This window comes from Achroia grisella, unplaced genomic scaffold (assembly GCF_030625045.1).
Source record: "Achroia grisella isolate CSIRO2021 unplaced genomic scaffold, CSIRO_AGI_Agris_v1 utg1086, whole genome shotgun sequence".
Taxonomy (NCBI): Eukaryota; Metazoa; Arthropoda; class Insecta; order Lepidoptera; family Pyralidae; genus Achroia; species Achroia grisella.
The window spans coordinates 787,911-859,999 of NW_026712572.1; the positions used below are offsets into that span (position 1 = coordinate 787,911).

The following is a 72,089-nucleotide window of genomic DNA, read 5'->3' on the forward strand; positions in this document are numbered from 1 at the left end:
TTTTTTAGTAGTTTAGGATCACACGCTTGTGAGGTTTATGTTTGAGTCAAATATATAAAGCAACCAACTAATCATAAACCTACAGATAAATAGCAGAGATAATACCCAGACCATTATAAATAATCATACTCGTGAATACAAATGTTTACACTGTGCGAGGAATCGAACCTGCGACAATCTAAAACAAAGCGGTATGTTAAACCACTAAGGCTATTATAATTTATGAATAGTATAATCATAATTAATATGAAATACTGAAAACTAACAAATTATACGTAAGCAACTCGGAGTTGAACATGACAAGTCACTACAATCAGAGTCAGCTACAATCAGAATCCGTACAATTAGGAGACAAAGCTACAGACCAAATTGCAGAGTTTGGATGACACTCTCTAATTACAGTGGAGTCAATTTATACCTTGAGGTATACATTGTGTCTTTTAAGTCATCATGGCACATCATTTACCTGATTGACCAGATGGCTGTCTCAGCCACCATGTTCGTGAACGAGTGCTGCTTATAGGGACTGGTCTGTTCTGATCACTACAACTAATTGAATAGTAGTTGGTAGTTTGTATTCACACATTACAACATTTAAAATGTAGTTACAACTAATTTTTTTAAAAACTAGTTACTCGCCCCGGATTCGCACGGGTGTACATGTATTATATATATATATACCTTCCTCTTGAATCACTCTATCTATTAAAAATTCCCGCTTCAAAATCCGTTGCGTAGTTTTAAAGATTTAAGCATACATAGGGACGGACAGACAGCGACGTTGTTTTATACTATGTAATGAAGCAACACGCAAGTATTTCTCTCGTTCTTATTGAGATAAGACAGCTTACCACTACGACTGATTTACTAGTAGTTACTCAACCAGTTGGTTATATATTTGTGTCATTATTATTTTGATAATAACTTAACCGTAGTTGTAAGTATGTATCACACATTTCAACATTTAAAATATAAAATTACAACTAAATAATTATAAATGAGCAACCCGCAGATTCTTGATTATATTTTTATACATATTATTTATAATATATAATACTAGCCGACTCCGTGAACTCCATTCCGCCTTAGAATTAAAAAATCTTTGTTTTTAAAGTATGGTAACGCAATAAATTTCTGAATGAACCCGCGTTTGGCAGATATAAACAAGTTTATATGGAAAAATGAAATTGTTGTTTTTATTATAGGTATTACATGCATTTTCTTTATATTTTCTCACTATTTGACGATCTCAGTGGTCTAGCGGTCTACCACACCGCTTTACGTCCGATGGTCGCGGGTTCGATTCTTCGCACGCCACAAACATTTGTATTCATGAGTATGATTGTTTGTATCCGTATGGGTGTTTTCTATGTATAATATGTACTTATTTACGAAAAATAAATATCTATGTATTTGTATCAGTTGTCTAGTACCAATAACACAAGCTTTAGCTAGCTTAACTTGGGTCTAGATGGTGCTGTGTGAATTGTCCTCAGATTATTATTATTATTTAAAACTTCCGGGAACTCTACAAATATTTCAAAATATATTAACCAGATCGATTCAGTCGTTCTAGAGTTTTAGCGAGACTAACAACCGTCATTTCATTTTTATATACAAGTAGACAAGATTATTATGTGATAATAACTTAAGACGCGTCACTACTCCTTTTCTTCAAGAAGAAATAATAGCAAGTAGAGGAAGAAAACTTTATGCTGAGATCTTGGTCCTAACCACTGTAACTAATTGGCTTATCTGTGTTTATAATTGTCAGAACAATATTTATAATAAAAATAGGTTTTACCCGCAACTACGTCGACATACAATTCATATAAAATTAGCCTAAGTTAATACTTACAACATTAGCTATCTGCAAGTGAAAGTTTGGTCAGAATCAGCAAAAACGTTTTGCTTATCTCTCAGGAAAACAGACTAAAATAATTAAATACATTTTTTATATAAGTATTGTATATACTTTCATGTGTATTTTGTTCAATTATGACAATTATAAAATATAAACACATACTCCAATGACCATTATTTGTGTAGATTATGTTTGAAAGTCGTACTGGAATTTAAATGTAGGTTAAAATACACCCTACATAAAAGTATAGACTTTCAATTCTGATAGATGTTAAACATTTTATTTAATTGCATGATCGCAATGTAAACGGTTCTCTTTAATTTGGTTTCTTTTTCTTCCTAATAAAGAATATGGGTCATAGTAACATATGTACGAAGTCAGGGTGAGTAGCTAGTATGATGAATAAATCGAAACCTCTTAAAGAACCGGAAGAAATAACTAGAAATTTCCATATATAAAAGTAGAGAGGTACCCTTCCCGAGTTTATCACTCCAATTTTCGTGTACCTACAAGGAAAAATCTATTATGGCCCAAATTGTACTATTCCCTAACCCTTCCGCGAGAGGTCCCAAAGGACAGGAACCCCGTACCCCTGAGAAACCGCGTAATGAGAATTCTTGAGAGGTCCGTTTACGCATTTATTGTTAATGACTACCCACATCCGCCCTTCCGTGAAATACAGTACTTCTTCTACTTTTATACTAAACTCACTGTAAATCAAGACTTTATAACAATTGTCTCTATAGGTACCTAAGTCTACATCTATTTCAGCTACTATCCTGTGTTGCGTTTGTAGTGTGAGATTAGGCACTGAAGTTATAGACTACGCAGTAGGGTTTCTATGAAACTTGATCTAGAGAAAGCGGAAGAAAAATGTATAGAGAGTAGGAAGTACTAAGAGAGGAAGAAGAGATATATTCAAACAGAATTACACAGTTGGGTTAGTTTCCTTACACATCTAATATATATATATATATATATTTTTTTTTTTCTATTTTTTATAACGCTAAATATATCTACAAAGAGGTATTACGTATTGTATGATCTACGATCTATCTGCCTACGTAATGGAGTTAGGCAGTCTTCTCTGAAAACCAATTTGGATTGTTTCGCAGTTTTTTGTACTATTACATTATACATTAGCAAAATTAATTGCATTTTTCGTAATTAATAACAGAACATATTTCAATTTATTCGATTAAGTTTTATTTACGTTTCAAATGAACAATGAAAAATAGATTCTATTTATATAGACATTGGAATTATAGTTCAGAGTAGAGCTGTAGGCTTGTAAATTATATTTAGAAATCGTCAGAGTTCTAGAACAAAGCGCGTTATGAACAGACCCTTACCAACAGATACTCGACAACATGCGTACACTAAACAATATTAATAGACAGGACATAGCTATAAAAGGGCTAAGCCCTACACGATATTCTCAAGTTCACAACAGTGAAGATATCAAATGTAACGCCCACTATAGGGTTAATAAGTTTCGTACTGGCCAACTATACACGGATACGAATAGGTTAATAAAATTTAATTTGTTTAGTAATTTGAATTTAATAATAAAAATCTAACATACATTAAAGCAGCTAAATAATAATGATAATAATAATAGCACAAAAGTTGTGAAAATAAAATATATACCAATAATAATCTTCTCATCGCGAAATCATTCCGAACTGACGGTAGATTTGACATATCATAAGAGTCTGTAATAGACCCACATGAATAAAGATATTTTGAATTTGAATTGAATTTGAATAATAGAAATACTGTTATATTTAAAAAACAAGTTCTCAAATTAGGGTTTCATAACATTATCACTAAGTAGTGTCAAAATCTAAAAACCTAATCGGATGAATTTTAACGGCCTCGGTGATCTAGCAGATTAGCACACCGCCGATAATCGCAAGTTCGATTCTTCGCAGAAAATACCCAGAACACAAGTTCTACTTAGCTTGGTGCCAGATGGCGGTTTGTACATTGGCCATAGTTAATATTATTATTACACTGTTACAGTACGGTGTAATTGAGTCCTGTTTTTGATGTGATCGTGTCCCTTTTCATTAGGCTAGTTCGGTTTACAGCCTGATATGAATAAAACATACAAAGGGTTAAGACCAATTATTAACTAGTTGTTTACAAGGGTGCTAGGGGAACATAGATTGGGCTCTATATAATAGGTAAATATTTGGTGGTTCCCACCCGATTCGGGTACGAGAAGGGTGCGCATGTGAACTACTTTCAACCGATTGTAACGAGACATAAGTTTCTAATTCGATTGTAATTATTGTGCTTTTAAGTTTTTTTAAATCAGATTTGTTTTTTTTTATTTTACGCCTTTAATAGAACAGTCAAGTTGAGATATTGAATAAAGTACATTATAACTTACATATGTATATATATTTATGATTTATTTTTTTTGTGTTATTTTATTATTGAACAAAAAAGTTATCAGGATAAAAATTTAGTACACACAAAATGTATAAAAAAGAACGTTTTTTATTTTAAATTTTATCGATATTATACATGCGGTATTTTGTGAAAATGAATGTGAATGGATGGATGTTTATTACGCTTTCATACAAAAACTACCAAAGAGATTTTAATGAAACTTTACAATAATATAGCTTATACATCAAAATAATACGCAAATAAATTTCATGTACATAGATGAAACCACGAACACAGTTAATTATATCTATACTCCGAACGAGGTGGGAAGAAAAAACAAAAAATAGTAGTTGCAAAAATGTATCATTATTAATTAAATATGACTTTTATTTTATACAACAAATTTAATCCTAAATTTCTTTAATTTACATACAAATTAAATGTTAGGTATCATTATTATTATTACATAGTATAAAACAAAGTCACTGTCACTGTTTTTCCATCCCTATGTATGCTTAAATCTTTAAAACTACGCAACGGATTTTGAAGCTGTTATTTTTAATAGATAGAGTGATTCTAGAGGAAGATTTATATATATAATAAATGTACACACGTACGAAGTATTTACTCGTAATAATTTAAATACATTTCTATAAATACAGTAAGACGACCTTCTATAATTGTATACTGCAAATAAAGCATTATTCTATCTGTATACCTATCTAAGTTTAGTAATCTAGTGTCTATAGATACACCTGATGGCAAGCAGCCAGTTCTGGCAGTGAACGCTTGCAGAACTACATAGATATGTTCTTTGTTAATCTAAAATTTATTAACATGCTAAAAAATTAACTCATTTATTCCGTATTAAAATATTATACATAAAATCAGTATTACAGTTTTATATGAAACTATATAATACTCGCAATTTAATCTGGTTTTTTTTCTATCTTCATATAAAATTATATTATGATTTGTTTTGTCTTTTAGTTGTATATACATATATATAATAAATATATATAATATATAATAAATAGTAGTAGTAGACTTTATATTATTAGTATGACTAAAATGCAAACAAAACATATATTTTTTAATGAAAATGGAGCTATTTACCAAGTTATGTACATAAGAAATTTGGCCAAACACATAGATGTGGCCAAATGATTGAATTGCCAAATTGATGTGACCAAAGTATTGAATAAAAAAAATAAGAAAAATACTGACCGTAGCATGTTACTGTTGCATGTACGTGAATTTCTAAGAAAAAGATATAAACATCCAGTAATTATACTACCATATCCTTGTACATCTTAATATGCAAATAAGACACTATGAGAAGACTTTATATAGGAACAACGCATGCAAACATAGAAGGACGACAGTGATTTATGCTTGTTACTTTATATAACTGCAACAATACAATACCTCATATGCATGAGCAGCGAGCCCAACAAAGCAGCCAAGGAAACTTTGTGTTTCCAAATTAAATGACAAAGTCCACTGGACCACCCTAAAGTTTTATAGACGGCATACACGAGTCGTTTGTGTCCACAATGTAATCCATTAGCAACTTTCTTGTTAGGACTTCCTACACTAATTTAGCTACAATTTGTCTTTACACAACCCTACATAGCTTACACATATAAAAAACTCAGCCTATCAAAATTTAATGCACCGCTTCCAATTTTGAAACGTTCCATGATATATTTCTACACTGCAATCACGTTTCGTCCCAGGGCTGTCCAAATAAACCCAATATAACTTGCTTAACGAGTGCTCGGTAGGGGTAAATTTGATTTTGTTAATCTGCTCAATTTATTTTGACTAATCAAAATACGTTTCTCTGTGGATTTGTTTTGAGTTAGAAATTTATCGTTTAATAATTATCCGTGTACCCTCCAGAATGTGGTTACGTTTGATTGTATTTGCTTTAAATTTATTAGGATAGTTTCAAAACAGTTTTGTGTGACTGGCTTGATGAGTGGATACTATTTCGGCTTACTAGTTTCAGGAAATACTGAGCCCAGGTTGGTTTAGAACAGACGAGAACCTTCTTCCAAACAACTTAAAACATTTTATTGATATTAATCCTAGTGTATGTATCCAACACAAAAGAAAAATTCTGATTAACATAATACTTCCTTATATTAGCGCGTACAACCAGACATCCAAACACTTCAGCTCTATAATATTAATAGAGGTTTAATTTTTTCAATTCCATTAATAATAACAGACATTATTAGATCAGCACCCTTAAATTCTTTTGTATTGTTATATTTCTAGCGAACGATTCTCACACAGGTGCAATAATTATAGAAGCCTCTTTTTTGTACAAAATATCCTCTAAAAGAGTCAGTACTTTATATATACCTATATATATTACAGAGCAGCAATTGTCTGGTAATATAATCTGGTTTTCTAAAAGTGAAAGATGTAATTAAACTCGTGAAGTATTTTTATCTGCCACAGCATATAAAAAAACAAAGCCGTTACTGCAAATCTTATTACACGCCCAATTGTAATAAGACATCCGACCAATGAACCGTTTCGAGCCCCGAAAAACCAACCCAACCCTTTTAATATTCACGCTCGCCCGTACATAACCGAAGAAAAAAGCGCCAAAAACATCCAGCCAAACGTTCCACCCATCTGTGCTTTGATTTATATTCAGTGTTTCGTGAGAAATACGTAGCTACGTGGTCATAAATCAGGCCGGTCGCGAAGTTTAGACGACCGCTGTCGCAAATAAAGAAATCTGTCTTTATGGTGGAAGATATTAATGCATAACGAGATGTATTAATCTTTTTTATGTTGTATTTCAGAAGTAGACTAGACTACTTTCTAGCATATCATCTAGAATTTAGTATATTCAAGTTAGGTAGGTTACTTCCGTATTAGTTAATATTCCCGGTTAGAATTACAGGTATGTTGCAAATTCGTCAAGAAATAGAATTAGAAAAGAGCACTAAAAATGAGCGCGTAGCGATTTCTATGTTGACTAACGCATGCATCTTACTTGTTATACTGTAGTTATTTATACGTATAAAAAATCTATTCAAAAGAGCAATACAAGTTTCTTGTACATTTTTCTTGTGATGAATCTGCATTCCGAATGAGTGGTAGATTAAAAAATATGACTATTCAAAAGAGCTTGTAATGAATTTGAATAAAGATTATTTCTATTTCTATTTCTTATTTCTATGGACGACGGTTACCACTTCCCATCAGTTACACAATATCTAATTGACATTTCGACTTAATAAATCACCAAAGTCACTCAATTTAACGCGACCCATAGAATCCTATAAAGCCATCCCATACTTTTGCGTGGCGGTTATGGAAAACGCTACGACAAAAATGAACGAAGTGTCAACCGTACGTCATTGTCATTTATCACGGCCGCCCCATCCAAAGCGGGTAGTGGGAAATTGGAAGTGCGTCGAAACTTGACTCCTTTCACCGTTGGGGTGCGATATTTACTGAGGGATGACGTTTATTTAATAGATACAGTGGAAAATATTTGGAAAAGGTAACTAATGTATAATATTTAACGTCTCGACCGGAAATCGGATACGTGAGAAGGCTATTGATATAAGAATATATTACACTATACAATTCACAGGATTATATGTTTAGATAAATATATTCAACTTCATTTCTATTGAAATCGATAAGGTTTAGTAGTTTACTGTTTCTACTTATAGATTTCAAGATCATGAGTTCGAAATTTATTTTTAACTAACACTTGGAGTGTTGTAAAAATTTATATAAATTAAAATAATTTAAGATATTTTCTATGTTCTGTGTTCTGATAATTTTTTCGATAACCATGTGGATAGACATCAGCCTACGGCTACCTTTTACAATCACACCGTTCGTCATCGACAGAAAATTCATTACAATACGTTGGAAACCAAGTGTTCTCAGACAGTACGGTTTCAGAGAATTTTCATCTAGCGTACTTTCAGATTATTGAATGAACTACCTGCGGAGGTTTACCCACGCGACTACACTGGGGTTGCATGGGGTTTTTCAAGAACGCGACACCCCTGGTGTTTCAGGCATCTATAGGATGCTGTAACCTTATCTCAGTACTCTGGAATGACTAGGCTTGATATCTGCTCCACTGATCCAATATCTAACCGTTGTAATACTGCCAAAATAGGGAAAGGGGGTAGTTAGTAACGTGGATTAATATCCCCATTGCTAGCAGTGTACCATGTTGAGTTGACCTCAACCACCTTCCCTCTGGATAGCATCATATTAAATTCCTGGAGAATTTGCCACGATATGGCTAATTGACCTATCTCATGTTCATCACGGCACATTTACTAGCAATGGGGTTATTAATCCATATAGGAATGATCCTATTAGTGAAAGATCCTATTTATATCTGTAAGTGTTTAGCAAACCTACTACTGAATAAATAAATTTGATTTTATTTCTTTTGGAGGCGCTACGTTCGTCCCGGAACGTTATTATATAATGAAGTCAATTTATTTATTGAATTTATTCCACTCCTGATATTCTTCGTTCTGATTAAATTCGCTTTGAGATTTATAAAGCCCGCTTTCTTTTTCCCGCGATTGTGCAAGCGTCATCACTCATTGTGTCAATGTGCCGTACCGCCGTAGATCGTGGCTTACTGTATTTACGGTAAAGGGAATATATTATGGCAGGATAATCTTAAAAAGAAACATTAATTTGCAATACTTTAGTATTCATGGAATGAATTACGGAAATTGAAATAAATATTGACTTCAAGTCTATTGTTTTATGATTTTTATGACAGCAACTATTAAAGTTTGTGAACAATATTTCTTCCTGTTGAATGGGGCTAAAAATAGACTTTTACATAGTAAAAATAACACTAGAATATTTATTATAAAAATGTGTTACTTAATGAATTTGTATTATTTTGTATCATTCCGCTACTATTAGTATGTGTGAGACCACAAACATTCAGTTTCACTTATAAACTTGTAATAAAAAAAATCACATTGAGTGTTATTACATCCAAAAATACAATTTTATGTAATAACACTCAATTTTAAAATGAGAAGGTACAATATGTTTCATATTTTCTTCTGACCTAGAATAAAATATATTATTATAAATATATATTGCTTTACTCGATTGTTCAGTTGAGTTCCGTAGTCACCTCGAAGAAAAGGTCAAGCTGGCGTCCAAATAGCTCGGTGTGCTGAATAGAGTGAGGCAGTACTTCACTGCGGACCAGAGACTTTTCTTGTATAAGTCGCAAGTTCGGCCGCACACGGTAACCGTTTACCATCACATGAGCCGTATGCTACCTACGTGGTATAAAAAAAAAGTGTTGATACTTCTTATAATTAGTAAAATTTAATCGTCTGTTGACTTCAAAAGTTACAGATGTTATAGAAAAAGTCTATAAAATTTGTTTTTTTTTTTTATTTGGAAACAAAGTGTAGTTGTGATATCAACCAATACGAGCATATAAATGCTATATAATTTTAGCTAAATCTGAGCGGAGTCTGATGATTTTTCTGCTTACTTTATATGAACATATTTCTTGTAATATCTTCAAACATACTGTATACTTCAAGTGAATAAATAAACAAAACATCGAGTCAATATTACCATACATGGATTATCGAGTAAGATTGCTTAAATCCCATGTCTTATATAGGTAATAAAAAATACTCAATAAAAATTAAACAACAATTTATAAACTAATTGCCGTAATAATGCTAATAATAAACTGTACGCTAAGTAGGAATTACGAATAGTAAAATCAACACTGAACGATTGAAACTCACTAATCCCTACTATTAGTGATGTTCTCAATATATCGATACAATTAGTGAAGATATCGATTTTCGCAATAAAAGATCGATATAACAAATCCTACTTATTTGATTGATCTATACTAAATATTATTATATAGAGGTATTTTATAAAGAAAGTATTATAAATACCAGAAACAAAGCACCGATTTCAGTATTCTTTTATGACGTAGGCCAGCCACCCATAACTTTTTTTTATGTTTAGGTCCAATTTTTTTAAATTTTGCTTAAAAAAATAAATTTTCGCCCTTATAACTTAGCTTTATAATAATAATAATAATAATAATAATAATAATAATAAAACTCTTTATTGTGCATAAAAGAAACAAATAATTACAAAAAGGAAATAAAAAAAAAAAGAAGGATATGCAAACAAAAGGCGGCCTTATCGCTTAAAGCAATCTCTTACAGACAACCTGGGAGATAGAAGCATTGAGTAAGGGGAAGGTAGGTGGCGCACTATAAAAAGTTAGATAATATATGAATACTAAATATACATACATACAAATACCATTAATATACATATATATATATACATATAAATAGAATACATATACATAAATAGAATATATAATTAATTACATGTCTAACAGAACAGGACATTACAGAAAGATTTTTAATTGGAGAGAAAGTGAGATTTTACTAGTTTTTTAAAAATGGACTGGGATTGGGCAGATCTGATAGAAAGTGGCAAGGAGTTCCAAAGACGGATAGCCTGGACAGTGAAGGATTGGGAAAAGAAGTTAGTAGAATGAGGAGGGGTTACCAAACAAAGACGTCTCGTACTGCGCAACTCTCGGTCTTGCGAATCGTTATGAAACACGAAGCTCTGTTTTAAGTAATCAGGAGTGGAAGGATTGAAAAGAATAGAATAAAGGAGGGACAGTATGTGCCAATTCCTGCGAGAACGGATAGGAAGCCACTTGAGTTTATTGCGAAACTGAGAAACATGGTCATATTTGCGGAGACCAAATATAAACCTTATACACATATTTTGAAGTCGCTCAAGTTTGTTTAGCTGTTCTTCAGTGAGATTAGTATAGCAAGAATCGGCATAATCTAGGATAGGAAGTAGTAATGTATGTGCTAGCGTAATCTTGGTATCCAATGGCAGGAAATTTCGCAGCCGATTGAGACCTCCAATTGACGCAAATATTTTTCTGCTCAACTGCGATAATTGATGACACCAAGACAGTGTTTCATCAAAATATATACCTAAGTTTTTAACGCAGACACTATATTCGATGTTATAGTTATTAAAGGTAACAGGAGGAAGATGTTGTGATTTTAATTTGGAGATGTAAGAAGGGCTTCCAATTATGACACATTGCGTTTTTGCTGGATTAATTGCAAGGCCATAAGCTTTACTCCAGTCAAGTATACGAGACAGGTCCATATTAATGTCACGAATGGCGTCGGTTACATTATTTAAGTCAGTCAGTGAGTAAATTTGGAGATCATCTGCATAAAGGTGGTAGGATGAACGAAGATTAAGAGTGATTGAATTGATAAACAATGCGAAAAGAAGAGGAGATAATACGCCACCCTGAGGCACGCCAGCAGTTGTATAGCACCAGGACGAATACTTATCCTCTATACAGATTCGCTGCCGGCGCCCATACAGGTAAGTACGAAACCACTCAATTACCGTTGGAGATATGTTAAGAGAACGTATTAAACCGAGCAAGACATCAAAGTCAACGGTGTTAAATGCATTACTGAAGTCCAGTAACGTTAACACCGTCAACTGCGACTTGTCCATGCCACGTCGAATGTCATCGGTGATTTTGATGAGAGCGGTAGTCGTGCTATGACCCGGACGGAAACCAGATTGGAGAGGGTTGAGAATGTTATTTTCTGAAAGGAATTCAAATAATTGACAGTGCACTAGGCGCTCTAAGACTTTAGACAGAAATGGGAGTATAGAAATAGGGCGATAGTCTGAGGAGGTTGAAGGAGTCCTCTTTTTTGCTATAGGGATTATGTGAGCATCTTTCCACAAGGAAGGGAAGACACTAGAGGATATGGAGTTATTGAGTATGAAAGTAATAGTAGGAAGGATGAATTCAAGGACTGGGATGATCATTTTGCGACTAACGCTATCATTCCCTGTGGCATTCGACGTAATAGCTAATATATTTTTCTTAACATCACAATCGGAGAATTGATTGAAAGAAAATGTGGGAATATTAGGGGTTTAGCAGAGAGAATGTTTAAAGTATTTACTTTGTCGTTGTAGTCAAAACCAACGGAAGAGCAGAAATGTTTATTGAGACTTTCGATGTCTATATTGTTATTACTAGAATTTTGATTTTTTCCAACTCCCAAAGATTTGAGAAATCTCCAGACCTTAGCAGGGTCTCCATTTTCTACGGAGGTGTGAAAGTGGCGACGTTGAGCATCCCTACACGCCTTATTGCAGATATTTCGAGCTCGAACATACATGTCATGGAATTTGTCAGGATTGGCTCGAAACTTAGCCTTAGCCCTACATTTTCTCGCCTGAAGAACCTTTATATCTTCCGTAAGCCAAGGCGCAGGAAGGTGTTTGACCCGCACAGGACGAACAGGAGCATGACGATCGTACAATTTTAAAAGGAAAGAGTTAAAAAGGTGTAATTGTTCATCGACTGTGCTAAGTTCCGAAATCGCCAACCAGTCCAAAGAGGCAGCATCTACACGCAATTTCTCCATATCAATGGTATCAAAACTACGCCGCATTATAACTTTCCGTTTGTTTTTAGGAGGGCGGATTTTGTACGAGACATAGATTAGGTTATGGTAAGAAAAAGCGTCAGCAGGGCACTGACCATGCCTGACAACATGTTCAAGAGAGGATACAAATAAAAGGTCTAACAGAGAAGGATTGGAGTTAGGGAAAAAATGAGTAGGCTGGAGAGGAAGAATATTGAGATTGCAGGATGTGGCAAGAGATCTGAGGCGTTGGGCGCGGTGATCATTTTTTAACAGACACGTATTAAAATCACCCATGAGAATAGTGTGATTGTGAGAAGGAATAAGGTTTTCTAGAGTATTTTCAAGAAGAGCGAAATAGTCAATTGATGAATTGGGACTGTAAAAAACACCTAGAAGTAAATTAGAATGGGATAGGTAAATTTCAATGAAAAGAAATTCTGGCTCATTAGAGGGGTAGGAAATAGTAGACGTACTGACAATTTTATAGGGAATATGGGAACGTAGATAAATGGCAACTCCTCCACCACCTCCCACTGTTCGATCATTACGGATAAGAGTGAAACCAGGTAGTACATATAAACTAGATGGAAGACACGGTTTTAACCAGGATTCCGATATGAGTACGGCATGCACATTTTTTACATCAAAAGATGTAAGCAAATCCGGATAATGCGCTGGAATGCTTTGTGCGTTAATATGCAATACATTAAAATTTTTATTTGTGTTATCAAAATTTATATCTAGAATTTCGTTCAAAGGAATAATCTCACTGAATGTAGAATCATAACTAGAATTGGAGGAAGTTGCATTGGAACAAAGAGAGTTTCGTCTCGACATGTAAATAATATATATAAATATACAATAATTATATAAAATAGTATGTAAATATGCTAATGATTTAAAACTTAACTATAATTAATATCCTATCCAAAGTCCTAAAACAACAACAAAATTATCTACCTGCTAGTAAATTGTAATAAATTTTACATAAAAATAAAAAGAAGAGAAATTAATGGAGTACAACAATATATCAAAACATTGACAAAAAAAAAAAAAAAAAGAGACGATAACGGAACGTAAACATCGCAACTCTACTGTACTGACATTTGACAGCTAAGTTAGGTGTCATTCATTAAATGAGTGACATTTAAAACAATAACAATAAAAAGAATGACTTTTTATGACAGATATAAAACTAAAATTAATTGACATAACAGAAAACAAAAGTTAATATAAAACAAAATAAAAGTGGGTAAAAATATTAAAAATCTACATTAAAAGCTATATTTAGAAGTGCTGTGGTGATTACGCGCCTAAGCGGCATGGTTACGTCTAAATGGGAATATACACAAACACTGTTTACAATCACTTTTTAGCACGCTTTGAGCGAGAATTACCGGCGGCCGGTTGTTTAGAGCTGGTGGCGACTGGTGAGGCTTGTGTAACCGACGGCGACGAATCGATCAGCTTATTAACCTCAGCAATACAGCTGACCCGATGCCTCGAACCATCGTCAGTAATAATGACAATAAAGCCATTATGTGTCCAGCATTTTTTTACGCCAAAATGCTGTCTAGCCGACATAAATGCGCTATGTCGAGACGCAGTTAGAAACTCCGACATTGTTATTCCACTACTCTTCAGTTTCGTCTTTGAATGCCACACCTCATTTCTTACATCCAAGTCATGGAATTTGACGATTATTGGCCGTGGTTTATCTTTAAATGACTGTCCTAGACGGCGACATCGGCGGATTTGGTCAGTAGAAAAGCCATCGATCTCGAGCCTGTCCGCAATCACCTTAGATACCACCTGAGGCACAGATTCTCTTTGAGACTCCGGAATACCATGCAGTAATAGAATCTTCTGGCGGGAGTGCATCTCTAAGTGATCCTGTTTTTGAGTCACTAACTCAACTTGTTGCTGTAGAGTAGTGAGTGCAGAGATAGTAAAGGACTGGAATGTTTTGAAGTTTGACTCCAGTGAAGAAATACTTGCGGGCTCTGACTTTGCCTTCTGCAAGTCGGTCTGGAACTCCATCATTTTTTTGTTAAAATGTTCCATCATCTGCGCCATGGTGTTGTGTAGTGACTCCATAGTTAGTAAAATATATTATTGTTTGGTGAATAAAGAAAGGAGAAAATAGTTCTACAGGTAAATAAACACTGAAGTTATAATTTCATACAATAATTATAGTAAAAATGTCAAAATTATATAATTAAATTAATTTTCATTGAAGAGGTGTTAATATTTGGTCTTATGCGTTTCACAGCTACCCACGAAAAAAAAAGCTTAGCGATATTAATTTTTATAGTAAAACAACGTTTGCCGGGTCAGCTAGAATTTTTGTATAAATCGCTAGCGCCTATGACTTAAAACAAAAATAAATAAAACTGTTTTATGTCATACATCATAAAGAGTATATACTGTAATCTCAGCTGAGGTAAACATTATAGCATAGTAAAGATAGGTGTTTTGACAATAATAATGTTTATTATTTACGTCCGCTACGTTATTATAAAAGTGAATACTATATAAAGTCTTACATGTCTAGTCTTACATGAAATACTCAAGAATATATACACCTTATTATTTTATTCTGTATAAATATATATAACTTGTAACCCGCCAGGGCTTCGCACGGATGCATTTCAAATTTTTAAATTTCCCGTCCAGTTCGTTATATATATACAAACCTTCCTCTTAAATCACTCTATCTATACCTGGAAACTGTAATTTAAAAGATATAAGCAAACAGACAGCAGCGAAATCTTTATTTTATACTATAATAAAAGTATATCATATTTCCATTGTTACATTTATATTGTAGTTTTTGTTTGTACCACATCCACTATAAGAGATGTGTTCTGATTGGTACAGGAAGGAACTTAAGCCCGGCCTAGACATCGTGACCCGGATAAGACGCTGAGCTGAGATCTTCTGAAGTTTAAAGTAGACCTTATAAAATATCGATTGAAGTCTATTGGTGCTATAAAATTGAATTGTATCTGTTACTAGCTGTGCATGCGGCTTCACCTGCGTTAAATTTATAAACTATGCGTTATTTTGATTTATAAGCTATATTGCTGTAAAGGTTCATCTAATTCCGTTCAGTAGTTTTTGCGGTAAAGTGTAACAAACATCCATATATACAAACTTTCGGCGGTATAATATTAGTAAGAACGGCGGCCTTGCTCGTGTGAATTCTAGTAAAAAGTATAACGTTGCTAACGTACTGGCCACATACTTTTATAGTTCATATTTAGATTTTTTATTATTAAATAAATTATAATATTTTTTGAATACAGAACATTAGTCTAATAAAGATTTTGCCAATTAACAAAATATCCTATATCTTAAAGTAGAATATAATCTGTCTCTGTATCGAGTTTCATTCGAATCCGTTCAGTAATAATACATTAATGCGAAATCGGATAAGTCCTTAAAAACTTTAGTATTATTTGAATTTATCTGTATGTTATGTATTTTTTTTTTAATAATCATAAGTCATATTACATTGTTCGTTCGTCGTTCTCATTTAGTCACTTTTAAAAGCGTATAAACATATATAAAACACCGATTTCACTTGCATAACAATCACATATTAATTACTACAAGATTAAGAGTTTCTATATTGATAATATGGATAATGGATTTATGTTATTTTAATTAATTCCACTACCATTTGCATGTGTTGTGTTGTATACTTAATTCGGAACTAGATGACGCTGTGTGCTTTTCTTGAAGATTGTTTTTTTTATAAATGTCAGTGGATTATCGACAATGCCTGATTCTCATCACTATCCGCGAACAGAAGCCAAACTTGACTCAACGTGAATGCTATCAGGTGAACTTAAGTGGGATACCGTAAAATTATTACTTTAAGGCCACCTGCTGGCTTATGACAAGGGGGATAAGCGACAAAATATAGCGGTCTACCACTACTATGAACGGATTATGGCGCGTAATACCAAATTATTATAGCCGGGTTATAATGTCTCGATGTAATGAGAGTCTAGGTTTTTGTCGATGTTTATTGTATTAGTTTAATATGGAATTTTTTTAATTAAAAATAATTTACAAACATAATACATACATTATTATATTTATTCACTGTATTTCACCTGAATGTACATATTCTATATTTATAAGTGTATAGGCATATAAAAGCTGTAGGAATTTAGATAGATTTGCATTCCAAATTTCATCAAAAACTCAGATACAAAACAATGTTGCATATTTTATTTATGTATTTTATCACCCGGCAACCCCACGTCTTCACTTTTACCACGTAAGCGCTGGCTGATCTACACCTGCATGATAATCTATAAGTACTCTGTGCGATGAGTATTTTATGTATGCCCCCTCCAATTGATTTCCCGTCCAATTCAAATGGGGATCGAAATTACGACGGCCTGAGCCGAGGTTTTAACCCCTAGCGGTGCGCAGCCTAAAGTCGTATCCGTCGGCGGGAGTTGGCCTTCAGCCGCTCCATAAGTCCTTCCGCGGGTTTGGAGTGCCATCTGCATTCGCCCCCTATCATCCGGTGAGCTGTAAAGGCCAGCTGCGGCCAAGTGTATTAGAGTAGTCCGAAAAAAAAGTATTTTATCTCTATGTTTAGTTAGTCTGTGCCGAAAAGATGGTATGAGAGCCGGCATATTTTGTTGTATATAGTAGTTATAAATATATTATAGTATTCCTTTAATCTAGAATTAGAATTAGAATAGTTAATAATCGATAATTAATTACAGAATAATTAATAATTAATCAAAATTTTAATTAATTATAGAACATTTAGTAATTAATAATTAATAGGGGTTAATTTGAGAATTGTGGTCCAAGTATCTCTGAAAAAGTATGATTGACGCTGACTCAATTAATCCCACAAAAGGTTCTATTGAAATATAAAACGTTAATTATGAAATCCGGTTGGACCATTTTAGGGACATTTTCAGCGGAATTATTCGGGTTCATAATAATATCCGGATATAATTTTGCGAGCAGGTGGTAATGGCTTCTTCATTTAAAATATCCCTTTTTGAGGCCCCGCAAAAAGGGTATTACGAGCGTGAAGCTTTTGCCAGCCAGTTCTTATTGCAGTGTTGGTTTTACTTTGTTTTGTTGAATGAAAATAGTTTTGTTATTGTACGGTCGGTGCGGTGATATTTTCGTTAACGATACTGAATTAGACCCTTACTAGCGTTTGTTATTGTTATTGAATAACAAATTACAACATAAAATATAGTTGTATTATAAACATTCACATTAGACCCCTGAGTAGCATTTGTTTACAGGCGACGATTGACAGTTTTTCAGTTTTTTAACTGAAAAAGTGTCAGCTTGTTTGCAATTACAGTTATATAATGTAATGTAAATTGAATTCTATTTTTAACTCTGGGCATTGTGCGTTTAGAGCCTAGACTACTAGAGTAGCCAGCCAAGCTCCTCCCAATATCGCAGAAGTCACCTGGTGTCTTCATAGGCTTCACTGAGCGACCTCACCGTTCCGAGGATTTGTTTTCGTGGTGTGGCCACTGCTACGCACTCCAGGATTACGTGAGCAGCCGTTTCTTCGGCTTTAAAGCAGCCCCGACCAAGGGGACTGTCAGTAGCGCCTATTGTGTACAGGTGTTTGTTTAAGGGACAGTGGCCCGTTATAGTTATATAACCAAAATAATAAGATTTCAGTATAATTTGTTTCTAATACTAAAACTGTGTGCGATGGTATTTACGGTAAAGACACCGAATTGAACACTGAGTGGCGACATTTGTTAGTGGCGTAACAAATTAATGGTTATTGTTTGTGGAGTCGAAGAGTCATTATTTTGTGGTTGGATTTGTGGTGTTAGTTATTGGGATAGAAATGTGTTAGCTGCAACTGCAGTTGAGAGTACAATTTATGAGGGAAATAAATAGATAGCGTGGTTTGCTCACCAGATTGGGCGCTGTCGAAGTTTCTAATAAACTGTATATAAATAATGCTCGTCTACTTTCAATACAAGTATTGAAAGTAAACGGTCAAAAATATCTTAGTCTTACCTTTTTTTACATAATAAAACTCCCTAATGGAAACTCGTGAGGCTCAGGGTTTTTTTTTTATTTATGTTAATAGAATGTTGCACTGGCCTGCGTTAACAGTTTACGCTGGCCGGGCATAAGATGAGCATCATATCAGGTCAGTTAGTCCATCGTGACAAATTCATCAGAAATTTGTTAAGATGGTTTCCAGGGAATACTTCGATAGTAAGTTAAAATTACAGAAGACGTAAGGTCTTAGTCCTCTTGAAAAGAAAAGTATCGAGAAAGTGATATGATGACATGATGTACGGTGCTACGACGGTAACTTCGCTTATATTAAGCAGCATTCCGTAATGCAGTTCAATATAAGCGAAGTTACCATCTACCATTAGGTGGATTATAGTTTGTTTGCATTATCTTTAAATACAAAAAAAATTGTAGATATCGTATTGACTTAATACATTCATATACGATTCTATCTCTTTCTGTCACACACACATACACACTTACAAACACAAATGTTATTTTTTTATTATATATAACTATTTTATAAAAGCAGTAATTATTATCTCTCATCCATACCAAAGATAACATACTTTGACATCCACGATATGGGCATTGTAGGCTCATAGATTAACTGTACCTCTAATTATATTGATGGTATTTATATTATATTGTCCAATAACACAATTATGTATACAAAATTAGTAGAAACAAACAGACATCCCGTAATTAATAGTACAAGTAATTCGCACCGTGAAATTATTCCTGGTAGGACGGTGCTAGTACACACATCGTGTATTGCTTTCTAAAAATACTTTTGTTTATTTATTACTCTTTACAATTAATATAATTTATAAAGTAAGTTAATACACAAGGCGGTCGGATGGCGGGCTTAAATAATCTCTTCCAAACAAGATAGACGAGAAAATATAGAAGGTGGTAGATGGTGCATGAATGGACTGAAAGTAAATGTCTAAATAATATTATAAATATTTTTATGTTCTTACTAACGATCCGTCCCGGATTCGCACGGATGTCTTGCAACTATTTAAATTTCTCGGCTTGCTCTGCTAACGTACGTACGTAACGTACTATGATATAAACCTTCCTCTTGAATCACTCGTATCTATTGCTGAAAACTGTATTAAAATCCGTTATTAATATTACATAATTTAAAAGAAATAAGGGATCAAACAGCAGCGACGACTCTGTTTTATAATATGTAAAGAATATCATATTTAAATAATGGATTACTATATATGGTAAATGGTCTTCTTAGTAACGTTATACATAAATAGTAGAGTATATAAGCTCTAAATAATATGTCAAAGAGTTTTTGGATTTTAGTTATGCAATAAATTGAAGGAACCCTGTATGACAAGTATGAACAGGTTATATGGTGTTTGCTGGAGGAATATTGCTATATTTAAGTTATTGTAATAAGGAAATAAAAAATTGTTAGAATTTACTGTACACTGAATTTAATAGTGACGCCACGGAAAGTTCTAGAAGAAGTGAAGAAATGTATATAAAGTAAAACAAAACAATATTAATATTATGAGCGTAACGTTCCATTTTTAAATTTAAAAAAAAAATATTTTTCAATATATTATATATATATTTATATATAGCTATTTGCAATTGAAAACATATGGGGAAATAAAATTGTTATTTCTATGCAATTTTTTCATATTTACTTATCACTTAATTCTACTTTGGAGTTGTACAAATATTTCAAAACCAAAATTAGCCATAACGATCCAGCCATTCTCGTGTTTTAGCAAGATTAATAAATGTCAATTCTTTTTTATATATAAGAGCTGTTCCCGCGACTTCGTCCGCGTGGAATATAACTTTATTTTTCTAAAATAAAAGTTAAGCCTAAGTTACTCCTTATTACATCAGCTAACTACAAAAAAAATCCCGTCAAAATCGGTCCAGCCATTTCAGAGATTATCCGGAACAAACAGATAGACAGACAGACAAAAATTGTAAAAATTGTAAATTAGGGTAACTATATATACCGTATTTATATTCATATGCATGTATTAAAAACGGTTATTTCAATATTACAAACATAAACGTCAATTTTATTATATGTATGGATTCGTAATCAAAATATGTACGCACACGTGCGGTTTCTGCAGAAGAGATTTCCTGTTTAGAAGGGACGCAGTAGGTGCCATCTGTCTCGTGGCGAAACAATTTGTTTTTGCTTAATTAGGAATGATACAGATAAATTAGAATATATGTATGTGTTATATATACGTGTTTATTGCGTCGACTTATGAACCACAAAGGTCGTAGGTTCGTTTGTGGCCGACAACAAAAACTATCAATTATCAATTTCTGATTAAAACTCCAATAATGATGGGTGAGGGAATATTTGATTAATTGCAGTAGGAAACCCATGGGGTTTCCAACTAATTGACTTCATTGCTAGTATTGTTCTATGTTAGGTGGACCTCCATGCGGTTCCCCCTGTATACAAATGTGATTCTTAGCGGCAAGTGGCGGTGGTATGGGCTGGTGTCAGTCCTAGTCTAGTCTCTAGACTCAAATTAAGCATTGTGCAGTGGGGGGTTTGTTAATAATAGTGAATCACTCATTTATTCATAATTTAAGAGCTATGCTCTTGTCGGTGGTGCCGAAGGTGGAGTGAATCACTATTTGCAGCCTATTGCCCTATTGCCTTTAAACATTATGAGCAGGGGGTTGCTGCTCTACTCGATGACGAGCTTTACGTAGTCTCCTCTGGAAATCATTAGGGTTATTACCTGGTATACCAAGTTGGGCTACTGACTTTCATTTGCATCCTGTCATCCGCCACTAGTTCCTTGCAAGCATATACCATTAGTGTAGGCGGACGGGCTATTAATTCATTATCTAAATATATATATAATTGGTGTTATATTTATTTAAAAGCAGTATAATGGTACAGAATAATTTCTAAATAAATATACTAAGAACTAGAACGTTTTCAATGTTATTCCAATAATAAAATATGAGTGTATGCTAAAAATAGCGTATATTTTATTATTAGATGTACAAAAAAGTGCCCATGACCAACGAACGAGAACACAAAACACTTGCATACATTGATCGCTAGCAAAGAAACGATCAAACGAAAATAAACAAAGTACGAGCAGCAAAAAACTTAAACTCACAAAGGTCTAACAACTAACGCTGATTCCGTTTTCCTTGCTAACCCGTCGCTCGGTTATCCTTTGTAGCGTTGGCCTTTGAAAGAAAAACATTACTTTTTTTGCTGATTTTCCTATACTTCGAGCATTGTTAGTTTTTTTTAATAATGCTTTGTTATATACTTGTCAGTAACAGAGAGGGCACAATCCTTTTACTGTAAAATAGATGGGCTATTTTCCATTGTACTTTTCTTAAATGATATTCTATTAGAAATACGGTTGGTAAACTAATCTTAATAGAGACCTTTGTGTCACAGTAGTTTACTTATCCTGACGTTTATCCAAAGACACTAACTTCGAAACTTTCTATGTCAATTTGTATAACGCTAAATACAAAATCTGAAAACTTTACAACGATTGTAGCAAACAAGCATACGACCCATCCGATGGGTAACGGTTACCGTAGCCAATGGACGCCTGAAACACTAGCAGTGCATGTGCCAGTTACGCCAACTCTTAAGAAATCTTAATATACCTTATTTAAAAAACTCTAAGGTAGAAAACATTTTAAAGTATTTTTACGAACGAAAAATCGTTCGAAACGCGTCAAATTTTTAAATATTATACATCGCAATAATGAATATCAAATAGTCGCAAAAATGAATAAGTCGTAAATAAAATCCAGTCACAATTTTTCCCCTGTTTAATCCGATGAAATGTCGAAATTCAACACGATTTTTCAATATCGGATATTTTTAATTTCTCTCCATACAAAATATCCGTGCGAAAGCCGGCAGGTGTGGATTTCTCGGCATCCTCTTAGGTACCCCTTTTCGCTTTGAACGTTTTCTTCGAAAAGTATTACGAGTTTCAAGATGGAGAACTTCTTAATATCAATTTATTTTCATAAAATCATTTGATTTATTAATGCATTTATTGTTCACTAGCTGCTATTTGCGACTTTGTTTAAATCATAAAAAAAAATTGCCTAAGTTACTGCTTATTAATTAATATTAGCTATCTGCGAGTGAAAGCCCTATTTCGTAGTATGTATAAAATATACCTTCACGGTTGTTCTACTAATAGTCTTATTTAAGCAGTTGTTCCTGTGGGGACCGCAATAAATTGGGTTGAAATATAACAAGAAAAGAATTAGTAAATAAACAGTTACTTCTAATTGATTATTATTATTAAACTATATTATAAGATCATTGTCTAATAGTTAATCAAATAAATTTCCTTATTTCTAAATATTACATACCATAGTTATTGTAAACTTCTCTGTTTACTTCTTTTTAATCACTCAACTGATTTTATGATAATGACTCAACTGATAACGTTTTCACTATTATTTAGATAATTTCTTCCGGAAAGTTTGTTGCGAGCAATACAGTTATATAGACCTCCGTCATATACACTGAACATCCATACAACGAAAAAAGGCTGTACACTAGTGTAAATTTTGATATGGTTTTCACTATTACTTAGATAATTTCTTCCAAAAATTTTATAGTAGTATTCCAAGTATACATATAATTACATTATAGCCCTCATACATATTATACATCCGTGCATCAAATTAGTCTGCAATAAAAATAATTATTTCTTAGCAGCCTCCTTTTCTTCATTCTCTTGCTGCAACTCCTGAAGCATCTGTATGGTTTTCTGCCGTCTCTTCTCTAATGGTGTCTTATACCACCAAGATTCGGCTGAAGATTCCTGTACACATAATCATTTGTATATTTTTTAATGTTAACAAATAATGCACAAACATTTTTGGTGACACCACTCTTTATACAATTTTGATTATTACAATTCTTGTACACAGCCTTATGTTAGTAATAGACCTAAAAATATAGTTCTAATTAATCGCTTATGATAACCTAACCTATTTTTTGATAATGATTTCTTTATCTGTCTCATTCGTGTGTTTATAATAATATAATAATATCAGGACAATTCACACAGCGCCATCTAGACCCAAGTTAGCTAAAGCTTGTGTTATGGGTACTAGATAACTGTTATATATATATAGATATATATATATATATATATATATATATTGTAAATATATACATATTATACATAGAAAACACCCTGACCGATACAAACAATCATACTCATGAATACAATTGTTTGTGCCGTGCGGGGAATCTAACCTGCGACCATCGATCGCAAAGCGGTGTGCTAGACCGCTAGACCACCGAGGTCGTCAAAGTCCAAGTTTATTAGTTCCAACTTTGATTTTATTTCATATTTTGTCAATATATTAAATTACCTGTTCAGCATATACAGGTTCTCTAGAACTTAACTGTACAGCCACTTCTTGGGCAGTCAATGCACGCACGCGTAGCTGAAGACGCCGCTTCGTTGTCAGCACTGCATTTAGAGCAGCTAATAAAGTCCCTGTAAATATAATTGAATTTTAGAGATATCCTAGCTGTATATTAATTTACTAGCAAGCTACATATCCCGGGTTTACATGAGTACAAATGTAGTAAATACAGCAATTTTTTTAAGTAAAGTTTACTCACTGATTGTTTATAGGTCATTATTTGTTAGTTTTAAAGTATATCCATTACAAACTAAAAATGCAATAATTTCTTTTCATAAATTAGATTATAAAACCCGAGAGTGCGATTAAAATTATAAATTTATCATCGCTTAAACAGTTTATTTTATTGGATAAAAACTGCTAACGTTCAATGCAAAAAAAAATACAATTACTGCAAAATTAAATATATGTTAAAAAAAACATTTTATACTTAATAGTTATACAGTAATTGTCTTATCTAATCTATTTGTTTTTTAATATTAAAAAGGAAAAAGAACTAATTTTGAAAGTGAAGATTAATAAGTAAATAAAACGTATTGAAACTTGGTCGGTAATATTTGTATACTGCAAAGAGTTACCTATGGTATAAGAATCAGAAACTCTAGCCAAGCAGGATACGTCTAATCTTGGAGATAAAGCACCAGCCTTATGAAGTTTCATCTTCCACATCATTGATATACTCCCGTAATCAGCTTTTGGAATCTGGATAATTTTATTGTAGCACTGAAAAAGTAGTTTCTGCTCTGCATCCCAGGGATATTTTGAAGTGCCAATAAATATTACGCGGTCTTCTGGACATATGCCTATAAAATCGTTTTAATTTGGAATTAAATTATTAATCAGACGACATTATTATTTTTATATACGAAAATGTGTTGAGTTATTAATTTTATTTTACCTTTAATAATTTTCACCAAGTCTTTTTTTAATCTCTTCGGATCAGTTTTGTCTGTTTTTGGTATTTTTTTCACGAATGGCTTCTCAGCATCGTCCATCCATATGACAGATGGTTGCAATAATCTTGACACTTTCATAACCAAATGTAACAACATTATTAGACCAGACTTTCCTGGATATTTGCCCACTATATTGGCCGGAGTCAAATCAAAGAGCATAGCGCCAGTTTCGCTACATACAGAATGAACTAACATTTTCTTACCACTTCCAGAATGACCTAAATAGTAACAAAATGCTTTAATTGAGGACTTAACATTTGCTACTATTATTATATTTATTTTACAAGTGTATTATTTTTACCTGAAATGAGAACAGATCTTACTAAAGGTGCATTCATCCTAACGTGTTCCGAACCTAATGGCAATATACAGTATTCCTTTATCAACTGTCTAATATCTCCCAGACATGGTGTTGGTTCTTGTCCCTGACTTCTCCATTGAGATCCAACGTAACTCTTTTCCCCAACAAAGTCATCTATTTTAGTAATAGGATAAGGACGTATAATTCCATTAGATACTAATTCTTCGAAAAGCGATTCTGTAGTTCTGTCTGGAGTCAGATCCTTTTCTTTCTTCTTTTTACTTTTTTTACCTCCACGTCGTGCCTGAAACAATTTATCATAATCAAATAAGTACTGTACATAAATGATAATAATTTAACATAATATCTGGATTTGTATGGAGACTCATCCATACATCTACTTACATAACAATAGGCATCATAATCTCGAGGTTTTTTTGTGCGATTAAACATGCAGTGCCGTATTTCAGTACGTGTTTGAGGAATGGCATGCTCTGTCATAAGAGGAAAAATACGTATAAATAATTCTCTCTGAAGACTTATTTATAAGACTATATAACATATTATGTATAAGTGGTGATTGGTTACCGATTTACAGCAGATAAAGTCATGTATAATCTGTTATCCACAGATGACATAATTGTATCCTATGACAACATATATTCTAATTTCAGTACAATAACTAACAAATCATTATCATTACATAGTATAAAACAAAGTCGCGGTTGTTATCTGTCCGTCCCTATGTTTATTTAAATCTTTAAAACTACACAACGGATTTTGAAGTCGTTTTCTTTTAATATATAGAGTGATTCAAGAGGAAGAGTTATATGTACAATACATGTATACCTGTGCGAAGCAGGGGTGGGTAGTTAATTGTTTATAAATCATTTTCAGTAACAAATTTTTAATTAACGCTAAAAGATAGAAAAGCTCACCTTTTGAGGTTTTTTAGATTTTTTACCCTTTTGTGCTCTATCCCGATCATACGCAGCTTGAAGTAATTCTAACTCACTCCGCATCATTTCATCAACCACCTTTCTGATTTCTTGCTCAATTTTCACCATTTTATCTCGCTCTATTACATCTTTATAATATCTCTCATGAGGATCATCTGTACTGTCTTTAAATTTCCAAATATCTTCAAATCTGTTTTTAAAAACATAATTGATTCTGAGAATGTATTTTGTATGAAATAAAATTTTTAATAAAAAATATTATTAATTATTGGTACAAATGCATATAAACAAAAATAACTTACTCCTCATTAGCATTTACAAGGTCTTTTAAAAAAGCAGAGTTATTGCATTTAAACATATTCAGATCTTCCCCTTCATCCTTAGCTTTATTGTTTTCTTCAGATTTATTATTCTTTTTGTCTTTACTATCTTTGCTTTTTTTGGATTCTTTAGAAGATACAGGAGACTTACTTAATTCACTATCCATTCCGGTTCCTAGAAAAGTTCTATCTATATTATTTATAGGTATACTATCTATGAATTGAAGCTTTAGTGATGAAGTAATGAACCTTTTGTACTTAATAATAAATGTCTTGAATTTTTTTCAAAGATCTTAACAACTGAAGCTATTATTGCTAAACTGAAACTGTTGATTTTTCATACATACCTTGCCTGCTATACATAGCTCTACTACCACCGCTTTCTTCAGGTGGCAATTCAGGAAACCTTTCGGTCCTTTCATAATATTCCGATATCCACCTTCTAAGCTCATCACCTATTTGTTCATTTATTTTTACTCCGTGCTGCTTTCTAAGCTGTTCTTCTATCGTATCTAATGCTTCTTTGTATTCAATTTCTCTTTCAGATTGAAGATCCCGTCGATACTCTTTTACCTGAAGTATTATTACATTTTATTCATTATATTAATTAAATTATTTTCTTTTTACATTACTTCGTACTATTTTTAATAATGCTTATGCTTGTGATCACTGAATTGACCTTAATTATTAATCCGTATCATTGTAATTAAGTAATAATGATAATAACTAAGTTGAGATCAATTTAGATTTATTATATGTTATGTTACTTGTTAGAAATTAATGTTAGTCGGTATTTCTTACTATATATATATATATATATACTTTCATAGTTTAATCAAACATCTTTGTCTAACGATGAATAATTATGTATTGTTTAGTGAAAATATAAATTTTGATGACCTCGGTGGTATATCGGTCTAGCACACTGCTTTACATCCGATGGTCGCGGTTCGATTCCTCGCATGGCACAAACATTTGCATTCATGAGTATGATTGTTTGTATCGGTCTGGGTGTTTACTATGAATAATACGTACGTATTTACGAAAAAAAAAAATTATCTATGTATTTTTATCAGTTATCTAGTACCCATAACACAAGCTTCAGCTAGCTTAACTTGGGTCTAGATGGCGCTGTGTGAATTGTTCTGAGATTATTTTTATTATTATTATTATTACTTACTTCTTCTGCTCTTTTTTGCTCCGATGACGGTGTGTACGGAGGTAGCTCCATACCAATAAGTAATTGTTCTTGCCTTTTCCTCTTCCTAGTCTCTCGTCTAGCAATAAAACCTCTCCATACTCGTTGGATTGCAGTCGCGGCAGTGGCAGACATTTCAGTTTTCTGATCTCTGCCTTTTTCTTTTAAAAGACGAATTTCTTTCATAAATTGACCTCTGTAGACAATATAGATTACTAACTGTATTCTGCGGCACTGCCCATATAAGTTCTGATAATAAGCATTGTTAAATACGCTGTTAAATTCGCTTTGTGTTCCTTTATTTATTAAAAATTCAATGCACAGAGCATTAAAGGTTTAATAAATAAATAAGTTTAGAATGTGATCTGTTAGTGTACCAAATATCATTCTAATAAATTAAGTGGTTTTTAAGTTTGAAACTGAAAGCAACATCCATTTTACCTTACAGTCTTGAAAGAACCTTTAAGAGGAACAGAAATAGGGGTAAAATTTAAGAGTTTGGGTGTTTAGAGAAATCTCAGATAACTCTATTATGCTATTATTTTATATTGTATAACATATTTATCTAGAAAGACTATAGGTTATATAATATTACACTACAATAAATAGGAGAGGACAAATGTAGCAAAGAAGTGAAAAATCTGACAAATGTTTTTTAAAAAAATATCCTCTAATTATGTACATAAATCTCATCCCTAAAGTATCATTAAAGAACTTTATCGTATTTTCCCTATAGGATACAGAATAATTATTGCGTTTCACTTATATAAAACTCTAGAATGAGTTTTATCTCTGAGTGTTTATCGCTGACTTTAATCTTTGAGTATCATGTATTTTTTTTTATAAGGAAACAAAACAAAATACCAATATTGCAAATTTGCACTGCCAACAACTTATCTCTGCACAACTCATGGTTGCCTGGTAGAAAATGCCATTAGGTGTTAACTCTGTCATATGTACTTTTTACCTGTGTATGACGTGTATTAAAGTTATTTAAATTTAAAAAGAATATATATTACAAAATTAATTCACATTCTTTTTTTTTTTATAACACAGGGGACAAACGAGCATGCGGCTCACCTGATGGTAAGTGATTACTGCCGCCCATGAGCACCCGCAACACCAGGGGAATAGCAAGTACGTTGTCGGCCTTTTAAAAAGGAATAAGCTCTTTTCTTGAAGGTTTCAATATCGTATCGGTTCGGAAATACCATTGCTGGAAGGTGATTCCACAATGTGGTTGTGCGAGGCAAAATGTTTCTAGAAAACCGCATTGTGGAAGACCGCCATTCATCCAGATGATCAGGATGGTATTTCAGTTTCTGGCGGGTGGTACGGTGGTGAAACTCAGCAGCTGCTATTAATCCGAACAATTCCTCAGAACACTCCCCGTAATATATGCGGTAGAAAATGCATAGAGATGCAATATCAAATCAAAAAATAAACAATAGTCGTCTCTAAGGCGCAGGCCACCCCTAAAGTTGTCCATATTTTCCATTTTGACGGCTTCTGTGGTCTAGTGGTTTAGCACGTCGCCTTATTTCCGATGGTCGCATTGGTTCGATTCCTCGCACGGCACAAACATTTATATTACATGAGAATAATTGTTTGCATCGGTCTAAGTGTTTTCTATATATAAAATGTATGTATTTACGAATATGTACCCATGTATTTGTGTCAGTAATTTTTATATTACTATAGTGGCAAACAGGCATACGGCCCATCTTATGGTAAATGGTTACCATAACCTATGGACGCCTGAAACACCAGGGGTGTCACGTGCGCATTGCCGACCCTTAAGAAACCTTAATATACCCTTTTTGAAGTTGTTGTATACCCTATGCTGTAGTCTTGTGAGAAAACCTCGGCAGGTAGTTCATTCCACAACCTACGTGTACGTGTATCAGTTATCTAGTACCCAAAATACAAGCTTTAAGAAGCTAAACTTGGGTGTAGATGGCGCTGTGTAAATTGTCCTGAGATTATTATTATTAAATGTAAAGCATAATCATAAATGTAAATGTAATAAATAGTAAACAAATTTTATTATTGTCACAGATCTTATTTTACTTACCTCAATCTTCCTTGTCTGGCTCTTTCATGGCTCTGTATAATGAGAACGGCCTGTTGTTCAGTCAACACAAGTGGTTGAGGTTTAGGCGGTTCATAGCCCAGTTTGGTCAATGTGTCGATGACAAATTGTCTACGGCTGTTGACCTCTTCCTGTCTTTCTCTGATAAAGTATTGTGGAACTACCGGTTCAGCTTCGTATGGTGTCACTTGTAGCTTTACAAGCCCCTGTTAATTAGATGGCAATTATTAGAAAATACTTAAAAGAGAAGAGGTTGGATTGGTTGGTTGCTTCACTAAAACATAATCATTACATAGTAGAAAACAAAATCGCTCTCGCTGTCTGTCCCTATGTATGCTTATATCTTTAAAACATCGCAACGGATTTTTTTTAATAGATAGTGATTCAAGAGGAAAGTTTACATGTATAATACATGTACACCGGGGGGGAAATGGGATTGTTAGTAATGTGGACAAATGAACCTATTACTAGCAATGTACCATGTCAGGTTGACCTCCACGCGGTTCCCCCTGGAAACCATCGTGTTAAATTTCTGGTGAATTTGTCACGATGGGCTAACTGACCTGACCTCATGCTCATATTATCACCCTCCACTGGTGCCCCGCCAGCGTAAACCGTTAGCGCAGGCGGGTGCACCATTCCATTATCATCTACAAAAAAAAAAAAATACATGTACACCCGTGCGAAGCCTGGGAGAGTAGCTAGTAATTAATAAATAAAACAATCTATTTACAAACTTATTATAGCTATTGAATTATCCCGTACTAATTTTTTTTTTATGTTTATTTTAGTTAATTTCTTAATTCAAAGTAAGAAACAGTTTTGTTTTTTGGTTCTGTTTATCCTTTAATGGAAAGGCAAAGGGAACTACGGCCATACGGCTATGTCTGCATGTTTTTGATTTATTTGATTAGAAAATACAGTAATAGTTGAAATAGATTTGTTTATATGCTGATATATCAGATATAATATTAGCAAATTTAATATATTGTTCAATATATCATATGCTGTTTTGAAAGTATAGGTTGTAGTTGAAAAATAGATTAATTTAATTATCTGTATAAATAATCTTTAATTATTCAAATAATAAAACCCATTCACAAAAAAAAATGTTTAAATGTATTAATAGTGAAATCAGTAAAATTAAAGAGTTCGTCAGTAATAAGTTTTTATTTATGATTAAAAATTTCACACGTAATGCATATTTTATTATTGTTTATAGGGGCAGTATATTTGTGTTATTATTGTAGTTATATTATTATTTATATAAGTAGTATATTACATTAGCAGTTACATACGGACATTAAAAGGTACAAAGAATAAAGTTAAACAATTATCAATTAAGAGTGCAAGAAAAAAGTATGTATGCGGAAGCAGTTTATAAAAAGTTTTATTTTCGCGCGCAAAACATAATACGCCACAGATACATAATATTGCACGGGGCACAGACGCAGTAGAAAGACGAGCGGATCATAGCTGTATGAGATGGTATATTAATACTAAGTATGAGTATTAACAATAAGCATACATCGATTTATCATTAAGTATAATGATTGTATAAATACTTACCTCGTCGTCATCATAGGTGTAATCTGACATGTTAAGTTCTACCAAGTCATGTTTAATTTCAATTAATCTCCCTAAACAAGCTTCTAGCAACCTTCTAACAACTATACGTTTCTGTGGTTGCAATAGTTGATCGTACACAGTATCTAATCTAGCAAGTAGTACGGTATATCTGATACGAATTTCTGAAAGCAGCGGTTGTAGAGCTGTACGTTCTGCTGCTCCCGCTTCAAAAAGCGCTTCATCTACTTGCGTAGCTTCTACTAAAATCTCTGATGTCTCGCATAGCAAATCATTATATGTTTTGTTGGACATTTTTGTTATATTTCTTTTTTTTTTTTTGTGTCACTATTATTCACTCATTTAACTTGTTATTTAACAGTGCTTTTCAATCTTATTAAACTCACAAACAACCTATTAGTTTACTTCATAGAATAGTAGTGATGAATATGAAAATAACCAATAATATTACATCGTCAAGATACTTGTGGTACCTCTGATACGTGTCACGTCTCTGTACTCGATAATTTCTCTACAACATCTTACTTTTCAAACCAACATGTAGATTATAAAGCAAGCGGCTTGTCGACGGAAATAGGTGAAATAGTGGTATTCCTAAAAAATCTACCTCGGTAAAATCAAACTTTGGCCTATGTTTAACAAAGATTTGGAGATTTAGCCAAATTGAAGAGGAAACGCCTCTACGTATACTATGTGGTTGTACTCCACTCTTGCATTAATGAAACTCCTTTGGAAAGTATTTTAATCCTGAGGAGATAACAACCATCGCTCCTAAGAATATCCTTCAATTCTTGTCCCTGACGGGCCTAGGTAACAAACTTTAAATAACGGCGAGCATAATACATCCCTGCAGGTTGCTGTGCTATAAGTATCTTTAGCACTTAATATTTGCCCAAACTCCTTAATAAAATTTAAAGATTATTTAAAGCGTACACTACACATTAATTTTAAAAATAAGTAATACGTTTTTTTAAACACTTATAAAACAAGCTTATTATTAAACTTTAATTAAAAAAACATATCGTAAAACGTTATTTTAAACACTTTTAAAACAATACTTTTCACATGTAATGAAACATATATCACGTCTCACATAAAACACAATACAGTTTATCGAACAAACCCCGTTGCCACGGTCGTCGCTATCGACGTTGTCACGGATGGATTAACAGCTTTTTGTTAAATTATAAGCGGCGCTGCGAATAAATAGCACTTTTTCACCTCTTATCGTTTATTTTTATTTCAATGAATCTCGTTAAATGTTTTGGAAATTATTAAAAATATTGAATCTGTCCACACTATGTATTATTTAATGGGATTTATAGAATATATATCTCATAACAAACATAAGATATGTTTATTATGAAATATCCTGTATAACATTTAGTAGTTGGAGGGAAAAGCGATTGTTAGTAATGTCAATGGGATCAATGGTCCCATTGACTATTCATCCGCCATACTCGTGATTACAGCAGACCAGTCCCTACAAGCAGCACTCAGGTACTTGTAGCGACTGGTCTGCTCTAATCACTACGACTGATTTACTTTTATTTAGTTACTCAAGCAGTTGGTTGCATATTTAATATTTTCTCTATTTGAGTTCATAAAAAATGTAAAGTAACAATAAAATTATTTAAAAGAGCAACACGCAAGATCTCGCTCATTCTTCTTGTGAGGAGACAGATTAGAGCGGTAGATTGAAAAAAAAGGTCACTATAATATGCGGACGAAGTCGCGGTCTCACCTAGCGTTATAATATGTGTATACAAAGATAGCTCTTATAAAAATGCATTTAGCAACATGGATCCATTCAAACACTGTTTTAGAGATGACTGCTTTTTGCTGATAACTGTTAAAACAAGCATTAGTTACTCTAACAGAATGCCATCAAAGTTCCTCAAGAATATAATATCCGTTCTGAGCAGGTTGTACGAGGTAATATTTATTAGAGCTGACATTATTATGAATATCGCATGCTTAATCACATAAGCATGCTTATTATTACAGTAAAGTGCATGATATTGATAAAATATAGGCTCATTTGTTTTTATAATCGTTTTTATTTATATATTGGTTGAAAAATTATATATGCTACGTTTTATGGGGATTTCTACAGCTATTTAGACATAAAACAGCAAACAAAACAATGAACTTTCATAACTACAATAATAATTTTAATTTTGTTCATTCGATTTATTTTACATATATGAATGTTAATAATATTAGAATATTACTGAAAAACTTTAAGTGGTTCTTGAATAAGTAATGAATTTCATTTACAGTAAACTATTTATCAAAATACTACTAGTATTTATAAATACATTAAGCGCAATTAAAAGCGTATTACATGAGTTAAATTGTAAATTGGTACCACATAAAAGTAAATTAATAGTATATAATTAAAATTCTGGTTAAATTGAAGTCTGGGTTTTCATAACTTGATATTAAATGCTGTGTTACCGTACTATATGTAATTTGCTAGAAAAATTGTAATATAAACGACATTAATATTTTTTTAGTATGAAAAAATATAGAGCAACTTCTTTCATATAAGTTTACACCGTGCTTGGTTTTCAGTTTTTCTGGGTTACCAAACCCTAGAAAAAAATAGTAGTGGTATATAGAAACAATAGATAAATTGTTCTGTTTTTTTTTGTTAATAATTTATAACTTCTAAGTATGTCCGTTAATTGTGAATACATACCAACTCCACAAATGCAACCTCGTGGTCCACGCCTGCGATTAACGTCTACACATATGCAAGTCTTATTTACTTAAGTGGGTGCTTTTCCTTCAGGAAATTGCTTCAAACACTGCGCGGCTGCTGGCATGTGATAACTACCACTTATACTGAAACGCGCATTTAAACTAAGCATTTGTTTATATTTGTAATCAAATAATAACAACGACTCTGTTACCCGTATAACACGATTAGAGAGTATAATTAATGGAATAAAGAAAATTAAGTGAAAATTTGTAGGGTGAGAAAAGGCGGGAAAAATATAGAATAAGAGGCTTGAAAGATGTCAATTTTATAATCAAATAATAACAACGACTCTGTTACCAATATGTCATACGATTAAATAATATAATTAATGAGAAAAAGAAAAATTAAGTAAAAACTTGTAGGCAGAGAAAAGGCAGGAAAATTACAGGATAAGAGGCCTGATGTGAATTTTATAGTCAAATAATAATAATGACTCCGTTAGCAGTATATAATACGACTAAGTAATATAATTAATGAGAAAAAGAAAAATTAAGTAAAAATTTGTAGGCTGAGAAAAGGCAGGAAAATTACAGGATAAGAAGCTTGAAAGATGTGCATTTTATAGTCAAATAATAATAATGACTCCGTTAGCAGTATATAATACGATTAAGTAATATAATTAATGAGAAAAAGAAAAATTAAGTAAAAATCTGTAGGCTGAGAAAAGGCAGGAAAATTACAGGATAAGAAGCTTGAAGAATGTGAATTTTATAGTCAAATAATAATAATAATAACTCCGTTAGCAGTATATAATACGATTAAGTAATATAATTAATGAAAGAAAGAAAAACAAAGTAGAACATTTGTGGAGTGACAAAAGGTAGTAAAACAACAAGATAAGAGGCTTGTAAGATATCAATTTTGTAACCAATTAATAATAATGACTCTGTTAGCAGTATATAACAGGATTAGGGAATGCAATTAATGAAAGAAAGAAAAACAAAGTAGAATAATTGTGGAGTGACAAAAGGCAGTAAAATCACAAGATAAGAGTCTTGTAAACATAAATTTTGTAATCAATTAATAATAATGATTCTGTTAGCAGTATATAACAGGATTAGGGAATGCAATTAATGGAAGAAAGAAAAACAAAATAGAATAATTGTGGAGTGACAAAAGTTAGTAAAATAACAAGATAAGAGGCTTGTAAACATGAATTTTGTAATCAATTAATAATAATGACTCTGTTAGCAGTATATAACAGGATTAGGGAATGCAATTAATGAAAGAAAGAAAAACAAAGTAGAATAATTGTGGAGTGACAAAAGTTAGTAAAATAACAAGATAAGAGGCTTGTAAAGATGAATTTTGTAATCAATTAATAATAATGATTCTGTTAGCAGTATATAACAGGATTAGGGAATGCAATTAATGAAAGAAAGAAAAACAAAGTAGAATAATTGTGGAGTGACAAAAGGTAATAACAGATAGATAGATAAGGTAATAACAAGATATGAGGCTTGTAAGATATGAATTTTGTAATGAATTAATAATAATGACTCTTTTAGCAGTATATAGCACGATTACGGAATGTTACGGAATGTTAATGAAGGTAAAAAAAAAATAAGTAAAAATTTGTAAGGTGAGAATAGGCAAAAATTACAGAATAAGACGCTTGACATCTTAGTCTGCCATACTGACAGTGCACGAACGGTTAAATTTCAAACTATTTAAATTCTGTTGGCTGCTCTCCAAACCCGAAACTTATGGAACGGCTGAAGACCAAATCCTATCTGATAGAGACGGCTATATACTAAGACGTCGGAAAACAAGCATACTGCCCATATGATGGTAAACGGTTACCTATGGATGCCTGAAATACCAGAGAGGCAACCCTTAAGAAACCTTACTAAAACCTTCTTAAAAGTCCCATGCTGTAAATACCATAGTTGACGTAGTGAACTAACTTAAAACAGTCATGCTCGCTATAAAGTTTAAACTTGTGACGGCGTGGTGGTCCGGGTCAATGTGCTCTTTCTAATATGGTTGAGTGCAATGATGACTGGCTCATCCGTCATAATCGTGAACAGGTACTGCTTGTGGGGACTGGTCTGTTATGGTTACAAACACTATTTGCTTTTGGCAAAATTACAATATCATATGCTAATGGTTAAATAGCAATTAAAAATGAATCTGTATTATTGTAAACATGTACAACCATATTTTAAAAGAATATGAGCTGAGTTTTTGTCAGTTCTTCTCATCTTGAAAGCATTTCAAAATGACGGTAGATTTGACATATCATAAGAGTTTGTAATAGAACATGAATAAAGATATTATGATTTGATTCCACAGCAATAATTGTACGCGGGAGGGAGCTCCTCTAAAACCGCATTGTTCGAGACCACTTAGGTTCCAGCGTTTGGGGCTGAATTCTCTGTTGATAGGAAGCGAATATTTGTGAATCTTGGCTCATACAATCCACGTTCTAATATGACAGGGAATTTCGGAGGTGGTCCCAGGTTTGTATGAATATTTTTTTTATAATTGGAATGTATGTATACATATGGTCTTCTAGATCTATTTTCTCTATCAATTAATATCCCAATTACGCAGACGAAGTCATGATGACAAGTTATAATACAATTTTTAAAGCGCAATCAATGATTGGCCATAAAAAATTATGAGCCATAAACCCTTATACCCAACAGGGTTTAATAAGGTCGAAATTGCTAGTGTAAATTGACGATGTTTATATGAAAGCAATTTGTTCTAAGGCTGAGTGTACACGAGGAAATATTTTGATAAAATATGATGATATTTAAGAATTAGAAGGGAATATAGCGAAACTACCAAATTCCAGTATTATTCCCTATACTATCCCTATATGGATGGAAGCACCGAAAACATACCAATATTAATATCACATCACTTATTTTTTTTTTTTACAATTAACACAACGCTATCTATACTCACTATAGGCAGAGCTTGTGCTATAGGTAGTAGATAATACATAGACTTTTTTGTAAATACATACATAATATTTACAAAAAAGTTTTCTATGCTTATATATAGAAAACACTAACACCAGTGCTGTTGCACAGTGCGAGGAATCGAACCCAGGACTATTGGAAGTACAGCAGTGTGCTACCACTAAACCAAAAAGGCCGTCAAATTAATTTCGCCTTCTGTTATATTATATTTAAACATACCCAGAGAAATATGGGCATGCCATTTGTTGAGTTAAGTTTATCATCAACATTTAACACTCTCTCACATCGCCTTACTGGAGATGGTTGTGGGTTCGATGCCTCTCACGGCGCAAACATTTATAATAATGAGTTGGTTATTTGTATTGGTTTGTTTTTGCAAAAAATGTATTGTATTTAGGTCATTCTATCAGTTGTCTAGTACGTATAATACAAGCTATTCTTAAATTAGTACTATATGGCGCCGTTGGAATTATACTGCTTTATTATTACTATTAAAAAGATTGGAGTTGAATTCACAGGTGGAAGGTTCCGGACCAGTAATCAAATATTTATCCTCGTATAATAAACTTTATTACAAAGGAAGATATATTATTGTGAGAAGAATTTCTTTGGTTTGCACACAGACAAGTTAATTTTACATAGTTTAGACTATGGCTATAAAATCGAAGCATAACTATATATGTTTACTAGCTGTGCCCGCGTTTTCACCCGGGTTAAAATTCAATAAAAAATATAGCCTATGTATTATTCTGATGTGTAAGCTATATTACTATAAAGTTTTATCAAAATCAGTTCAATAGTTTTTACGTGAAAGAACAACAAACATCGATACTTACAAACTTTCGTATTTGTAATATTAATAAGATTTGTGGAGACAACTACATTTTACAATGGACGATTTACACAATGCCATCTAGTCCCAACTTAAACAGAACTTGTGTCAGTACTAGATAACTGTTAGAATCTTATCATTTTATTTGTATATACTTACATAAGAAAACACCCAGACCGATACAAAATAATCATACTTGAGAAAAAATATTTGTATTGTGCGAGGAATTGAAACTTAACCCTTAACTATCAAAAGTAAGGCTTTGTGCGAAACTGGACCACCAATGGTTAACATTTTTTTTTATTTTAACGTTGTATAATATGGCCCAACATCCTGAATAATCTATTTTATATTGAATGAATACAGATCAATTTACAGATAGATAGAAATAAAAATAGATATATTTTAAGTACATAAATAAGTCTTTACGACAATTACATTTTTTATAGAGCACAAAAACTGGATATTCGCACGAGAGACCTCATGTTGCGTTCAAGGATAAAAAGAGTAGGGTTGTCATAAAATGACAAAGGTTGCAAGCAAATATAGACACGATGTTAGTACATTAATTGTAACATCAATTTTCAGGGTTGGCAATTCTTAATCATAATTATTTTAATAAATTTAGTATGTTTAATTTAGAGATAATCACATATATTCACATAAAAAAAATCATTGTTACCGAATGCGGCACATCGAGTGCATCCAAGATATTGGCAGCGTTGCCTTGTATGGCCATACTTACCCACTGGACAAAGTAGCTACCAGCTCTCGAGTCACAAGTAATTTCGATGAGCCGCGCTGAAATATAATATAATAATAATAATAATAATATACTAATTTAATTTCGATGTTTGTTACAAGTCGAGTTCTGGTCCGATCCGTTACCAGGATAACTATGACATACACTATTAATATTATTATAAATATATGACCATTTAAAAGTGCTCATGACGTAATTAATTAATGTAATCTTTTAAATATATATAACACAAAGGTGATTGACATAGTGTTCTATCAACGCACAGCCCAAACCACTGGATGGATCGGGCTGAAATTTGGCATGCAAGTAGATGTTATGACGTAGACATCCGCGAAGAAAGGATTTTGATTAATTCTACCCCCAAGGGGATAAAATAGGGGATGAAAGTTTGTATGAAACGTTGTCAATTTTAAACCGATCGGGCTGAGACTTTGCATGCATAAAGCTACTATGACGTAGGGTCACTACGTCGGGGGTGGAAATAGCACCTAGGGGTGGAATATATCAAAATCGAAAGGATTTTGATAAATTCCACCTCTAAGGGGAAAAATTTACGCTAGCGAAGCCGCGGTCAAAAACTAGTTTACAATATATTCTTAAATTAAAACTGTTGTAATTTGTTGCATGCCCCATAGGATATAACTGTTGATATATATACTATATATATTGTTATACCGCCTACAAAAAAACTGTACCCACACAGTTAGCAATAAAAATAAATTCTATTCTATTCTATATTAAATTTATTGAAATGACGATTATTAATATTTCTATTGCTTTTTAAACATTGTAAATAGCGGTGAAAATAGTATCAGCAGCAAAGTGTCCGTTGCTTCAGACTTGGGAAAATGTACCACGTGGTAACAATAATATTTTATTTATTTACTCAAAAACACAGTACAAAAGATTATAATTTAAATATAAGCATTGGCATGTAAAAAAAATTATTGTTTTAAATTGTACAATATATAAATAATTCACAAAAAAAAATAGTGACATTACCACAATAGCCAGGTGAATTTTATATAAAAACTAGCTACTCATGTATTATACGTATAAACCTTCCTCTTGAATCACTCTATCTATGAAAAAAACCACTTCAAAATCCGTTGCGTTGTTTTAAAGATTTAAGCATACATACGGACAGACAGACAGCGACAGCGACTTTATTTTATACCGTGTAAAGCAGTAAAAGCTTGCACAATTATTAGGTATTTTGTATTCATGAATAATTAAACAATATATACAACATAATTATTTTTTTGGGTGGTAACCCTGGTTACAACCCATCATGGCGGATCGACGTTCATAATAAAGTCATTATAGGAATAAACGCTAACGACTATATTTATAAAGGCGTCTACTCGATCGCCATTAGGCTTAACCATTACGTTGGTACAACTCGGAACCTAACGATATGGAGCTGCTTTTATTTATATACATTTTGTTTTATACTACAATAGTGCCAAACAAACATACGGTTCATCTGATTGTACACAGTTACCGTAGAGCAAACACCCTTTAAATTTTTGTTAACTAAAAATTCTGAACAATGTAGTACTTCAACAAGCAACTCCTGCGTAACCAATACGACTGTTACGGAAGGACTGTATTAAGGCTGGTTAAAAATGAGACACGTTCCTAGGTGAGGTAAAATAGGTGTAATCAGCTCGCTAGCAAAAATATAAAGACAATATGGCATAAGAAAACAAACGGTATATAAAAACAGAACGTCAAAATATAAAATTCAAATATATATAAAAAACATAAAAACTATCAAAAAGGTTGTGACGACTTTAGTCTGAAGGCACCTATAGGGGTTCGAACCTAGGCTCAGGCGGTTGTAATTTCGATCCTTTGTTTTTATCAGTTCTTCTCATCTCGAAATCATTCCGAACTGACGGTAGATTTGACGTATTATAAAAGACTGTAATAGACCTACATGAATAAAGATATATTGAATTCGAATTGAATAGAGAACAACCAGACCGATACAAACAATTACCCGTGCTGTGGAATCGAACCCGCAATCATCGGAAGTAAAGCGGTGCGCTAAACCGCTAGACCACAGAGGCCGTCATATATATTTCTGATTGGATAAATGGAGTCCAATCAGATATATATATGACTGATATATGATATGATATGCCGAATCCAAACTTCGGATATCTGCGTCTAGTACTATAGGTGGTAAGGTCGGCGCCTCTTTGTTTCAACTTAACGACCCTCGACTTGATAGCTCATTGTGAATTTTTTGCACATAGCTCTCAATACGTGGCTGTGTGGGCGAGCAAGAAATACACACCTACCTTCATAGGAACTTAATAATTATTTGTAACAAAACAAGTCGATAAATCTTTACATTGAATGTTTTAAAACATAAAGCTTTCTCACCTTAGATTGTGTATTATTTATTTTTTAAAGAAAATCTACCTTAGTTCTTACATACTTCACATTGAATGACTTTTTGCATTCGTTTGTTTATTATCTTTTAAAAAAGAAAGTTTACCTTACTTTTTACATTTATGACAGATAACATAACATCATTTACCATGTAGATTTTGTACAGATTACCTTTAGCTCTATTTTACCTATTTTAATAGCCAACTACCTTGTTCTTTTAGTTGTACTTCGGAAAAAGATATAGCGATAAAATTACTGGGTATGGAAGCTTGACTGTGTATAAAACCTTGCTTTTTTATTTTATTATTATTTGCAAAACACACGGAATTTATTACATATATATGTATGTAGGTATTCAAGATAATATATTTTTGTACAATATACTAAAACACCTCGATCTCCGGCAATGCATTAAGTACGTCTTTACGTCTTTATCATCATCCACTACTGCCCCGCCACCGTAAACCGTTACCGCAAGCCGGTGCATCATTTCATTTTTATCCGTACAAAAAAAGCAACACTTTATTTCAGAGGACTAAGATGTCATACCTGTAATTTCCTTGCCTAATTTACTTCCTACAACCCAAATATAGCTTATGAACAAGATGAGATAATCCAGTCTGCCTCTGGTATAACTAAATTTAAAAAAAACTATCGAATAACAAGCCACCTTGACCTTTGAACCCGAACGGATCACGTTGCATGCGCACACGCCGGATAATGTCTTCATTGGGCCGCGTCTCGGAAATTATGATACCGATGTAATTTCGTAGAGACGAGACGAGTCGGCCTTTATGCATTCCACTCGGCGATGGGTGGGATTTATGTAGTGGCAGCAGAAAAAGTGTTCAGCAAAATAAAATTTATGCACCAATATATTTTTGGTTGTTTTACCTTACTAGTTGATAATAATAATATTTAATGCCACAGCGTAAAAAACCAATGTAAAAAAGCTGTGAAAATGAGGCATAAAACAATAATAATAATCTTGTAGATATAGCTGTACCTAATACCTACAACACAACATAAAAACTACAATTGAGATAAAGTTTTAAAATACTAGAATCTTGCAATAGAGGTAAAAAAACAATGGCGAGCCGAAACTGTATGTATTGTACCTATTGTACTTTCTTCTACAGGAATTGTACCCAAATTACTTAAAAATAGTCTACAAACACTAAATATTCATCCTAGTAAAACATATCTCTTATAAAAAGCCACAATACTGAATACTTGTCGCATTACTAGAAAATTTCTGACATCCTTAATAATAACATCTTCACAAAAACTACACACTATAATAATAGCCTTTCCCACACTTGGCTAAGACCCGTGTGAGTGAGTATTACCTTCTTTTAAACCAGATATATATATATATATATATATACTTTATTGCACTTATTACATAAATAAACAAAGACAGTTATACAAAAATGTGCGCAAGGGCAGGCTTATCTCTGCAAGAGATCTCTTCCAGTCAACCTAACGCTATGACTGAGGTGGTAGTTAGCGGTCAACGATAGTGCTTGAGTTTTTGTAATAGATAACAATATTCTAATGTATACTTAAAAAAAAAGACATACACACACTTACTACATATATAAATAAGAAAGAGAGAGATAAAGAAAGAGAAAAGAAAAGACAGATGATAATAGTTAAAAGGCTCATAGTAAGTACTCAAATGCACGCACGCACATACAGACACATTGCACTTACGTAATAAATCAGCTAAAGCTGTGAAAATGTAGCAAATAATAATAATAATCTTTATTTTTATTATTTATTTTATTCAGTACTAGTAGGCGAGCCACCATACTATACTATACTATACTAGTATAGAGTTACTCTGCGTGATCGAATCAATGAGGAGATCCGCAGAAGAACCAGAGTGATAGCACGAAGAATTGCAACTCTGAAGGGACAATGGGCAGGGCACATAGCTCGTAGGACAGATGGGCGTTGGGGCAGTAAAGTCTTCGAGTGGCAACCACGGACCGGAAGACGCAGCGTGGGAAGGCCTCCAGCAAGGTGGACCGACGATCTGGTCAAAATCGCTGGAAGGGATTGGATGCGAGCAGCGCAGGACCGATCGTCGTGGAGATCTTTGGTGGAGGCCTATGTCCAGCAGTGGACGTCTTCTGGGCTACGATAATGATGATGATGATATTAGTATTCGTATTTACAATAATGTCTACTATATAATTTAAAAGATAAAACATACTAGTAACGCTGAAAGTGACTCCCACTCAGCATTGACACTGTACTACCCCGACACATTTAATTCAAAAGTCGTGAGTTGATACTACGAGATGAGTTTAGTTATTACTTAATGGATTTATACTATTTTGTTTAATACTGCTACCATTAGCATGTGTGAGACCACAAATCAGTGTGGAAACCTGACCACCGCTACTGTAAATGTGAAGGATTAGTTAGAAGATAGCGAAACAAACTATATTATATATCATCATCATCTGCTTCTTCCTTATCCCATTTATTTGGGGTCGGCGTAATATGTTTTTCGCTTCCATTCATCCCTGTTCGCAGTCATCGCGTTATTTACTTCCTTTCTTACCATATCATCTTTCACACAGTCCATCCATCTCTTTTTCGGCCTTCCTCTGCCCTTATAACCATCCACATTCATATGTAACACCTTTCTTAAAATATTATCCTCGTTCCTATGCATTACACCACACCTCAACATTCTCATTTCGGCTAACACTCTGATCCATACAAGACAAATACTATATTATATATATTAGAAAATTATTTATTTTTATGTTACAAGGAATAATATGGTATAAGAGGCAAACATAATACAACAAGAAGTTCATTTTCAAATACATGTCAAAAATATATAAAAGTAAATCTTTCTAATTACTCTAAAGGAAGCGTTCCGATTTCCTCTATTGGTGATCAAATTCTGACCGTTATTGAATCTACAGACATATTGCAACACGTCTTTCACCTCTTAAAAAGGCATCATCAGGCATCGAATAGAGTTTGGGTATAAATAACATTGTGAAATGAAATACTGCAATAAAAAAACACTTCATTTAATAAAATATGTTTTAGTGACTTTCATGGTATATTGTCTTATGGTATGTTTTTACTGATAAAAGTATTTTAATATTACAAAAACCTATGGCTCCGTATGATTTACTGTATAGTGAATTGTGACTTCTTAAGAGAAATTAATAAAGCAAATATTCTCACTATTGCATTAAATGTTTGAATGCAGAAATCTTTACTTATTTTCAAAGAGCTTATTTTCATGATATTAACACTAGATTTAAAGACAAACTTTCAGTAAGTTACTCCTAAGTATCATTTAGAAAAATCCAAAAGATCGTTTATGGTAATGGCAATATTTTTTTTCAATAAGATAACTAAGTTTAAATAATTTTTAAAAATATTAATATAGTTAAACAGCTTATAACACGAATAATTTTAAGATAAACTAGCAGTACTCGCGACTTCGTCCGCGTGGAATTTAACTTAATTTTTCTAAAATAAAAGTAGCCTAAGTTACTCCTTATTACATCAGCTACCTGCCAAAAAAAGTCCCGTCAAAATCGGTCCAGCCATTTCAGAGATTTGCCGGAATAACCTGACAGACAGACAGACAAAAATTGAAAATAATGTTATTTTGTATTTTTGTATGTACCGTATTTATACTCATATGCAAGTAGTAAAAAACGGTTATTTCAATATTACAAACAAACACTCAAATTTTACTTATATGTATAGATAAAGGGAACGGGACGGTAGAGAAAAAATATTACTATTAAAAACTTAAATGACCAAAAACTTCCAACATTATTATATTATTTATGACTTCGTACTGAATTTAAAAGTCATAATTGATTATTAATATTACCAGATGTCTGAGGTGTCCATAGGCTACGGTAACTATTTACCATCAGATGGGACGTATACTTGTTTGCCACCATCGTGGAATCAGAAAAAAAAAACAGGGCAGTGTACAACTCGAGTGAAATAATTTGGTATCAATATTTTTGCAACCGTACACAAAATTATGGTGGCTCGCCTATGTTCTCCCACCAACATGAGAAATAATGTTAGCATCATAGCGCTCCTGTTTACTTGAACTTTATCTATACCTACAGTAAGCATAGACGTCAGTTTGTATAGTAGGTAAGTAAATAAGTCATTTATTTGCATTACATACGGATAAATATACATAAATTTCCCCTTAGGAATTACCCTTAAATAAATTCAAAACATCTGTTAAATCATATTTACTGAGCAAGGCCTATTACTCTTTGATTTTCATTTAAAGATATAGATATCGGCAACCGGTGAAATAAAATCTGCTTTACGAGCAAGTGTGTTGAAAAAATTAATATTATAATGTTTAAGGTTGGGTAGGCTTGTAGGCGCTAGATAATATATTCATAAATATAGAGTAAATAAATATTTATGAATTTTTGAAAATGGATACAATTCCATTTTTGAATGCTAACCGCACTCAAATTTAATTCCAATTTTGAATACGGGTAATATATTCAAAATTGGAATATTCAATTTAAAATAAAATAATTAATATTAAAATATCAAAATATTAAAATTCCATTTTCAAAAATTCATAATTATAGGTACTCATTGCTATTTCGTACTCTTAATCTCGCTATACATTTTATACGTTTATATCGACAAGAGAGGTTACGTTTAGCAATCCCAAACCAGTGGTTCCTAGACTGATTAAATTCTCTGAAAATGTCAAGACAACGTAAGATTTCCCCAGAGTGCATCTGATCGCCGATGCTCAATATACAAGTGCAATGAATTTTAATACATCTATAGAGAAATAAAATAAAGACATGTTGTTCTTGGTAGTTATTTTTTTTTATGGAATTGAAATGGCCGTCAACTATCTAACTATATATGGTATGATATATCAGCCGTTATACTTTGAATAGGCAGTTAATAACTAGAAAATGCTATATGTCTAAAGTCGCTGTCGCTATCTATCCGTCCCTATGTATGCTAAAATCTTTAAAACTACACAACGGATTTTGAAGCGGTTTATTTTTAATAGATAGAATGATTCAAGACGAAGGGTTATATGTATAATAAATATCCGGGCAAAGCCGGGGCGAGTAGCTAGTATTTCTATAATTCCTATATACTTTTTAGAATTATCGGCAATTACCGGTGTAGGCTTTTTAAAAAGACAGCGGCGTACGTACATCTACCTATTATAGACGCCAAGTAGCTTGTTTTGTAATGTGTTTTGGTGTCGGATGAAAAATACAGTGAAATTATAGGATTGATAACCATAAAAACGCCGTAATAGTATCGAATGGTTTCAGAAATGATACGTCGATGCAACAGTACATTATTTTTATTCCTTTTTCAAATTACACTCCACATAAATTGCGTTGTTCCACGTCTGGTCGTCTCGGTTGCCTCGAACAGAAACCAAGAAGGCCGTTCCCTCCTTGTTTCCTTCCTCTATATCTATTGGTGGCCGCATGATAGTGACGTCACCAACATCACGTGACTATGGTTCTAAATTTGAAATGTAAGTAACAATTTAGTCAACTGACTGTTTTTTATGCATTGAAGCAACGCATGAGTGGTATTAAGGGTAATAACATGATCCTTGTAGTTCCTTCCTCTTTGTATATAGGCATAACAGTGACGTCACCAAAATCACGTGACTATGGTTCTAAATTTGAAATGTAAGTAACAATTTAGTCAATTGACTGTTTTTTATGCATTGAAGCAACGCATGAGTGGTATTAAGGGTAATAACATGATCCTTGTAGTTCCTTCCTCTTTATATATAGGCATGATAGTGACGTCACCAAAATCACGTGACTATGGTTCTAAATTTGAAATGTAAGTAACAATTTAGTCAACTGAGTGTTTTTTATGTATCGAAGCAACGTATGAGTGGTATCAAGGGTGTCATATGAACATGAACCTTGTAGTGCTATTTATGTATATAGGCTTCAATTATCGCGTAACTGGTGGGCTGTCTGTTTTTTTGGCATTCCAATTATCTAAAAAAAACAGGTAATGATGCATGAGCTTATAGCGTTTGAGTACAGTCGTTTATTAAAAAAATTAAAACCACAAAGATGTAGTTCTAAAATTGGACCACAGTATAAAAACTTGCAAAAACGAAATTTGTCGACATTTTAAATTTGCACTTTCTACCTATTGTTATTTTTCAATCTGTGAGAATTAATAATAAAAGCAAACATTCGATTCCCTTGTGTGGTGTAAATTGAATGTAATGAGATACCCTCACATGAAGTGGATAATAAAGAAGGTCTGACTTTTATGGAAGCTACTCTTTGAATCTCTGAATATAATGTCCCAGATTTAAGTATGGGTATTACAGTTTATGGCGATTATATTAATGAAAGTGAAGTAATAATGTTTTGGGTAAATTATGTACACAAAATTAAAAAAGGTACATTATGTAATCTAAAATTTTAATAATGTTTACTTATTTGATTATTTCACGGCCTCGGTGGTCTAGCGGTATAGCACATTCCTTTACTTCCGATGGTCGCGGGTTCGGGCATCGTGCAAACATTTGTCTTCATGAGTATGATTTCTTGTATCAGTCTGAGTGTTTTCTTTGTATATTAAGTATGTATTTAAAATAATGTCTAAGTATTTATATTAGTTGTCTAGTACCCATAACACAAGCTCTGTTTACTATAGGACTAGATGGCGCTGTGTTCTTTATTTATTTAAATATATTTTTTTAATTATTAAGTTAATACATAGATACAAAGAGTTTCATTATATGTTACAACAAAAGTTAGTCACTATCTGTTAAATAAAGAAAATTATAATTTTTAACATCATATGTGTAAATTATAAAATATTTTGTACCTAAATATCAAACGCCTTCAAATTTCAAAGTAGACAAATACTCAACAAGTGTTTTGAAAACATCTTCTGAGTTTTAGGCACTGGGCCGGACTTCAGAGTTTTTTTTTTGGATTATCAGCTGTAAATTAGTGGAGTTGATAATGAATAATTGGCAAGTCAACTCATTCTGTGGATGCCATTAGGTGTTAAGTCCGCCATATGTACTCTTTACTCATGTATGACGTGCATTGAAGTTATTTAAATAAAAAAAAAAATAAACAAATCACATTGTCCTAAACTAAGCACAGCTTGTGTTATAGGTACCTACTAGATACCTTGTTGAAATACATTTTTTTTTAAATACATACATAATATACTAGATAGATAACACCCACTCAAGTACAATGTCCGTTGACATATTTTTATAACATTTAAGAATTTAGTAATTTTAATAATATTAAATAGATAAATTTCAAAATATTAATCATTGGTCTGAGACGAGAATATATTAAATGTAACGACTACTACTAACTACTTGTACTATACAAGTAAACAGTAAAATTAAATACGGTACACGCGAACATTGCTTTTACGTACCCCAATAAAGTTAGTAACAGACCTAGCACCAACAATAAAACGGGACAAAATGAAGAAATAAAAATAACAGCTACAATTATTTGGTGTCACTTTCCAAGTACTGTTTTTACATTTTATTACCCTTGACAATATGGACATAAAACTGCCCCTCGATCTCGTCCCTGAAGCTGTTACTGTTTCAACCCTAGTGTTCATTTAGAACAGCAAGTACGGTGTCACGCACAGCGTGGATAAGTCGTTCAGAGTCGTAATTTGCGAGGGCTATTAAATAAAGAACTTTTATTGTTTAGTCTAACTTGTTTTGCGAGACCTTAGTGGGTATTTCAGGGTTGTATAAAATATACAAAAACATAAACATAAAAAAAATATTACTAAGTTTATAAACGGAAAAATTTGTGAGTATGGACGGATAAATGGCCTAATATTTATTTATAATAATAATGATCCAAACCATCCTTTCCCGAATCCTGGCATATATTATAATATGTGGTATACGAGATGCAGAACAACAAATCCTACTCTATATCCCCAATAACCCCAATATACCATATCATGATAAAAATTATGCTAATGAATTTTATTATTTACAATTTTATTGTCATACTTATACTTCTCAATTCTGAAAGCTAGTTTAGCCTAGATGGCCGAGAAGAATTTCGTAAGGAACTTAATTATTATTCTACTTGTTTAATAATTATAAATATTGTACACATTATATAAACGGGATAATATAATTTATTAAGTTCCGATATTTGGACGCCATTACAAATATCTTGGTCGCTGATTGACATATGTACGGTAAATGTCACAATTACCACAGATAAGATAATACTATTACATAATATGTGTTGGAAACTCCAACAAAAATAGGTATTAAAACCTCCTCAATTATTTTAAATATTCATAATATTTAAATATAGAACGCTGTGTTCTAATGTTTACGATTGTCATTTGTTTTATATTCTTCAATATTTTTGTTACACCGCTAATTATATCGACATTTTTTAATAAATATAATAATATATAATTACGATTTCATTTACAATTTGTTTTGTTTTATAATTATTTACAGCGAATGCAACCACACAACTTGTACAATTGTATACATTGTGTGAATCTCAACGAGTTGTGGAAAATTTTAAAACAAGGTTGATCAGAAATTTTCAGTAACAAATATTAATTTCAGTTCCAACGTTACTCACAGCTCCCGAAAATTATCTACAGCGAACAATCTTCGACTAAGTATATATACGCGTTCTATCAGAATGTTTCCCTTTTACGACTTTTCTAAGTATTTTGGAAACATGACAGAGTTTGATCGCATCAACGGCTCGCCAACGGAACGACCTATTAGGTTTGGAGTTATAAAGTTTACAATAAAACATTTAATGGCGTTTCCTTTCGAAGCATGTCTGGAGTCTACCAGTGTTGCCATTTGACATTTATCAAGAGAGGTTCTAATAAAGTAATAATTTAAGTAAGTACTAACCTACAATACAAAGTTATACTCAGAAACGATAGAAATAATCTTTGTTCAAATAAACATAATATTAGCACTTTTAAATAGTTATTTTTTATTCTACTACTCATTTGGACACAAACAGTATCAACAAGAATGAGCCAGTGATAGGAACACTATAGAACAAATAATTATAAATAAAAAGGATATTGTTAGTATTGTTGTATGATTATAGCACAGATAAGATATTATTATATCTAGCGATTGTCAACATTTGCAAAATATTTTTTTTATTATTTTAAAGTTTAGTGACCAGTAGCGCCATCTGTGATTTATTTGCGTCACTCGCTAGTCGTGCTAGTTCGACCGTTCCGTCGCAGGAGCCGGTAACGCATTCTTATTGGTTCGCGCCATTTTCGTAATAAAATATGGCGATGTAAATAAAGAAAGGCTATCTTCGGTGACTGGTAGCATCTTCACATTGTCCATCTGATATATAAATATATCAGTTACAGCGCATAGTAAAACAGTTGGTCAGTCAGTGTTACCATTGCATTTACTTATTGTTGTCGTTGGCCATTTTTTACACGCACTGCCAAAGAATAGAACACACTTCCAGGCTTCGTATTCCTGGAGGAATACAACCTCGGATTATTCAAGTCTCTAGTGAATAGATGTCTTTTGAGTAAGTGCGCTACGTACTAGGTATCGCCATTATTTCCACCAGATGAGGTACAATTGTAAATCCATTCATAATAAAAAAACTCATTCATAATAAAAAGGAATGATGGTGATAATACTTTATTAGGCATAAAGTCTTATCACCATCATCCCTTTTTTGGTTAACTTCTTGTCAATTTTCATGAAGAAACAAAGTATAGATTTCAAAATATGTTTTATTCTCACACCAAATTTATCATGCTTTAGTGTGAGGGTATACAAGAAATCTATTTACCACTAATTTAGTACACTTTACACTATATAGAAAAAAAAATCTTTGTATACATACAACTTACCCTGTGTTAGGGAATTTAGGAATTTAGGGAAAGGCCGCTGTACGGTCAGTTCAGTACTGGGTAAGGGAGGGGAACTAAAAGCGCGGGAACAGAAACTAACGGACTCTAATATAATAATCTGTGCTTGCGATGGTACAGGGTAGATTTTGAACACCCTGTATATCTCAATAACTGAAATATTCTTTGACGTGTCTCTCCATTATTATCAAAACGTGATAAACAAACTGTCGACATTCGAGTAATACTTTATACGTATGCGTACATCCGCCACGAGCCGGACAAATATATTCATTAACCAAACAAAAAGCCTCCCATACAAAAATCGATCTCATTATTCAAGCTGACGTATAACAATCAAGTTCGGAATTGCAAAATATTGTCTCGAAATGTCCGAATTTTCCGGAATGAACCGAGAACAACGTTTAACTATATACGCCGCAAGTCAATTATTGTGGAACGAAAACAATTACACTACTGTCCGTTTCGGTGCGGTCGGTTAAATTTGCACTTTTAAACTTCCGTTTGTTATTTATATTGTTGTTAATTTATTTTTGTTTCCATTCAATCTTATATTTATTGTACTACTATGTTTTATTTTTAACAAAAATACAAACCTAGAAATCCTGTTCGTTTTTTTAAAGATGATAATGGAATGGTGCACCGTTTATCTGCAATCAAATTTGAATACTGAAAGTTAAGATTCAGGATTCTTCATTTAGGATTATTTTCTTATTAAAACCAGGAAACGATTTTTTTGAGAAAATAATGGAACGTGAAAGTAATTGTGCTATGCAGGTAAATCGTGGGAAATAACTATCATTTTATAAACGTTCTCCCCTTCTGCAAGTCATGGTAATCTTTCTTCCGTCTTCAAACTTCAATCTTCCGATGAATGGCAAAATCCTGTATATCACACCCCTTATGTCACCCCAGGTACATTCTTTCTCCAAGACAGATATTTTTTACTATTGAAAAGCACAAGCACAAGTCACCTGTAGATGAATTAGGCAAAGTGACAGAAAAAACACAATCCTATTTGAGACTAAATTGAAGTGACTTAGAATGAAAATAGATAGAATATGCTTTATGGAAATAAAGCATATTCTATCTTAACAATTATAGAAGATTGTAGAAGATAGATATAATTAATAGGTAAACTAAACATATGTATTAATTAACAACTAGGCGGTCTTATTACTAAAAGCAAATTTCGGGCATTACAATTAAACGAAATGGTGTGTGATGTGATATGTATATTGTGCAATAAGTAAATTTACAACGCAATAAACTTAAAATAATTTGAAACAATGTCTAATATTAATTAAATACTGGGATCTAACCGTGTCTTAATCGTATTAGTACGTAATATATAAAGTAAATAAATACAACACAATTTTTTTTTCTTTTAGATAAATATAATACATTATGAATAAGTGAAATCAGTTATAGTTCAGGCAAATAATGAAAGATATAGTTAGTTTTCACATAAAGAAGAAACACCAAAGCAATGATTTTTTTTTGTGAATACAACTACGTACTGTAATGTACACGAAATTTTAAGGTAATCAGCCCATCTAATGACAAATATTCTATCCGAAAATAATTATATAATCTCGCACACGTCAATTTAAATCAGTGTTTCTCAACACGGAGCTCATGCCCCACAGGAAGACAATTTGATTGTTAAGGGGGAAAATGAACGAAAATGGACTCAAATTATATGGAATTGACATTCCATATATTTATTTGGAATAGGCGGGAAAAAATGTTGAGCCACTTGATATGACACGATGAACTTAGAACTAATGTTATCGAAGGAAAGAGGGGAAGTGGAAGACCAAGACACAGCTAATCAAACAAATTAGGTAAAAACAGACGTGTTGTATTAAAAACTAAAGAAATTTATGCCATATTGTGGAAAATGGATGGAAGATTATGGAAAATGAATAGAAAATCGTGGAAAATGAATGGAAGATCGTGGAAAATGGCAAGAGCTACACTAAAAAGAACGCGGCTCTTAAGTGATGAATGAAAATGTGATTATATGTTTCATTACATGTTTTAAAAATTTGCTTACTCTTTCATTATCAATTTCCTAGTGATTTCTTCCTAAAACTTATTGTTTAAGTTTCTTAAATATTTTTTTTTATATTATACATTATTTATGTTACAAAGGGGAGAGGGGTCATAAGAATATTAGGGAAGTTAAGGTGGGGCATTATACTAAAACGTTTGAGAAACACTGATTTAAATCCTCAGATACAACCATCGAAGCCCGCATAACATATTCTAAACATGTAATGCATTCATTATTTCTGATGAGGGACCCTGAAATTCAGTTAGACGCACGTGAGGAACCCTTTGATATATCGAGATTTTAAACACGTGTCGTTTCTAAATATGTCCAATTATATTTTCATAATTTCGAAAACTTGGCATCCTTTTATGAGAGAGCTCTGATTGAGCTTTTGTTGATTGTGTTGATTACTAGCTATATCTTGAAATTTAGATTGCATTATATTATTTTTGTTGCATCTGGCTAATCGGAAGTGTATTTTTTTATTCTAAACCAGCTGTACACTCGGTTTCGCCTGCTTGATATTTTTAGCCTGTGTTATTCTGATGTATAAGCTATATTAGTGTTAAAGTTTATTTTTTTAAAGTTTATTTTTTTAGAAACATACTGTCAAACTTTCGCAATTATGATATTTAAAAAAAAATTATAGTTCTTTAATGGTAAATTCTTGTTTATACAATTATGTATATCTTGTCAATAGTTTTCTAGTACCTATATATCTACGTATTCCAAGTCTTTTCTATAATCTTCCTTTTATCTATACACATATAAAAACTACAACAGTTTTTGTAACATTTTTTATAGCCCTCTTCCGATTGATGGCCCAGAAGGTCTAACGGTTTAGCACACCGCTTTACTTCCGATGGTCGCGGGTTGCTTTCCTCGCTGTACAAACATTGTATTTATGAGTATGAATGTTTGTATAAACTATATTTACAAAATTAAATATCTAAGTAATGTATATATATCAGTTTTCTAGTACCTATAACTCAAGCTCTGCTTAGCATGGGACTAGATAGCGCTGTGTTTATTGTCCAAGGTTACAACAATAAATACAAAGACGTACAAATGTTTGCACCAAGCGAAAATCGAACTCGCGACCATCAGAAGTAAAGCAGCTACACCGCGAGACAAATGAAACCGTTAATTAGTTTACTATAATTATCCTGATCAATATAGTTTTGATAATGTAGTGGACTTGACACTTTGTGTAAAGTCTGTATCAGTATTGAAATATCGGGTATGTACTAGTATGTATTGGTCCGTGGAGGAATAAAGTCTTGAGTTGTGAAATAAATAAACCATACACTTCAGTGTCAATAATACATACACGTAAGTTAGCTGCAAGTACGAGTAAATCATGCATTCCCTTTGTCCTTTCCACATCACCCATCAAAATATTGTCCCGACCCTCTGAATATTAACTACAAAACCCTGTTTAGAGTTGTTTAAATTATTCATGTCTCAGCATATTGACCGACGGAATATCAAATGATTACCAATTTCGAAAGACCTCCCATTCTTGTTTCGCGATGAGGACAATGTGATAATATACAATGGCTCGAGAATCACTGAAGACCTAGTTATTTTGGTCCATTGTTAATGAACTTTGTTGCCTAATTCTATAGTGTTGACATATCATGTGCATAATAAGGGATATTGGTGCATTATTAAAGAGAGCATTGTAATTAAAATAATATTATTAATATAAAAGTTTCATACGACTTTTGCCTTGCCATGAGGTGCTCCATTGGATTGTTTGCCATTTCAACCATATAAAAAAGGACAGAATAAACACACTATCTTACTTTCGAAGATCTAAGGTTCGATTCCTCGCACAATACAAACTTAACATAAATATTTGTTTATTTCTCCAACATTTTTAACATAAATATATATAAGTGCCTATCGGTTCACCTAGATGAAATGTATAGGTTGTTATACTGATGTATAAGCTATATTACTATACAGTTTCATCAAAATTCGTTTAGTAGTTTTTGCGCGAAAGAGTAACAAATAACCATCCATCTATCTGTCCGTCCATACACACAAACTTTCACGTTTATAATATTAGTTAGACAATATTATATTATTTCCGACGTTCTGGTCAAGATTGCTGGAAGGCATTGGATGCGAGCAGCGCAGGACCGATCGTCGTGGAGATCTTTGGGGGAGGCCTTTGTTCAGCAGTGGACGTCTTCTAAGCTGAGATGATGATTATATTATTTTTATTTATGTAGATGACTACGAAAAAAATCTATACATTATCTAGTACCGTTCAAGTTCGAGTTCTGCTTAGTTTGGGACTAGACGGCGCTGTCTGATTTGTCGTTGGTCGGTCGGTTGTCGTTGTTGGAATTATTGTTCGTTGGTTGGTAATATTATTGTTTTTGTTAAAAAGCGCCTATTTTCCTATTTTACTAATAGATCCTTCATCACTACAGTATATAAGTCGATACCATTATAAAGAAAACAATACAAGTTCTAACTGCGAGGGTAAGGCGGGAATAATATGATATAATCGAGTTGCGCTTACGCCATGTCGTCAATGCGCCCTGATTGAGTTCTATAACGACATTACTGTCGGAGACTGATGAACTTTGTCGTTTTATCCATTTTAAGTGATAGGAGACAGCGGAAATAGAATAAGCGCAAGTGTTGTAGTTTTTTGTCTATAATAACAGACGCTATTATGTAAGACTGCCGCTAGCAGTGTCATAACCTCAGAAATCTTATTTATATTACTATATTATATTATCTGACCAGCGCAATTTCGTTTGCATCACAGCTACTAAATTGACATTAACATTTATTATTACATTTCGTTCAATTTGCATTATATCTTATCTTATATCTTAAATTATAGCCTAAATATTATACTGATATATAATTTATATTGCGTTAAGTTCCATTAAAATCCGTTCAGTAGTTTTTGCGTAAAAAACATCCATCCATCCGTTCATACTCACAAATTTTCGCGTTTATAATATTAGTAAGATGTATGTTAGTCTATAAGGTATATAAAATATTATATTGGCCATAAATTTGCTTGAAATAAATAGATAAATATGTTAAAAAAAATAGGTAGTATGATTTCTATACTACATAGCAAACAAAAGTGTATAAATGGTTTTGCTCCATACCTTTTTAGCGCAACTTTACGAAACTTTATGGAATTATTATTTAAATCTAATCGTGAATTACGTATGTAGTAGAAAGAAGTAGAAAGTTCGATTCGTATTGTAACTACTACCATCTAAATAATTTTTAATACATATAAAAATAACAAAAATTAAAATGAACAGTATCTCATAAGTTAGGCCAAACGCTACCGCGCCGGTTGGTTCAAACGACACCGTCTGGAAAGTACGAACAAAGGTGAATTTGTTAGCGAATAAAATGATAGGCGAAGCGATGGTAATGACATTATAGCTACGCCGAGCTACAATAGTGCTTGTCAAATTTATGGCCTCCGTGATCTTCTCTTTATACATTGGTAATATACCAAATATCGGAAATAATTTATTAATAACAACATCTAGATTACTATTAAAAATTATATATTTCCGACTGAAAATACCAATATTAAAACAAAGTTCTGATGACAAATATTTTATATTTCTATTTACTATAGAGAGGAAAGACTCTGGCTCGCGGACTTATATAGTCCGCAAGCTAGAGCGCTGTAGTCCGCGAGCCAGAGTCTAGAGAGAGTCTAGAGCGCTGTAGTCCGCGAGCCAGAGTCTAGAGAGAGTCTAGAGCGCGTCTGTATGTATTATTGAGTAACACTTTATATTGTGTTAGAAATTATAAAAATTGTGCTAATAAATATATCAATACTATAAAAACATAAAAGAATAACCTACCCTTAAAAATTTCCAACTGTGTATTGTCTTTAATCTGTTGGGCAAAGAGTTGAAAGCCTTACTAATTGGAAACTCTCATCGTGCTTCATAATATTAAGTGTTATTAAGCCTAGTGAAATTCAGTTGCGGTTCCCGGGGTGGGTTGAAGAGCAGGCCTCCACAAGTATTAGTTTTCAAATAGGAGGAAATTGGTCACATTGACCTGTTCTAGGCTCGCGAGCTAATATTATAAAATCAAAAGTTTTGATTGTTCGATTCTTTGTTGACATTGAATAGGCTCCGAAATTTCTGGAACGATTTAAAAAATGCTTTACCATTAGATACCTATATTATCCCTGATGAACGAAGATAGAATATTTTAAAAAACAAGTGAATATGTGCAAAAAATGACAATAAAATATAAGAAAATTATTGACGATGGAGGTAAGTGATGTACTACAGTTTTATAGAGGACATCAATATGTAAAAATCATAATAACTACTTTTTTATTTTAATATACCGGTTCATGGTCAAGTTATTACCTTTTTAACGTTTTTTTTATTAAATACCCATGCAAAGCTACCGCTTCTAATATTCCTCTTAAGTTGTTTTGAAAGGTTTTGTACAAAGTTCTTTTAATCAAATCAAAAAATCTTTAGTCATGTAAGTCTACTACAGACTCTTATGATATGTCAAATATACCGTCAGTTCGGAGCGCAAATTAGGGAGAATAGAGTGACTACCAGCATATGCCATTGTAAATTGCAACAGAAATAAAATTTAAATTCACTAAGGAGCATCAACATTGTCATATACGAACCAAGAGTAATCTGACATCGAGGGTGACGTAGCTGGAGTCGAGTCACAATGCGAGTTTTAAGGCGTTTGTGGCCCGTCCCCACCAATATGCTGCCCACCTTCATGAAGGAGGACTACTAGCCGAATTGGATGGTGTATCGGCGCTACCGTGGCAAATTCCTGTCGCTAATGACGTGACCCCACAGACAATAGTAATATATATATTAGTTTTAGAATATTAATTCATATGTATGTTAGTCTGTAAGGTATATATATGGCCTAGTAGCCTAAAATAAAACAACTCTATATCTTCCATATTCTGCAATTTAACTGAATTATCTTTACCTTTCAGCCGAAATATAGCTTACAAATTAAGCGGCTGTAATAAGTGATACTGACGTTCCCACGCAGATGACTTTTGCAAGTCTACCTTGGTACGATTGGAGCATTCTTTCACTTCAACCAAAAACGTGTTATGCAATAAAACAAACACGCCCGAAAGCCGTGTACACAACAAACAAACTGGAGTTTTTCAGAAGGATTTGCGGCAGTGAAAATAAAATAAACGCCCGTGCCATATTGCTTTCCTCGGTTTTTTGGCAGACGTTGGCTAAATCGGAATACTCCGTTTATTCCGCTTAAAATCAGCTGCTGTTTGTTTGTAGTGTAATAGTTTACCTTCACGACTCATTTCTTATAGTCCAGTCAAATTTTTATATTAAACATGTTGGGACCAATTTTAATAACGGCGCAATATATAAAAATAAATTCGCAAATACGTGAATAATAATATTCAGAATGAATTTTTGATTTAATTTAACGGGAAATACTTTTTTCAAAATAACTCGATAACGGCATGAAATATGACAATTTTTTTCAAATAAAAGTTATAGGGAAAACAATTTTGGACAAATTAGGTTCTCTTCATTTTTTCATTATCTGCTGTTGATGAGCCACAAAAATTAAAAAAATAATTAATTCAAATTAACAGCTGAACGATCTGTAAAAGAGGGTAGCCAGAGGTATGATCAACTACCGATTTTATGGTGATAGCAACACTTAATATGTAATGTATCCAACGTGACGGAATCTACAGCCATTTCTCATATAAACTAAATTTGTTATACATTTCCTTACTAAGGATTCCGTTAGACATATTATTATAGTTTATTATATTATTACTCGATTAATACAAATTTTTTTAGTATCAAACAGATTCGAACTCGTAATCTTTGTAGCCTAAGTTGCGTCGAAAACCTTTAGGATATTTGATATATCTAGATATATATATATATGATAGTGGTAAAATAAAATAATATGACTATTCAGAAATGCTTATATTAAGTTTATTTAAATAAATAATAATATATTATTATATCTATACATCCATTTCTGTTTTGAGTACATTGAGTAAATGTATAATATAATAGATATATTTATAATAAACTAGTTACTCGCCCCGACTTCGCCCGAGTGTACATGTATTATACTTATAAACATTCCTCTAGAATCACTCTATCTATTAAAAATCTCCGCTACAAAATCCGTTGCGTAGTTTTAAAGATTTAAGGGGACACACATATTATTATATACTATGTAATGATATAAACACATTAACATTTGTCAAATAAGAATTGGTTAAAATATAAACTAACTATTTTTTTTTATTAGCGAGATTTAAACTCATGACCTTTGAGATAAATCTGGCAGTAAACCACTAGGGCACGATACCCTCAACAGTTTAAACGTCTATTAAGAAGGAAACAATAAATTTCCGCATTGTTCTGTTCAAATACAGATAGCGACTCCCTTTAACATCCTGTTATTCTCCCCCAAGGACCGAATTTGTGTTCATGTGGATAATTTTGGAGAATTATATTCTCCCGATAAGGAAGGTGTAGAGTTACATCAATAAATTTTAGTACAATTATTAAATGCGTACATTTTAACATTGATAATTCTAAATGTTCGATGAAGGTATATACGAACTTATGGGTTTGATTTTGAAAATTGAGATATATTGAAATATCAAACCTGCGACCAAGTAAAGTGGTGTGCTAAACCGCTAGACAACCGAGGCCGTCAAGCTTCATCTATCTATCTATATATTTTAAAACATCTAAGCAAACATCAAATAACTGAACAATTTAACGGACTCCATAACTTAAGAGCGTTCGAAATAGACAGGACACTTTACTTCTAAAAACTTGATTGTCTTTCCCTACTTCATAGGAATAACATTATGTTACGACTAAGTTGGATACGGTATTTTAATAACTTAAGTTTGGGACCATAGTCCAAAGTTACTGAGCGGTCTGCTAGACGTCGAGGCCATTGAGGCAATCGTCGATGTAGAATAAAAGCAAGATCTTGTCTGATAATAAGTGTCAACGGCAACTGCCAGCCTGCCCCAGTAAGTTTATTATAAAATTTAAGAGTTTGTAATCATGTTTTGTATAAAAAGAAAAACTTAAAATCATACCGCTGACAATATTATCTGATTGCACTAAGAATGTAGCAGTTTTTATGTTAATTATCGCATGGGTTGGCCCAGCTACCGTTCGCCAACGTACTCGCTAAAGCAGATTTCAGTGACTACTACGCCATCTAGTTTGAGTGAGATAACTGCGACATTTTATTTTTAATTATTTAATACGATTTATGATTATAAACATGAAGTAAATATATAAAGAGAAAGATTAAAACTAATTACAATTATGGTACAAAATGTATGTTCTAGAAGTTTGATATAATCATGTTTATTTTTGAGTATAAGTTCTGATTTGACGATAACATTTATCCTATCTACCTATTGACTGTGACCATAGAACTACCATTTTGTGTGAAGTCCAGTTCAGTTTAAACGTTTGTAGTGAAAAGTACTTATAAGTGAAAGAAGAACAACAGTGGCAACAGTGGATTCTCTTCATTGTCCTCCTTGGAGATACAGCTTCCCGCAATTTCTCTCCATCTGGTATGATTTTACACTATATTTTTTAAAATACTATTATTTATTTTACTGTGTCCCAGCACAGTGGATGTATGTTGATATGTGTAATGTTCATAAGCTTAAAAAAATTAAAATATTCATGTAGGTCTATTACAGACTCTTATGATATGTCAAATCTACCGTCAGTTATTTCGAGATGAGAAGAAGTGACAAGACACTCAGGTCGTATTCTTTTCAAATAAATATTGTACATGTTTACAATAACACAGATTCATTTTTTAATTCAAATTTGGGTGAATAGAGTGACCACTAGCATATGCTATAAATAAGTAATAAAGTATCACAATACCTCATCCAAGAAATACTACCTCTCATTAAGCTGTCACTAAAGATTCATTCGAGCGAATTGACGCAAGCTTTTACTGAAAATTATGAGGCCCTTCGTCTTGGGTAAGTTTTAAGTCATTTCCATCTGCGTCAACGTTGAACATTTATTTATATAAAATTTCCAATATACCGAGTTCATAAAATAATTGATGATATATTCTAGACACTTTCTCAATCTTAATAGAATTATAAACGCGAAAGTTTGTAAGTATGGATGATTGTTACTTTTTATATTTATGTATATAAATATAAAAAGATAATTACGATAAACAATACCATAGGTAACAATAGGCGGCCTTATCGTTAAATAGCGATCGGTCCCGTATAATGTGATAGTGTTATAATCCCCATCAAATATAAACAAAAGTCAATATTTGATTAAATTTTCAAACTTCACAAAAAGGGACGCCACCTGCATGAGTTCCTACATAAATATTTATACATTTTCTTGAATTCCCATCTTTCTTTTTTGTTTCGACACTTTATTTGAATATTGTGGATGGGAAATATGTTAAATATGAGACTGACTTAATAATAATAAAAATAATAATAATCTCAGGACAATTCACACAGCGCCATCTAGACCTAAGTTAAGCTAGCTAAAGTGTTATGGGCATTAACTAATACAATTACATAGTTTTTTTTCGTTAATGTACGTAACATATTATACATAGAAACACCCAGACTGATACAAACAGTTATACTCATGAATACAAATGTTTGTACCGAGCGAGGAATTGAACCCGCGACCATCGGAAATAAGGCGGTGTGCTAAACCACTAGACTACCAAGGCCGACAACTGACTTCTCTCCAAAGGTGGACAGAAAATATTATGTACTACATTTTTTTTATATGTACTTGTTATCGCTAACTCCGGATATAGATGGCGCTGGAAGCAAGAATCAATGCCAAAGCAGTATTAATTATTAAAATTATCCTTAGTTGTAATATTCTGAAACTAGATGACGCTAGCGGCGCACTCGTCCCCACTAATACTACTTTATCTATTTTTAGAACGCCATCTGATAACGCAGATTTTTTTTGTTTAGCATTCATTCCGAAACCGTTGAAGAGAAAGGTTTAACATTAGACTCCAGATTGGTATTAAGATATAAATATTACAGACAAATTTCTATAGATTCAATATATCCTTATAGTAATTGTTTAATGAATCTGATTAAAGGAACTAGATAATTAAATATACTGATTATACCTACATTTATTAATATTTATATTAGAAACTTTAGAATTAAAATCAAAACGTGAATAAATAACTACATATATCTTCAATGTGTTTAACTCTCTGTTATACCACAGATAACATATAATTGGATATAGAGGTAAGGACTTTAGTACTCCGGAATAGCGATGAGTGAGGTGTTCCACTGGCATCACATGCTGAATGCATGTGAAATCTGTTGTGCCTCTCATGTATATTACGACCTCGGTGGTCTAGCGGTTTAACACTTTGCTTTACTTTCAATGGTCGCGGGTTCGCACAAACATTTGTATTCATGAGTATAATTATTTATATCAGTCTGGGTATTTTCTATGTATAATAGGTATTTACAAAAAAAGTACATAAGTATTTATTATCAGTTGTCTAGTGCCCATAACATAAGCTTTGCTTACCGTGGGAGTAGATGGCGCTGTGTTAATTGTCCAGGGTTGTTTATTATTTTATGTATGAACTGAGTTCGCATCTCAGACGGTACAATTTTCTTAACTACACCTCAAGATCTAAAATCTGCGAACTCGAGTTAAGAGCCGCGGGAAAGCTCTACCCGACTACACCTGCTCGCGGTTTAATAATTATTTAAATTTAATTATTACTTCACCCTAATTGCAGAGAGCTTTAAGTAGATTATATGCACCGTCTCAGTGAATACACAGTTAGCGTAGTACTGTTGAATGAACGGATGAATAATTATTTTTTTTACAATCTAGACACACAGCGCCATCTAGACCTAAGTTATGCTAGCTAAAGTGTTATGGGCATTAACTGATACTGTTGGGAAGGAAGGACTGTATAAGGACTGGTTAAAAATGAGACACGTTCTTAGGTGAGGTAAAATAGCTGTAATCAGCTCGCTAGCAAAAACTATAAAGACCATATGGCATAAGAAAACAAATAGTATATAAAAACAGAACGTCAAAATATAAAATTCAAATATATATAAAAAACATAAAAACTATCAAAAAGGTTGCCATCGGCAACATCCTCCCCAATTTAGCTGATGGGCAACCGCACCAGCTTCTTGGGAGCTCAACGCAGTGTTCCGTCAGTGGTTTGACATCGATGAGACTTGCCAGGGTGGACCGCCATCGTTGCCAGTGTGGACCGCCGAAACTCTGCCTTTAAGTCAGCTACCTCGAGGAAGGTTGCTCTCTAAAATTAGAACCGACCGACGTCGACGACGCGTAGGAGACTGGGCATTTCTATCAGTCCTTGATTTTGGTATTAATTTTAATGTTCTTAAAACCAGCGTGCACAAGGGAACATCAGAGACATGGGTCAAGGGACGTGAAGTGGCTAAGACTTCTGCATCTACAATAATAATATTTGTCAGCATCCCTTCAAAAACTCGTAGCGTAAATGCAATGATGACTTCATGGCGCACTTAACATTTCTGACAAGGCGTTTTCAAGTGTCACCCATAAACGATGCTACAGAAGGAATAATGTGTAAAAGGTGTTGTAATTGGCTGCGGTATCTAAAATACTCTAACCGTACAGCTTACTCAATGTCTCAGGAACTGTCATAGTACTCAGAAAGGCTGTGCAAGTTATCCCAGATAATTTTGTAGTAGTGTCCCTCTTCTCGAAACGACTCAATATTGCAACATCTATTTTAATACCTCGAGGTGTTGGCAGACCACAGTAGCTTATTGCTGCTAGCTCTTCGGTGCATGAAGATACCTGGCTCTGGCGTATGGTTCCGACAACCAGTCCGCTGTATCTCTTCAGTTGTTGAAGAAGGTAAACATGTGAGGCTTCTTGAAGCTGCCGACCTCGTAGTTTGGCTACGGTTGCCCATCAGTAGTGCCAAATTTAATAAAATAGAAATCGCTCGCGTGTCTGCGGAAGAGGTAGACATTTTAGTACCTATTCCTGTCGGGTCTAACTTACAATTATTTTTATTTAATTTGTCTATTTCTAAAGTGTCAGAAGTTGTTAAATAATAATTTACATTAACTTCTGAATCCGTCCCTGGTACATTATTTGACGAATGTGAAAAACCACACAACAATAGCCGTAAAGCCTTGAGTTCATTGACAGTCTGACCAATAAATGAATGAGCAACTGTCTCATTTTCATATTTTTCGGCTGTCATTATCGGAGGAAAAACTACGGAAATCAGGGAAATCTGTGCTCGAGGTTGGTCTTGCTTAGATATATCCTCTATAGTAAAATAATTATTACTGACGGAGGACCCCGACACACCCGACAAAAAATGTAAAAGTTTATGATGCATATATTTACACCCCGAATTATTATACCAATCACCTCTAGTACAAAACTTATATCTATGTAAATCTTTCTCAAGGCATCGGTTACAAACTTTTTCATTTTTACACCACTCAAACCTCTTTTGAGGTGTGAGAGAAATAAATTTTTTACACATATCTATTACATGACACTGCTGACAATAAAGACATGTTAATGTCTTGTCATGCGTATTATCAACATTGTCACTCAAAAAAAATGTATGTAATGATGAATTTTTCATTTTAGAATTTATTTTAGAATAATTATCGAAAGAACTGCCAGGATGATTAATGATAATGCTAAATTGCAACTGGATATTTACCTCTCTAGTCAAAAAATCAGCTAAAAGTGACCAATTAAAAATAAACGAATCTAAATGCTTACCATCATAGGGAGGTAGGCGATCATCTATATGTTGAGAAGGACAGTTATTATTTGTTAAAGTTGTTATTGCCTTTGCTAATAAACGAATATCTGAATTACCTGTGAGCGTATTATTTTTACAACAAATATTACTTTCTGGGTACTGATTTGTAGTCACTGTTCCCTGGGGACACTGGTAACTACACTGTGCCGATGATTCAGCCAGCACCGCATTAATAGGACCTGAAGATTGAAGATATGTAGATTGGGGCTCTGAAAAAGTTAAATGTCTGTTAGTGAATTTATTAGAAACAGAGACGCGATCCACAAGGGCAGACGTACCGAGGCGCGAATAAGCGACCTCCGAAACAGGGGTACGACTGCGGGGACACGTTGTAGAAGGTAGGAAATCCACAAGAGCCGAACTACCGGTGGCTTGAATACCAACAGGGGCAGTACGACTGGGAATGACCACCTCCCTAGGCTCCGTTGCAACATCCACACATTTGTTGAGCCAACCCTGGACATATTTAATAGAGGAACGAATGCTACGTCGACTGTTACGTTCATCTTCAGCTTCAATCTCAGCTAGTTGAGCGGATAGCTCCAATTCGAGTACCTCACGTTCTCTTTGTTGTAATTGTCGTTCTCGCTCCGATTCTCTTGCAGCTGCGGCTCGTTCCAAATCCAAGAGCTTTTTCGCATGCTCGACTTGAGCGGCTACGGAACGGGCTCTGACAGTGGAAGATGAAGTTGTGGAACCTGAAACAAAAGAGCGTGCTGCGCCCGTTGTTTCGAGCGGCGCGCTAGGTTCCTCACCAACTATATCCGCGGAGGATTCCGCTCTTGGCTGACTACTCTCACCCTTCGTTTGGGAACGTGTCTTCATGTCGGAGAAAAATTTAGAATTTTTATTATAATATAATACTAAAGACGGCGAAAGAAAGGACCACAGTGTTACGGATGGAAGGATGGACTGTATTAAGGCTGGTTAAAAATGAGACACGTTCTTAGGTGAGGTAAAATAGCTGTAATCAGCTCGCTAACAAAAACTATAAAGACCATATGGCATAAGAAAACAAATAGTATATAAAAACAGAACGTCAAAATATAAAATTCAAATATATATAAAAAACATAAAAACTATCAAAAAGGTTGCCATCGGCAACAGATACAATTACATAGTTTTTTTTCGTAAGTACGTACATATTATACATAGAAAACACCCAGACTGATACAAACAATCATACTCATGAATACAAATGTTTGTACCGAGCGAGGAATTGAACCCACGACTATCGGAAGTAAAATGGCGTGCTAAACCGCTACACTACCGAGGCTGTCATTCATTCATCAGATTCATTTGCTGGAAAACATTGTAAATAGTTCTTTAGAATGTACAATCCAGATGCAAAACTTCATTACATTAATTAACATAATATAAAACAAAGCTGCTGTCGCTGTCTGTCCTTATGTATGCTTAAATCTTTAAAACTACGCAACGGATTTTGAAGCGATATTTTAATATATAGAGTTATTCAAGAGGAAGGCATATAATGTATAATACATGTACACTCATGCGAAACCTGGGTGACTAGTAATTTTATAGAATGTACAATCGTGATGCAAAACTTAATAGAATAAAGAAAGATTCAACAACTATATAGACGAAGAAAACGGAATTGTGACAATTTGAAAAATAAAAGTTCACATAACTTCTTTCTTTTTCTTTTATTTCTAAACTCATATTTATTTATTTACTTTTATAGCTTCACATATTTATGTGAGCAACGGGAGAGTAGCCGGGTCCATTGTATGCGGAGAGGGAAACTCCGAGCAGTTTCCGGTACTTGTCAACCGGGTGTAGGTTTAAAGGGCCCAGCACCATCACCACTCGTGTTTCTCTTCCTGTCCAGCTAAATCTAGTAGGAACGTGCTAGTGCTACTTTAGACACACGTTTTAATATTAAGTTACTGCAGTTCTGTGCAGGCCAAGACCTTTTAGAAAATTGTGGACAGATTTCGTTGATAAACCTCTCACTCCACTTAGACCGTATATAAATTAATCACAATAATTTTATACCACATTTATCATAACATTATCATCATCATCAGCCCACGGCTGGATATAGGCCTTTCCCAAGGCACGCCACTGGGCACAATCTTCAACCCTTCTCTTCTAGTTACTACCCGCAACCCTACGTATGTCGTCGCTCGACCTAGCTGCTATCATAACATATGATGTAATTTCAATAATTATCTTTCTAAACTAATGTATGCAAACAAATTTCAGTATGTAATCAATTCGTTGTTATTTCGATTTGGTTCCCATTCGACTCTATAAATATTGGCATTCTGTTTTTGATTTGTATTGCTAATAATTTTAAACAGATACAAATCGGCAATTTCAACAGTATCCCAATCGAATTGATCGAATCGCATTCATTTTATAATCCCAATACTAGGTAAATGTACAATTAAAATTATTACCGCCATATATTATGAAACAAAGCGAACGGAAGAGGGCCCGTATATCGGAACAATTCTATTATAATTGATCACTGCGGTGGATTTGCCATTTGTATTGTGCCTGCTTGTGTCTTTACTGAATGCTACGTTCCATTTGTGTCTAGTAGAATTGTATTCGTTACCCAATTTCTAAAATGAAGACTAGAATAGAAAATTCCTTCTTCCAAACTTCAATATTAAACTTAAATTTAAGCACTTCTCAATTATTGCCAAGTTTCAGAAATGAGACGTCGATGCAACAGTACTTTATTTTTATTCCTTTTTCAAATAATAATAATCTTTATTTGTCTCAAACAGAAACTTTTACACAATACAACTATTGCCCATAGAATAATATAATTTAAAAACGAATTAATGAGACAAAACGGTCCATAACTCAGTGAGGGCAGTGAGTCCACCCTCTCTGCGATTCTGTTATAGCCTTTATCAGTAAAATACAATGTGAGATCGACGACGACGATAACATATTAAGTTTTAAACTACAACTAACAAAATATACTCCACATGATTTGCGTTGCTATATCCACGTCTGGTCGTCTCGGTTGCCTCGAACAGAAAGAAAGATGGCCGTTCTCTCCTTGTTTCCTTCCTCTTTATATCTATTAATGGCGGCATGATAGTGACGTCACCGACATCATGTGACTGACTATGTTTCTAAATTTGAAATGTAACAAATGTGTCAACTGAGTGTTTTTTATGTATTAAAGCCAACTCAATGGACATACTTATTTTATTTAATGTACCGCATATTCGGAAAGTTCACACGAGATCCTCACAATAAGAGTGAGCAAAAGACTTGCGTATGTGTGAATACCAACTACCAACTAGTATTAATTCTTTGGAGTCAAATATTAAAAACATAATCAACTGATCACGTAACTGAAAAAGATTAAGTCAGTTATAGTAATTAGAGCAAAACAGTCCCTACAAACAGCACTTGTTCACAAGTATGACGCAAAAGTCATCGCAGCACTTGACTATATGAGACATGGCTCATTATGCCACCACATGGCTGGTCATTTTAGTGAGAAGAAATACTCTATACATTCGACCCCGTCTCATAGCCACCTAAAATTACACTGTGGTAGTTATTGTCTTCTATCTGTATATAGTTAGTTATATATTCTATCTTCTATTCTGTACTCTTCTTTTACTAACATAACCGTACAAATCCGAGAGTTGCAGCTAGTAAAGTTAAGTTTAACCTAAATAGTTTCTATAACTAGGGTGCGACTCGCACCTTTGTAAAAGGAACATATCAAAGAAACCACGTCTAAAGGCGACCGCAGACCCGACTAAAATTAATTGTGAACCATACCCCACTTACCGCTAAGATATTGTCAAACGGATGTGTTTTTAACGAGACGGTTAAGTCAGTCAATTTGTTTACACACAACAAAAACTCAGTCTAACTCGCTAGTTAGACTGAGTTTTTGTTGTTTTCAAACATGCATGTATCCGTAATAGATTTTTTTAAGCTGTGTAATAAAAGGATCGGATTGGTTCCACCAATCAGATTCCTTTTGTAACTTTAACTAACTAACTAATTAACACATAAGATATATTTTTCTGATAGGTGTCACTTTAGGTGTTGATATAAAAAATTACCCCAAACAGTTTAGTACAGTACAGTTTTTTCTTTCTACATTTCGAACCCTAAATATATGTATATGCTAAGAAAAGTTGGAGAACTAATGTGAAATATTACAGTAGCATAATCCCTAAATAATGGACTATAAGCTTCTTAGATGCACGGACGTCTCAGGTGCATGGGAAACTTTCTACATACCTATACATGTACTATATGTTCACCTACGAGGCTTTGTTGACGCTATTGATAGGATTATGTCTACGCGTACAATATAAATATACGTATTATTATAAAAATATAACAAAAACCTTTACAAGTCAGTTTATAAACTTCCTGCGTGTGAAGTTTAACTTTAAAAAAAAAGGTAACCTAAGTTACTCCTTGTAACATTAGCTTTTTGCGAGTGAAAGTCCCGTTAAGATTTATTTTTTACTAGCTACTCGCCCTGGCTTCGCCCGGATGTACATATATTATACATGTAAACCTTCCTCTAGAATTACTCTATATAATTAAAAAACCGCTTCAAAATCCGTTGCGTAGTTTTAAAGATTTAAGCATACATAGGTACGGATAGACAGCGACAGCGACTTTAATTTATACAATGTAATGATTGTAATTACGGTATATAGTTTTATATGTAGTTATTTAATGAAAATGAAATTTATTGAAACTTACAAACTGGTTTGTCCTAAGTAATTATGAACGCATACCTAAAGTTTGAAAAGCTAAAAAACAAGCTTAATTTTAATAATAATTGCAATATATAAATTTTTTTCAAAATATCTTATTCGACATGAAAATAAATGGTTTCGTGCAAGTAAACCCGTAGGAAAGAGATAGATTCGTTTAAAAATGAACAGTCATTGAATCACAATTAAAGTCAGATTTTTTATATTACAACAATTTTCTTTAAAAAAAAATCTCACGTGAATAGAAATCTTGGGAACACAGCAGGAATGTAGAAACGATCAAATATTCTTTCTAGTTTCCAAAGCGACAAAGGACTCAATTTGCACCTCATATGTACACTGCATATAAGTTATATGTCTTTTCTTTTCTACTGGTGAAATTCTTTCTCTTTCTGACTGCATATTGTATTAGATACTAGGATATAGTGTAGGAAGGCATTTATTAGATCATATCAGTATTATAAATGCGATAATTTGCTTATTGGATCCATACTAATAAAAAAAATAGAGACTTGACTGTATTTAATATAGAAAGAAAGATGTTTGTAAGAGGAAGGAAAAATATGATTAATAATAATAATAATAATCTCATACAATTCACACAGCGCCATCTAGTCCCAAGTTAAGCTACCTAAAGCTTGTGTTGTGGGTACTAGATAACTGATACGAATACATAGATTTATTTTTTCGTAAATACATACATATTATACATAGAAAACACCCAGACCGATACAAATAATCTTACTCACGAATACAAATGTTTGTGCCGTTCGAGGAATCGAATCCGCGACCATCGGAAGTAAAGCGGTGTGCTAAACTGCTAGACCACCGAGGCCGTCAAATATATAAAATAATTGTGTCTTCCACAGTCAGAATAGCCCAATTTACAGGAAGGTGACGTCACTCGCCTTTGCCTAGTGTAGTACGTATTATATATGTAGTATATGGTTTAATGTTTACAGTTCCAACTTTGAATATTTTTTTTTTATAAAAAGTATAGTTTTTTCTTGTTGGCCAGTATTGACTTTAAGAAGCGAGCCAGTGATACAACTTACCGATATACTAATATGATATGTTTAAAAGTTCCAATTTTGAATGGTTTTTTTTAAAAGTGGCCATACGTTTTTGTTGTGGCCAATATTCACACTAGTAAGCCTGTGATATAACCTCCATATGAGATACATAAGGACGTTATATCACAGGCTTACTTGTAATTATGTTATCTGTGCTTGTACTCAATCACGTTTACGTGTAAGGACGGGTTCGAGTTACATTTTGTGAGATCTATAAATAACATTTGCTGACACTTATTTTTTAATCGTTAATGCACTTTAAAATACAACTATTCTACATATTGTTTTTATTTATACAAACACTGTCACTGTGCCCTGCTGTAATAAAATGTCACAGAAGCATCTCTGCACTCTCTTTCTTTTATACTCACTACACCTTAGCACGTATGGTCATTTTCTTTAAATTATATTATATTTTATTCTATGTTGGAATAATGAAGTATTCTAATGGTGCAAGTATTTTTAAAATTACTCGAGTAGTTTTTTTTTTTTGTCGTTACAAATTTGAAAAAAAAATTATACATCTTTCTTGTTTATAACTTGTGTTTCAAATCATATTATTAGTATGGTTTGATACACAAATTGTAATCCAAGAGTAGTTTATAGGAGCTTACAATTTATAGTTATAATGTGAAGGTAAACCTTCAAATAAAGATATTTCTACATGTCTTCGATTTCACTAAGTTTCTTACATTATCTACAAAATTTGAAATTCAAATAAATGTCTTATCCAAAAAGGGTTTGAGAATAATGAATATTTTAAAATGAAACAGAATACCTAATAATAAATAGTTAAAGTAAGTGATTGCTAAAATAAAAAGTTAAAGATTTTAAGAGTAGAGAGTAGGAGAGTTAAAGATTTCTAAAACATTGATTAAAAATAGGCAATTTGTGAATCAAAGGACTGAAACGTTTCAAATATATATTAAAATTGGTATTTCTCTATTAAAATATAAGAAACTGT

General features: G+C 33.0%; 2 protein-coding genes across 2 annotated transcripts; both read right to left on the reverse strand.

The window, feature by feature from the left end:
* Positions 1–14,154: 14,154 nt before the first annotated feature.
* Positions 14,155–14,886, reverse strand: LOC131842883 (uncharacterized). Its single transcript, XM_059191452.1, has one exon. It carries the CDS (start codon positions 14,884–14,886, stop codon positions 14,155–14,157), a length of 732 nt encoding a protein of 243 aa, XP_059047435.1.
* Positions 14,887–23,552: 8,666 nt separating this feature from the next.
* On the reverse strand, positions 23,553–31,995 carry LOC131843721 (IQ and AAA domain-containing protein 1-like). The gene is made up of 11 exons (XM_059192446.1): positions 31,684–31,995; positions 30,097–30,320; positions 28,005–28,218; positions 27,172–27,397; positions 26,807–26,999; positions 26,484–26,694; positions 25,546–25,849; positions 25,187–25,462; positions 24,867–25,091; positions 24,232–24,359; positions 23,553–23,672 (listed from the first exon to the last, which is right to left on the reverse strand). Exons 1-11 carry the CDS (start codon positions 31,993–31,995, stop codon positions 23,553–23,555), a joined length of 2,433 nt encoding a protein of 810 aa, XP_059048429.1.
* Between the last annotated feature and the right edge of the window lie 40,094 nt (positions 31,996–72,089).

What these genes read in the sequence shown, in the direction of transcription:
- LOC131842883 (XM_059191452.1), bottom strand. Translation starts at nt 14,886, where the DNA reads ATGGAGTCACTACACAACACCATGGCGCAGATGATGGAACATTTTAAC.
- LOC131843721 (XM_059192446.1), bottom strand. Translation starts at nt 31,995, where the DNA reads ATGTCCAACAAAACATATAATGATTTGCTATGCGAGACATCAGAGATT. An exon ending in AGCAAAAAAGAGCAGAAGAA is followed by an intron (nt 27,398 to 28,004) that starts GTAAGTAATAAT and finishes ATAATACTTCAG; the next exon opens with GTAAAAGAGTATCGACGGGA. An exon ending in AACCTGTATATGCTGAACAG is followed by an intron (nt 23,673 to 24,231) that starts GTAATTTAATAT and finishes TTATGTGTACAG; the next exon opens with GAATCTTCAGCCGAATCTTG.